Consider the following 72,089-nt stretch of genomic DNA (forward strand, 5'->3'; position numbering starts at 1 on the left):
GTCCACCTAACAGTCTGGTCTGTGGATTGCAGGGACAAATCTGTGGTACAAGAAAATGTTCACACTGACCCATGACTTAGTGGAAATTAGATGCTGTGCCTAAAATATAAAATTGTTATAGAATGACTACAAAACTATAGCACTATAGTCTCCATTTTTTGTTTTGAATTTTAAGCAATATTCTTACATTCCAAAATTTAGTACTTAGGTAATTCTAAATGGTCTAAGAGACTTAAACAAAATAATCCCCAGGTTCTTATATTATACAAATTGAAATGCATAAACTTGAATTTGAACTTTGTGTAACTTCTCTCATTTATATTGTTCAAAAACAGAAAATCAGAACTGCTCAAATTCCTGCTAGGTCTCTTAGCTCAATTGCTGAAAGTGACAGGATATAATTTTCCCATAGGTTCCTGTGCTAATTTGTGGGTTGGGCTGACATCATATTATTTTACTTTGACTGCATTTCCTGGCATGTGTGTGTTCTACAGAACACCTGTATGAGGTCCACAAAGGTCTAGTGTAAGGAAAGAGAACATTTTTTTTAGCTTGTAGGTGGCTTTTAACTTTAAGTAAACGTACAACAGGTCTTCTGGCCTGTATTATTGAGGTAGATCATTATTTTTTTAACTTGACTATAAATTGCTGGTTAATGGAAACTGCACAAACTGTAATTAAAAATTGTTGGTAGTTAACAACAATAGGTGATGTGATACTGGGAACTCTGTGACTTAGTTAGCACTTGAAGAAAGAGAACCAAACCAAGTTCTACTCCCTGAGAAGATCTTTACTTATCTTCAGAAACTAGGATGAAGAGAGAACCAGGTCATGACTGAAGAATAGCTTCGAAGGGGCCACATCATAAGGTGTTCATAGCTGTGGGTGCAGATCATACAGATAAATTCATGGCTTATTAAACCAGAAGCCCAATCGCACTGGAACTCTGCCAGTCTGGCAGCCATTCCCAAACCCAACCATAAGAATCTAACTCAAGGAAGTCAAGGTTGTATAAATATCAGGCTACCATACATGGGAAATAAAAACTTCAAAATGAGTTATTTAGATAAGACTTTGGAAAGACAACACCAACAACGAAAGTAAAAGATAAAGATAGTAAGACAGAAGGGCTGGGGATTTAGCTAAGTGGTTTCCCTGCCTGCTGCGCAAGTGCAAGGACCGGAGCTCGATTCCTGGTACCAAAAGAAAAAAAAAAAGGACAGAAGTAAAAAAACAACAAACATTTTGGCACAAATGTCTGTTACTGCCTTGAACATCCTGTGCAAGTGCTCACTGAATGAATGAGTTGAAAATCATCCCTCTCCCACACCCATACAGAAGGATAGAACCCACAAAAACATAAAGACAGCTCCTGAGGAGAATAAACAGTTACCTAAAGATCAAGAAAGAGAGGACATAAGAATTTATAGTAAAGCAATAATATGGAAGAAAAGCAAGAGATTCGATTTAATTGAAGAATTCAACAAAATTTAAAACATTTTTAATTTTTATTGGTACATATTTGTAGTATATAATGATTATATTTCTTTTTTATTAATGATATTGGTACATTTAAGGTATACAGTATAATGACATTCATCATTGGAAATTTGAACCTTTACATAATCCATCTTGGTTCTTATTTTTTCCTCATTCCCCTGCCCTCCCTTCAACCCCTCTACCCCTCCCTATCTACAAAGACTTTGTTTCCATTTTTTTTTCTCATATTAATGCCATTACCTTCTTTCCTTTCCCCTACCCTTTCCATTCCCCCTTCCCCTTTGCACCATTTCTTCCTATTTCACATTACCTATTATACATTTTAGTCCTTATTTACACTTTCAGTTTCTCACACTAGAGAAACTATTGAGTTATTTACATGTGTTTCCTATTTATTTCACTGAAGAGTATTGCCCGAATGTGCATCCATTTAACTATAAATGTCTCTAATTTCTCATTCTTTATGGCTAATACTCCATTTTATAAAAATAACAACAACTCATTTTCTTTATCCAGGCTCCAGTTGATGGGCAATTGGGTTGTTTCCAAGTTTTAGCTATCACGAATTGTGCTGCTATGAACATGGGTGCACATATATCACTGTGGTATGATTCTTTTAATTCTTTGGGGAAGATACCCAGCGGGGAAATAGCTGGGTCAAATGGGACTTCCAGTCCTAGTTCTTTGAGGTATCTCCATACTGATTTCCATGGTGGTTGCACCAGTTTACACTCCCACCAGCAGTGGAGCAGTGTTCCTCTTTCCTCACAGCCCCGCCAGCATTTGTTATTGGTTGATTTCATGATGGCAGCCATTCTTTCTGGGGTGAGGTAGAATCTCAGTGTTGTTTTCATTTGCATCTCTTGAATGACCAGTGATGTTGAACATTTTTTCATATGTTTTTTACTATTTCTACTTCTTTGTCTGAGAAATGTCTGTTCGTTTCAGATGCCCATTTTTGGATTGGGTCTTTAAATTTGGGAGGTCTGATTTTTTAAAATTCTTTTTATATTTGAGATAGCAGACCTTTGTCTGAAGGACAGCTGGTGAAAATTTTTTCCCACATTGTGGGTTGTCGCCTCACACTGTTGTTGGTTGCTCTTGCCGTGCAGAAGCTTTTTAGTAAGAAGAGATCCCACTTGTTGATTATTTGTGCTAGTTCACGGGCAACTGAGGTTTTGTTCATAAAATCTTTTCCTACACCAATGTCTTCAAGAGTTCTACCTAATCTCTGTTCCAGATGGTTCAGCGTTTCTGTTTTAGTACTTAGATCTGTAATCCATTTCAATTTTAGTTTAGTGCATGGTCAGTGATATAGGTCTAGTTTTCATCTTTGGCAAGTTGAAACCCAATTTTTCCAGCACCATTTATTAAAGAGGCTATCTTTCCTCCAGTGAGGGTGTTTGGCTCTTTTGTTGAAGATGAGGTGGCTGAGTGTGTCTGGAGTTTTTTCCGCATCTTCTAATCTGTTCCACTGGTCCTCAGGTCTGTTTCTTTGCCAGTACCATGCTGTTTTTATCACAGTGGCTTTATAGTATAGTTTCAACTTGGGGATTGTGATACCCCCACCTTGTCTTTATTGCCTAGTATGGGTTTTGCTATTCTAGGTCTCTTCTTATTGCAAATGAATTTTTGGATTGTTTTCCCCAGGTCTGTGAAGTATGCTGCTGGAATTTCAATTGAGATTGCATTGAATCTATATAGCAGTTTTGGAAGTATGGCCATTTTCACTATGTTGATACTTCCTACCTAGGAGCAAGGGATGTCTTTCCATTTTCTGATATCCTCTTCAATTTCTTTTTTCAGAGTGCTGTAGTTTTCAAAGTAGAGGTCTTTGATTTCTTTTGTTAGGCTGATTACTAGGTATTTCAATTTTTGGATGCTATTGTGAAAGGAATTGATTGCCCCATTTCTCTCTCAGTGAGTCTGTTTTTTGTGTACAGAAAAGCTATTGATTTTTGTGTGTTGACTTTGTATCTGGCTACTTTACTGAATTTGGTTTTTAAGTCTAGAAGACTTTTGGTAGAGTTCTTAGGGTCTTCTATATAGAGTATCATGTCATCTGCAAATAATGGCATTTTGACTTCTTCGTATCCTATCTTTATTCCTTTTATTTCTTTCTCTTGTCTAATTGCTGTAAGTAATGTTTCAAAAACTATATTGAACAGTAGTGATGATAGTGGACATCCTTGCCTTGTTCCTGATTTTAGTGTGAAGGATTTCAGTTTTTGACCACTGAGTATGATATTGGCTATTGGTGTTTCATAGATTGTTTTATCAGATTGAGGTAGAGTCCATCTATTCCAATTTTTTGTAGGGTTTTTATCATGAATGCATGTTGGATTTTGTCACATGCTTTTTCTGCATCTATTGAAATGATCATATGGTTTTTGTCCTTTGTTCTATTAATATAGTGTATTATTGATTATAGTGTATTTATTGATTTGCGAATGTTGAACCATCCCTGCATCCCTGGGATGAATCCCACTTGGTTAGGGTACATGATCTTCTTGATGATCTTCTGCATTCTATTTGCTAGTATCTTATGAAGGATTTTTGCATCTATGTTCATTAGTGAGATTGGCCTATAGTTCTCTTTTTCCGTTGGGTCTTTCTCTGCTTTGGGGATCAAGGTGATGCTTGCTTCCAGGAATAAATTCAGGAGTATTGCTTCCCTTTCAATTTCATTGAAGAGTTTAAACAGTAGTGGCAGTAGTTCCTCTCTAAATGTCTTGTAGAATTCAGCAGTGAAGCCATCAGGACTCAGGCTTTTCTTAGTTGGTAAGTTTTTAATTACGTTTTCAATTTCATTGATTGATATTGGGTTGTTTAGAATTTTTAGGTCTTCTTCGTTCAACTTTGGTAATTCATATGTATCTAGGAATCTGTCCATTTCTTCTGTATTTTCCATCTTATTGGCATATAGGTTCTGGAAGTAGGTATTGATGATCCTCTGGATTACTGCTGTGTCTGCTGTAATTTCACCTTTTTCATTCCTAATTGCATGGATTTGGGCATTTTCTTTCCCTTTTTTGATAAGGTTGGCTAAGGATTTGTCAATTTTGTCTGTTCTTTTGAAGAACCAAATCTTGGCTTCATTGATTTTTTTTTTGTATTGTTCTCTTAGTCTCCATTGCATTGATTTCTGCTCTGATATTTATAATTTCCTCCCTTGTATGGGCTTTGGGTTTGTCCTGCTCTTCTTTTTCTGGAAGCTTGAGGTTCAGCATCAGGTTGTATAATTGAACTCACTCTGTTTTCCTAATATGAGTATTCACTGCTATGAATTTCCCTCGTAAGACTGTTTTCATTGTGTCCCATAGATTCTGATATGTTGTATTGGCATTGTCATTTTGTTGTAGGAACTGTCTGATTTCTTCTTTAATTTCCTTTGTGACCCATTGGTTATTCAGAAGTGTGTTGTGCAGTTTCCATCTGTTTATGAAATTCTTGTGGTTTCTTTTGCTATGGATCTCCAATTTCATCACCCTATGGTTCCCCCCCACCATCCCATATTTTATTTCCCTTCAGCCCTTTCCAATGCTAGCTATTTTGGCTTCATATCCCATGCTTTCAGGTCCTGAAGGTGGAAATGAACATTCTTCTTGTTTCTCACTGTTGCTTCTCTTTTAGAATGCTAGGCCCTTGAGGTTACATATGAACTGTTTTCATTTTCTTTCTTCCTAGTAATTCTAGGAACGATGGAAGATTTTAGCCACTGGCTCCCTGCATGTTCTTTCACCACTGCTCCTGTCATCACTTCTCATGACTTCATCGTCTATGTAGATCATTGGTTCTCAATTTTAGTGACACATTTGAATCACTTGGGATGTTTTAAAATTTACTTATGTTTAACCATTCCCACAAGCCGTACAAGTACTTGATTTAATTAGTCAAAGTAGGATTTATGCCTTAGAGATTTTTTTGGGAGGGGGAGGACTCATGATTTGAATGTGCAAGGAGGGTTAAGTACTACTTAAATCAGTATATCTTCTCATTTTCCTTAAATCAGTTGTACAGTGAGACTCACTCACTCTGACATCTCTTTCTCCCTGCAACCCACCATTACACTCTTTTATTCCCATGCTTATGCCCTAGATCTCATCATTACCAGTAACCTATATCTTCTTTTCCATTATCCCACTGTTTTTTTTTTTGGTACTGAGGATCAAACTTGGGACCTTGTGCTTGCAAGGCAGGCAGCGGAACCACTGAGCTAAATCCCCAGCCCTGTTATCCCACTTTTTGATATCCTCATCATCTTTTCCTGACTCCTCTCTCAAGTTCAACACCATCCCAATATGTATTGATCCACCCTTGACATTTCCCTATCTCTTCCTCTTATCTTCTTATTCTGCTTATATTTCACAGCTTGTCACCCCAACTCCCTTATATGCTTGGGTAGTAGTGAAAGAACTCTCCCTTGTATATCCTTGGCAGACCCGAACCCTGTTTATATTCACCATCTGCCTAATCTACATCTGCCCTTAAGCAGCTAAATTGAATGGGAGAAAAACACATTGACTTTACATGTATGGCCATAAATGTCTAGTGAGCTCTCAGTACTGTAGAGCAATTTTTCCACATTTCATTGACTCTGGTCAGTCTCCCATCCACTTTTCCAGATGATTACTTTATATCATCTCTCTTTTTAAACCTCAGCACTGTCTCCAAGTCCTTACATCCAGACTGATGATTATTTGAAACAACAGCTTAAAGATGACATGTAAGAGAGTAATGAAATACATTTTGAGTTGAAAAGTAAACTAGGGCCGGGGATTTAGCTCAATGGTTCTGGCGCCTGCCTTGCAAGCGCATGGTCCCAAGTTTGATCCCTGGTACCGAAAAAAAAAAAAAAAAAAAAAAAGAAAAGAAAAGTAAACTAAATGAACTTAGTTTGTATTTAATTAGGCATTCTTCCAGTTTGTTTAAAATTCACTTAGCCATAGCACTTTTGTTCACTTATTTGAGGAATATTTATAGAATATCGACTGCACCGAGTACTAGGAACACAGTGATGAAAAAGAAGAGATAAACTCTACCTTTTCAAAACAAACATTTAGTCTGAACTGAGGTATAGGTATAGTGATATCTTTTCTTATAAAAGAATATTTATAGCTTCTAAATCCTATTTCTTGAAACACTCTGGCAGGAGGTAGAATCTCCCTGTAGCTCGGTTGGAAACTGCACAATTAGACACTGACTTGCTTGAAGATCTGTACTCATATTCACCTGTTATATACCATAAAGAAGGGCTGAGAGCAAAGCCAGGGACTTGCTGAACTATAAGAGTCTTCCAGATTATATGCTCCTTATGCCCCCAATGTCAAGGCCCAAATCATCATTGGTCCACTGGCTATTATTTTACTTTCCCTTGTAGAAGGTTTTTTTTTGTTTGGCTTGTTGTTTTTTCCTCCAGTACCAGGAACCAAACTCAGGACCTTGCTCTTGCCAGGCAGGTGTGGCGCCACTGAGCTAAATCCTCAACCCTTCCACTGACTATTCTGAATGAATAAAAACAAAAAACATTTCTGTGGTGAAGTGCTGGTGAAAGGACAGAAAGGGAGAGACAAAAGACTAATTATAAGAAAATAAATCTCAAAATCTGCACTCCTTATATGCCAGAACTATTGTGTTATGTGTATTGTTATGCTTTATTTTTGTAAAAACTCTGGAGTAGGTATTATCATAATTTTAAGATGAGAGAGTTTAGGTCAAAAACCACTGAAGGGCATGTTACATAACAAGTACATACTAGATCTGTGATTGAAGTCCAAGTCTTTCAAACTCCAGGCCTAGCACAACTTTTATATACTTCCAGGCTAGTAGAATAGTATCTAAAGAAGTGGGAAATGGAAAGAATAACTGTGGAAGAATGTGTGAATGTATTAAAAATATGCTAAAATGCTAGTGAATAAACCCATCTAATGTCATCTAAACTTGGAACTGCCTAACTTGATTAGTTGCTAGGCCCTCAGCTATTCCAAATGCAGTTTGCTTTTCTTTACCATCTTCTACTCTGTGCTCCTACTAGGAATTGGTTCAAGCTTACCATATCTTCTGAGTATGTATAATTGTAACAGACTGAATTTCTTATCTCAGTTTTTCATCATGCTGTGATAGATTTGCATCACTCTCTCATCTTCCTCTTGGGTTAGTGATTTATGTTTTTTCTACCCTGAGACTTGGGTTTAGATGTGTCTTGCTTTGGTCGATGGGATGTTGGTGACAGAGCAGAGACCAGAAATATGCCTGAGTGGCTCTCATTTCCCTCCCATGCACTTGAGTTTCAGGAGAACATGTCCCAGATAGCTGTTTCCCCATCAGATAGCATAAAACACTTAGAACAGACTGTAGCCATGTGCCACAGCCAGCCAATCCATACCCTGAAAGACTAGACTAGCTAAACCACTCCACTTACAGATCAATGTAAGAATGAATGCTAGTTGTTGTAAACTGTGAGTTGTAAGGATCTTTTGTTAGTAATATTGTGTCTCCAGGTGACATGATGGACACATAAAATTACTAGAAATGTATAAAGAAGAAAAACATCGTACCCTATCTTTATTCTTTCTGATTTATCCAGGCAAGAAGTAAGAATGGAAAGGCCATGACTTAGGGATTTGAATACATGACCTGAGCACATGTAAGAGAACTGTTGCTGAGTGTTTATTTGCTGGACCAGGGTAAGTTGAAGATGAGGGGTGGAGGAGCATCCTGCCAGTGGTAGAGCGCTTTCTTAGCCAGCCTCATGAGCTTAGCCCTAGGAGCCAATCGAAGGCTGCCTGTCAATGGAAACAGAGTAAAGAACAAAGGATTAAAGCAATGGTTGTCTTGGCTCCTTGCTTTGCAGCTTTACAAATGAAAGGAGTAAACTGCTAAATATAGTTGTTATATTACTAATTGACTTCATCTCATTTTTTTTTTATAGAATGGTATTTTCAGACAAATAGGGCTTAGGCTTTCTTAGATATACTGGTATATACTTTGCTTATGAAGTAAGCTGTAGATTAAAGTCATTGGAACAAAGTACTAAAAATGAAAGTGCTCGAGGCAAGTTTAGTTTCAGTCTAGATCATTCCCTGGTGAAGGATTTACCACAGAAATATATTATTCAGTGTTATGCAGGTGGGGATTTACTATAATATTTAATAAAAACACATATGGGCTTATCATGAAATGTGCTAGTGTGATGTGTGCGACACCTCTAAGGAATTTGGCACTAGCACTAAAGCTCTGCTATATGATGACAAAGATGCTGGGATGAAGTGATTTACTTCAAGAATCACAGCTATTTGGTTTATACAGTCAACAGCAGAAACAGCATTTTAGCTCACTTAAAAATATCCATCTGTTGTTCCCAGTTTTAAGTCATCTTCTGATAGATTTAAACCATTTTCTGTTAGATTTCTTCATTTGGATACCTCTTTTATTGACTTTTTAAATACTTGGACTTCTTAGTTGGAAAATTGTACCAGCAGTGGGGGATTGTTTTGCTACTTGGGAATGTAAAATATTCATCTCATGATTGTGAGAGGAGGAAAAGTTTTCAGAAAAATTCCTTTATTTATGTGCAGGCTAATTTTATAGTTTTAAAAGTTGCATACCTTATTTCTATAAGCGTAGTCAACCAATGCTACCACTGTTTTCGGGAAGAAATAATAATGTCATGGAAGGGGACCAAGAAATGAAAGGACTAGGGAGAGAGGGAACGGGTAGAGGGAAAAAAAGAATGAAGATGTATTATTGTACATGTACCAACTTCCCATTAATCATTTTATACAGGAAACATGTACTAATAAAAACAGAAACTCAGAAACTTCATCGTATTGCAATTCTTCCTCATACAAGCTCTGAGTCTAGCTTACAACAAAATACTTGGATATTGAGATAACTAACACCCCTTAGTTAGGACTCAAAATATTCCACCTGAAATTCAAGGATACAATATTACTTTCTTGTACTAGTTTCTACTGTAGCTGTAACAAATGACCATAAATTAAGTGCCTTGAAACAACACCCAAGTGTCTTTCAGTTTTGCAGATCGGAAGCTTGATGAGGATCTAAAATCAAGGTATTGGCAGGGTTGCATTTCTTCTGGAGAATCTAGGGGAGAATCTGTCTACTTGACTTTTCCAGCTTTCAGAGGCTACCCAGTCCTTTGCCTTGTGTCCTTCTTCCATCTTCAAAGCCAGCAGTGGCCAGTTAAATCTTTCTCACATGTCATCCTGACCCTATTTTCTCCCTCTTCCACATTTAATAACTCTTGTGACTGCACTGGGAAGACCCAGATAATCCAGGACAATCTCTCTGTTTTAAGGTCAGTTTATTAGCAAACTTTCTTCCATTTGACATTTTAACTCCTCATTACCATATAAGTTAACATATACACAGTCTGGGGGGTTAGGATGTGAACATCTTTTGGAGGCATTATTCTATCTACCACACTCCCTTTGTATGATTGTTATGAGAATTAAAATTAAGCAATGCACATATAAATGTAGCTTATAGCAAATGATTAATAAATGTTAGTTAAAATTACTACTTTGTAGATTCATAAATCTGAAGTGTGTTTCTGCAGACTGAATGCTCATCAAACACAAATACTACCACACCTCACAATCAGGTAAGTATTCATGGAGACTGGATTTTGGAAACTCCATCTAAAAAAATTATTAGCACATGTTTGTAGTACATAATGATTACATTCATCGTGGGGAGTTGGTACAGGTACATATTTTAATTCTTTTTACATCTCCTTCCCCATCCTTCCCCCATCTCCTGGTTCTCTTCCCATTTGCAAAAGCAAACTTCAAAATCTTAAGCAGACTCTGCTGCTAGGGGCATTTAGGACCTGCATAAAGAATTGATTCAAGCAAGTAGGAAATGTTATGATTTGCAGGACATGATCTGCATTGAGAGGATGATCATTTAGACATGAACAGCAGTTGAACTTTCAGTGCCTAAAGGGACAAAATAGAATAACAATATAGGTTGGTGTTTGAAAGCCATAGGAGACAAAGAAGATTTCCAGATCATTAATGTGGCTCCAAATGGCGTACTTGGATGGCATCAAGAACCATACCTTGCTAATGAATAAAGAAGGTAGACTCCACCATAGTTGAGGTATCTTATGAAAAATATCTTGGTGAAAGGTGTCTTGACAACTGGGATCCAGCTAAGGGCAACCTAATGCCTAACTGGGCTAATGTAATACACAATAGGAAACTAAAGTACAGGGCCAGTGTTGGACCATAGAGCAAATAAACCAGTTGCTGAGCAAAGAAATCATCCTGGTAGGATCATCGTGGCGCACCAACTAGTCTGTTTAGGGAAACAGGACTATCTGTAGATTGAATCAGTGGGTGAGTCTGAATCTGCACCTCTGAAGCTATGTAGCTAACTAAACCTCGGGAAAGACAAGTGAGTGAGATGACACTACATTAATATAACAGTTTAACATTACTCAGTGCTGTATTTTGAATGTGCTCTCCAGGAAGCATGTGTTAGAAACTTACTCCCCAATTCAAGGATGTTGGGAAGCAGGGTCTAATGATAGGTGATTAGACCATAAAAACTCTACTATCGTAAATGGATTTATGCTGTTATTGAGGGGATAGGTTTGTTATAAAAGGGTGAGCTGGGTCTCCTTCTCTCACTTTCTCACCTTCTACCATGCGATGACACAGGAAGACAGCCTTGGCCTGATGTCAGCACCTTGATATTAGAATTCTCAGTCTTGAGAACTGTGAGAAGTAAATATATTTTCTTTGCAACTTACCCAGTCTCTAGTATTCTGTAACAGCAGTGCAAAATAGACTAGGATAGTCATTAATTTTGCAAATACTTGCTAAACTCTGTGGGTATGTTGAGGAGTCTAAGGAAAAGGTGGTGCAAGGAGTACAGGTTTCATTTTACAAACCAATTACATTTAAATTCTCCTAAAGTTTTAAGAGTCAACCTGAAACAAGTTACAAACCTCTGTGAGCCTTGGGTTCTTCATCTGCAAATTTATGTACAAACTTTTGAAGGTGAAATGATTTGTTAAAGCACTAAGAACGTTGTAGCACATAGAAACTCAGTACATGATAAATGTATACCACTTTGACAATTGAAGATACATTTCTTTTTAAAAACTTTTAAGTGGACCTACCTGTCGGACTCCGGACTCCTGCCGCGTCGCTTCCCTTTCCGTGGGTCAGGGCCAGTCCAGTCCAGAACCACAGCCCCCTTTTCAGTCCTAGTTCGCCCGAAACCCGGAATCAGGCTGGAAAATGAGGAAGGGGGGTGTGGCGGCTTGAAAGCTATCCTGCTTTCCTCCCGAGTTGGACCATGGATTCAATTTTAGTCTTTGAGAGGGAAGTGAGGTTGGGGATTTTTATTTTTAATTTTGGAAAGAAGCAGGTTGACTCTAGGGTCCTTCATAGCAAGAGGATTTAACTTGATGCTGCTCCCATGTTTGAAAGAAGTCAAAAAAAAAAAAAAAAAAAGTCCTACCTAGCAAAATTTACGTAACCTCTTAAGTAGAAAATTGCGATAGTTTTCGTTGTGTGTCAAGCTTTCTCTAGGCGAAGCTCCCAGGGTAGCTAGGTTTTAGGTTTGAAACAGATGTAGAATCCAAAGGCAGCACAAAAAACAGCCACCGATTTTGCTATGCCTCAGAGCTGCGAGGAACTCATTATACAATGACAAATGGAGGCAGCATTAATAGTTCTACACACCTACTGGATCTTTTGGATGAACCAATTCCAGGTGTTGGTACATACGATGATTTCCATACTATTGATTGGGTGCGAGAGAAGTATAAAGACAGAGAAAGGCATGGACAGATCAACAACAAAAAGAAAGAATCAGAATGGGAAATGACAAAAAGTTTGTATGACTCATGGTCGGGATGGCTAGTAGTAACACTGACAGGGCTGGCATCAGGAGCATTGGCTGGATTTAATAGACATTGCTGCTGATTGGATGACTGACCTAAAGGAAAGAATTTGCCTTAGTGCATTATGGTACAACCATGAACAGTGTTGGGGATCTAATGAAATTTAAACAGAGGGATAAATGTCCGCAATGGAAAACATGGGCAGAATTAATCAAAGGTCAAGTGGAGGGTCCTGGTTCTTTTTTTTTTTTTTTTTTTTTTTTGGTTAAATTCTTTTATTGGTACATTGTAGGTATACAACACAATTACATTTCTCATTGGGGATTGTACATTTACATAATGCATCTTGTTTCTTATTTTTTCCCCATTCCTAGCCCTCCCTTCACTCCCTCCACCCTTCCCTATTTACAAAGACTTTATTTCCATTTTTTCCATTTCTCATTTTTCCTTTCCCTTCTTTCCTTTCCCCTGCCCCTCCCACTACCCCTACCCCTTTGGACCTTTTCTTCCTATTTTGCATTGTCGATTATTCATTCTAATCAATGGTACATTTTAGGTATACAATATAATGACATTCATCATTGGAAATTTGCACCTTTACATAATCTCTCTTGGTTCTTATTTTTCACCCTTGCCCGGCCCTTGCTTCAACTCCTCCATTCCTCCCTATTTACAAAGATTTTGTTCCTATTTTTCCATTTTCTCATATTAATCCCATTCCCTTCTATCCTTTCCCCTAGCCCTCCCACTTCCTTCCCCTTTGCCCCTTTTCTTCCCATTTCACATTACCTATTATACATATTAGTCCTTATTTACACTTTCAGTTTCTCACACCAGAGAAACTATTTGGTATTTATACATGTGTGTCCTATTTATTTCACTTAAGAGTATTGCCTCAATGTGCATCCACTTAGCTATAAATGTCTCTAATTTCTCATTCTTTATGGCTGAGTAGTACTCCATTTTATAAAAAAAAAACCCCACATTTTCTTTATCCAGTCTCCAGTTGATGGGCATTTGGGCTGTTTCTAAGTTTTAGCTATCACAAACTGTGCTGCTATGAACATGGGCACACATATATCACTGTGGTATGATGCTTTTAATTCTTTGGGGAAGATCCCCAGCAGTGGAATAGCTGGGTCAAATGGGACTTCCAGTCCTAGTTCTTTGAGGTATCTCCATACTGATTTCCACAGTGGTTACACCAGTCTACACTCCCACCAGCAGTGGAGCAGGGTTCCTCTTTCCCCACAGCCCTGCCAGCATTTGTTATTGGTTGATTTCATGATAGCAGCCATTCTTTCTGGAGTGAGGTGGAATCTCAGCATTGTTTTCATTTGCATCTCTCGAATGACCAGTGATGTTGAACATTTTTTCATGTATTTATTTGGTATTTCTACTTCTTTGAGAAATGTCTGTTCATTTCAGATGCCCATTTTCAGATTGAGTCTTTAAATTTGGGAGGTGTGATCTTTTTATGTTCTTTATACATTGGAGATAGTAAGCCTTTGTCTGAGGAAGAGCAGGTGAAGATTTTTTTCCCACATTGTGGGTTGTCTCTTCATACTGCTGGTGGTTTCTCTTGCTGTGCAGAACCTTTTTAGTATGAAGAGATCCCACTTGTTGATTGTTTGTGCTAGTTCACGGGCAACTGAGGTTTTGTTCATAAAATCTTTTCCTACACCGATGTCTTCAAGAGTTCTACCTAACCTCTGTTCCAACTGGTTCAGAGTTTCTATTTTAATATTTAGATCTTTAATCCATTTTGATTTTAGTTTAGTGCATGGCAAGAGATATAGGTCTAGTTTTAATCTTTGTCAAGTTGAAACCCAATTTTTCCAGCACCATTTATTAAAGAGGCTATCTTTCCTCCAGTGAGGGTGTTTGTCTCCTTTATCGAAGATGAGATGGCTGAGTATGTGTAGTGTTGTTTCTGCATCTTCTAATCTGTTCCACTGGTCCTCAGGTGTGTTTCTTTATCAGTACCGTGCTGTTTTGATAACAGTAGCTTTGTAGTAGAGTTGCAGGTTGGGGATTGTGATACCCCCTGCCATGTCTCTGTCACCTAGAATTGCTTTTGCTATTCTAGGTCTCTTCTTGTTCCAAATGAATTTTTGGATTGTTTTCTCAAGGTCCCTGAAGCATGCTCCTGGGATCTCAATTGGAATTGCATTAAATCTACATAGCAGTTTTGGAAGTGTGGCCATTTTCACTCTATTAATCCTTCCTACCCAGGAGCAGGGGATGTCTGTCCATTTTCTGATATCATCTTCAATCTGTCTTTTCAGAGTGCTATAGTTTTCAGAGAAGAGGTCTTTGATTTCTTTCGTTAGGTTGATTCCTAGGTATTTCAGTTTTTTGGATGCTATTGTGAAAGGAATTATTTGCCCTATTTCTCTCTCAGTGAGTCTGTCATTGGTGTAGAGGAAAGCTATTGTTTTTTGTGTGTTGACCTTGTAACCAGTTACTTGACTGAATTTGGTTACTAAGTCTAGAAGACTTTTGGTGGAGTTCTGGGGGTCTTCTATATAAAGTACCATGTCATCTGCAAATAATGACAATTTGACTTCTTCATTTCCTATCTTTATTCCTTTTATTTCTTTCTCTTGTCTAATTGCCGTGGCTAATGTTTCCACTGCTATATTGAACAAGAGTGGTGATAGTGGACATCCTTGTTTTGTTCCTGATTTTAGTGTGAAGGATTTCAGTTTTTGACCATTTAATGTGATTTTGGCTGTTGGTTTTTCATAGATGGCATCTATCAGTTTGAGGTAGAGACCATCTATTCCAGTTTTTTGTAGGGTTTTTATCATAGATGCATGTGCTTTTCTGTGTCTATGGAGATAATCATATGGTTTTTGTCCTTGGCTCTATTGATATAGTGTATTACATTGATTGATTTGCATAGGTTGAACCATCCCTGCATCCCTGGGATGAATCCCACTTGATCAGGGTGTATGATCTTCTTGATGATCTTCTGCATTCTGTTTGCCAGTATCTTATTAAGGATTTTTGCATCTATGTTCATTAGTGAGATTGGCCTATAGTTCTCTTTTTCACTTGGGTCTTTCTCTGCTTTGGGGATCAAGGTGATGCTTGCTTCCAGGAATGAATTTGGGAGTATTGCCTCCCTTTCAATTTCACTGAAGAGTTTAAACAGTAGTGGCAGTAGTTCCTCTCTAAATGTCTTGTAGAATTCAGCAGTGAAGCCATCAGGACCCGGGCTTTTCTTAGTTGAGAAGTTTTTAATTATGTTTTCAATTTCATTGGTTGATATTGGGTTGTTTAGAATTTTTAGGTCTTCTTCGTTCAACTTTGGTAATTCATGTATCTAGGAATCTGTCCATTTCTTCTGTGTTTTCCATCTTATTGGCATATAGGTTCTGAAAGTAGGTATTGATGATCCTCTGGATTTCTGTTGGGTCTGTTGTAGTTTTACCCTTTTCATTCCTAATTGCATGGATTATGGCCTTTTCTTTCCTTTTTCTGACAAGGTTGACTAAAGGTGTATCAATTTTGTTGATTCTTTCAAAGAACCAGCTCTTGGCTTCATTGATTTTTTTGTGTCATTCTCTTAGTCTCCATTGCATTGATTTCTCCTCTGATCTTTATAATTTCTTCCCTTGTATGAGCTCTGGGGTTGTCCTGATCTTCTTTTTCTAGAAGCTTGAGGTTCAGCATCAGGTTGTTTAATGGGGCTCGTTCTGTTTTCCTAATATGCATAGTCACAGCTATGAATTTTCCTCATAAGACTGTTTTCATTGTGTCCCATAGATTCCAATATGTTGTATTGTCATTGTCATTTAATTGAAGGAACTATCTGGTTTCTTCTTTAATTTCCTCTGTGACCCATTGGTTATTCAGAAATGTGTTGTTCAATTTCCACATGTTTATGAAATTTTTTGTTTCTTTTGCTGTGGATCTTCAATTTCATCCCACTATATTCTGATAATATACAGGGGATAACTTCAGTTCCTTTGCACTTACTTAAACATGTTCTATGTGTGAGTATGTGGTCTATTTTGGAGAATGACCCATGTGCAGCTGAGAAGAATGTGCATTCTGATTTTGTGGGGTGGAACACTCTGTAAACATCTGTTAAGTTCATTTATTCAAGAGTTCGATTGAGTTCTAGTATTTCATTACTTATTTTTTGTCTAGTTGATCTATCTGTTTGTGACAATGGGGTATCGAGGTCCCCCACTACAATTGTATTAGTGCATATATGACTTTTCATGTCCGTTAATATTTGTTTTATATAGTTGGGCATACTAGTGTACGGTGCATAGATATTTATGATTCTCATCTCTTCCTCTTGGATTCTTCCCTTTACAAGGATGTAGTATCCTTCTTCATCTCTCTTCATCAGTGTTGGTTTGAAATCTACTTGATCTGCCAAGAGGATAGCTACTCCTGCTTTTTTTCGGGTTCCCATCGCACAGAGTATTGTTTTCTACCCTTTAACTTTCAGTCTATGAGTTTCCCTTTGAATTAAGTGTGTTTTTTGTATACAGCATCTTGTTGGATTTTGCTTCTTGACCCATTCTGCCAGTCTATTTCTTTTGATTGGTGAATTGAGACCATTAATGTTGATGGTTATGACTGAAACGTATTGACTTGTCATTGCCATGACTTTTTCTTTTTGTTGGGTTCTCCCTCTTTACATTTAATTTCTTGTCATGCCAGATGGGTTCATTCTGCTTTGCTTCATGGGGTTGTGATCCTCAATGTCTGTTCCTAGGATATTGTGTAAAATTCTTTGGAGTGCTGGTTTGGTATTCACGATGTTCCTAAGGTGCTCTTTGTCATGAAAGTATCTTATTTCTCCATCCATTTTGAAAGATAGTTTTGCAGGGTACATCAATCTGGGTTGGAGGCTGTTTTCTTTTAGCGCTTGGAATATGTCACTCCCAGCTGTTCTTGCCTTGATGGTTTGTGTTGAGAAGTCTGCTGTGATTCTGATGGGCTTTCCTTTGCATGTGATTTGTTTCTTTTCTTTAACTGCTTGTAGAACTTTGTTCTTCTGTTGAGTTTCTGGAATCTTAACAATTATATGCCTATGTGTAGATTTTTTTTTGATCAAGGCTATTTGGAGTCTTATATGCCTCACTTATCTGTATGTCAAGTTCTTTTCCCATGCTTGGGAAATTTTCTGTCATTACTTCTGCAAAGAGTTTTTTTTATGTCATCTGCACTGTCTCCTGTTTCTTCATTGACTCTGATCAGTCTTATGTTATTCTTCTTTGCCTCGTCTAGCAGCTGATGGATTGATTTCTCCTGGTCCCTTATAATTTTGAAGCAATTTTTCTTTTCCTGGTCATTAATTGCAATCTTAATCTTATCTTCTATATCTGAAATTCTGTCCTCACATTGGCTCATTCTGCTGTGTTGACTTTCAGTGAAGTTTTTCATGTCCTGGAAATCTATTTGCATCTGTTTTATGGATTCCATTTATTTCCTATGTTGGAATTCCATCATGTTCTTCAGCTCCTCTCTAGATTTATTAAACATGTCTTGCACTAGGAGCATAATTTCTCCTGTTATTTGAGAAATTATTTCTGATTTCATTTTTTCCAGATCCCCTTTTGTTTCCAGTTCAGTGGGTCCAGGTGGTTGAGTATCAGAGTGTTCCATCTCATTTCCCTTTAGGGTTGCTGTAGGTGATCTGGAAGTCTGGTTTTGAGACTTATTTATGTGTTTTCTCATTTTGACTGGGCGGGTGGGGGGGTGCTGTTGGCGCTCGCGAGGATCACCTCCTCTGAGCTGAGAGAGGTGGGACAGGGGCTGGGAGTGGCGGTAGTGATGGTGGCCCAAAAGCCATTTTCTCTGGGCTGGGAGCAGTGGGAGGGGTGGTGGCCAGGAAGCCCCTTCCTCTGGACCAGGAGCAGTAGGATGGCGGCTCAGAAGCCCCTACCTCTGGGCCGGGAGCAGCGGGAGGGATGGTGGCCTGGAAGCCCCTTCCTCTGGGCTGGGAGCGGCGGGACAGAAGGCGGCCCAAAAGCCCTTTCCTCTGGGCTGGGAGCAGCGGGAGGGATGGTGGCCGGGAAGTCCCTTCCTCTGGACCAGGAGCAGTGGGACGGCGGCTCAGGAGCCCCTACCTCTGGGCCGGGAGCAGCGGGACTCAATACGGTGGTCTGGTGGTCTGGTGGATGTCCTCTGCATCTTTGTAGTGTGGAACCAGGTGGCTGTACAGAGGAGCGGGGTGGTTGGGGGGTGTCCAGTGGATTGTTGCTGGGGCACGGGCTGATTCGGTGCGTTCCACATGACTCGAGACCTCAGTAGGGCGTCCGCAGACCTGCCTGTCTGCAGCAGGCTGATTCGGCGTGTTCCGCACAACTCAGGGTCCTGGTTCTTACATCATGAATTATATAATGTATATCTTCTGGGTCTTGAGTTTTGCCTTCCTTGCAGTTTCCCTGGTAAAAGTATTTGCCCTGTATGCCTGTGGCTCTGGAATTCCAGAGATTAAAACTGTTTTGAGTGGATTCATCATCAGAGGTTACTTGGGAAAATGGACTTTAATGATTAAAACCATCACTTTCGTATTTGCTGTGGCATCAGGTTTGAGTTTAGGAAAAGAAGGTCCCCTGGTACATGTTGCCTGTTGCTGTGGAAATATCTTTTCCTCCTTCTTTCCAAAGTATAGCACAAATGAAGCTAAAAAAGGGAGATGCTATCGGCAACCTCAGCTGCAGGTGTTTCTGTGGCTTTTGGTGCACAGATTGGAGGAGTTCTTTTTAGTCTGGAGGAGGTTAGCTATTATTTTCCACTTAACACTTTATGGAGATCATTTTTTTGCTGCTTTAGTGGCTGCATTTGTTTTAAGATCCATCAATCCATTTGGGAACAGCCGTCTGGTCCTTTTTTATGTGGAGTATCATACACCATGGTACTTTTTTGAACTGTTTCCTTTTATTCTCCTTGGGTTATTTGGAGGGCTCTTGGGAGCCTTTTTCATTAGGGCAAATATTTCCTGGTGTCGATGAGGCAAATCCACCAAATTTGGAAAATATCCTGTTCTTGAAGTCATTATTGTTGCAGTCATTACTGCTGTGATAGCCTTTCCTAACCCATATATGAGGCTCAACACCAGTGAACTGATTAAAGAGCTTTTTACAGACTGTGGTCCCCTGGAATCCTCTTCTCTCTGTGACTACAGAAACGACATGAATGCCAGTAAAATTGTTGATGATATTCCTGATCATCCAGCAGGCGTTGGAGTGTATTCAGCTATATGGCAGTTATGCTTAGCACTCATATTTAAAATCATAATGACAGTATTCACTTTTGGCATCAAGGTTCCGTCAGGCTTGTTCATCCCCAGCATGGCCATTGGAGAGATTGCAGGAAGGATTGTGGGGATTGCAGTAGAACAACTTGCCTGCTATCACCATGACTGGTTTATCTTTAAGGAGTGGTGTGAGATCGGAGCTGATTGCATTACACCCGGCCTTCAAGCCATGTTTGATGCTGCTGTGTGCTTAGGTGGTGTGACAAGGATGACTGTCTCCCTGGTGGTTATTGTTTTTGAGCTTACTGGAGGCTTATTGGAATATATTGTTCCTCTTATGGCTGCAATAATAACCAGTAAATGGGTTGGCAATGCCTTTGGTAGAGAAGGCATCTATGAAGCACACATCCATTTAAATGGATACCCTTTCTTGGTTGCAAAAGAAGAATTCACTCATACCACCCTGGCAGCTGATGTCATGAGACCTCGGAGGAATGATCTTCCCTTAGCTGTCTTGATGCAGGACAACATGACAGTGGATGACATAGTGGATGACAATGGCTTTCCTGTCATAATGTCAAAAGAATCTCAGAGATTAGTGGGATTTGCCCTCAGAAGAGACTTGACAATTACAATAGAAAGCGCCAGAAAAAAGCAAGAAGGTATTGTTGGGAGTTCTTGGGTGTGTTTTGCACAGCACACCCCATCTCTTCCAGCAGAAAGTCCTCGGCCATTGAAACTGCACAGCATCCTCGACATGAGCCCTTTTACAGTGACAGACCACACCCCAATGGAGGTCGTGGTGGACATCTTCTGAAAGCTGGGGCTGAGGCAGTGCCTTGTCACACACAACGGACACCTGGTTGGCACTATAACAAAAAAAGATATCCTCCGTCATATGGCCCAGATGGCAAACCAAGACCCCGCTTCAATAATGTTTGACTGAACCCCATAGATGAGGAGAGAGAAGAAACAGAAGAGGAAGTTCATTTGTTGAATAGCACAACTCTTTAACCTGAGGGAGTCATCCACTTTCTTTTCCTCCTTAAAAGAAAAAACTAAAAAGGAAATATAAAAGCCAGGCTTTTGCATCATGGTTTGCAAATAATGCTGGTGGAATGGAGGAATTGTTTGGGAAGGAAAGGAGAGATATGTTTTCCTGGCTGTGAGCAGCAAATCAGCTCCTGTTGTTCTGCAATGGATGCATTCAGTGGAGGATGTGCTGTGATAGTGCAGGCTTGAGCCTCAATGGAGATGACGCTGGAGTCCTCGAGCACCTGGCCTGTTTCCAACACTGCAGAGACATGTTATCAGTCCCTATTTCTGAAGGGACGACTTTGACTTGAGCCATCTATAAGGCTGAAAGTTCTTGCCCTTTTTTTAATCAGAACTGTTCTGTTTAATTCATGAATTGTGTAGTTAAGCATTACCTTTCTACATTCCAGAAGAGCTTTTATTTCTCTCTCTCCTGAGCTGTAACAAAGCCTCTTAAATTGGTGTACCCTGTTGAAGCAGTCCTTTCTCATATTGAGATGTACTGTTATTTTACTGAGGTTTCATCACAAGAAGGGAGTGTTTCTTGTGCCATTAACCATGTAGTTTGTACCATCACCAAAAGCTTGGAGCAGTGGACACATACCATGTCAAAGGCTTGCCCAGCAGGTAAAATCTTGAGTGAAGTATGAACAAAATCTCCCAACTTGTGTGCTGTGTGGTTCAGAATGAAAAACAGTGAAAACTTTAAAGGATAAACAGGTTTTTTTTCCTCTCAGACTTTATGGATAATGTGACCTAGTCTTACGCAGATTTTCTATTTCTAATACTATTATGATATACAAGTGCTGTTCAGCATAATTAAACAAAAAGCTGCTTCTCAGTAAAGAGAAGGAAGTATTCTGTTTAACTGCATCTGGTATTAATTGCATGTTTAAACACTGGAATTTTTTTCTTGAAATTAAATCGTTCTTTTGTTTCCTCAAGAAGCAATAAAATGTAATTCATAACTTGCACTAAATGTACAATTCTTTTCTTAAAAATTTACCATCTTATTTATATTTTTATGGATTAAAATTTATAAAAATACATATCAGTTACTATCACACTTAAAAAAAACCAACTTTTAAGTACTTTAACCAGAACTCAAGACCTTTGTCCCTGTACAGAGGAAAGTGCTCCTTTCAGAGCTAAAGATAAATTCTGTGAAGTGAGCTTCCAGTTCCAAAGCCAACTTCTGCATTTGTATTTATCCTGTTTGGAATTTACTGAGCTTCTTGACCATTTGGATTAAAATTTTTAATAAAATTTGAAAAATTTTCTGCTAATATGTTTGTTTAGATACAGATATACACATTTTTTGTAATCCATTTTCCTTCTCTGCCAGTATTCTGGTTGCATGTATTAGATTACTTGATGTTGCTCCATAGAACACTGAAGCTTTGTTCATTTTTTTCAAATCTTTTTGTTTCATTTTTTTTTTTTTGGTACCGGGGATCGAACTTGGGACCTTGTGCTTTCGAGGCAGGTGGTGGAACCACTGAGCTAAATCCCCAGCCCTTTTTTCTAATCTTTTTTCTCTCTGTGTAATTAAGTTTGGATTATTTTTATTAAGTAGTATTCATATTCAATAATCCTGTGTTTGTTTGTTTTTTGTTTTGCCGGTAGGGGGGATCAAACTCGGGACTTTACACTTGCGAGGCAGTCGCGTTGCCACTGAGCTAAATCCCCGACCCCTCATTAATCCCGTTTTTTACTGTATTCAATTTACTAGTAATTTGGTCCATTGATAGTTTTTCTTTTTTCCCCCCCCTGGTACGGGGATCTATTCATTTTTAAAATTCACATATTAGATATTCAGTTTTAGGAATTCCATCTGTTCATTTTTGTTGTCATTGTTCTTTTAAATTTACAAAATTCTCCTAGAAATTCTCCTCTCCTACCAACTGAAACTATATATGAAATATTTGTCATTATTATTTTAAGGTTATTTTATGGACAAGCATTGTGGGGCTATTTTTCTTGACTTTGGAGAACTGCTTCTTTATATTATCTGTGTTTTTTCTTTCACTTCAAATTTTTTTTGGCTTGCTAGTACATGTGTGTAGTACATAATGTTTGCATTCCTTGTGCAGAGTTGGAACGTGTATAACGCATCTTGATTCCCTTTTTCATCCCCTTTCCCATCTCTCTTACTCTCTCCACCCATCCCTCGATTCCCTTCTTCTTTTTTTTTTCTTGGCAGTACATAATGTTTACACTCCTTGTGTGGAGTTGTTATAGGCACATAGCACATCTTAATTCTTTTTTTCATTCCTTATCTCTTCCCCCCATATCTTGATGCCCTGCCCTTTTGAAAACTATGTTCCTACTTCTTATACCTATCTGTCTTTTGGTTTTCTGAGACAGGGTCTCACTGTGTCATTCAGACTGGCCTTGAACTCACTATGTAGTCTAAGTTGGCCTCCAGCTTGCAGAGATCCTCCTGCCTCAGCCTTTCCCAAGTGCTGGGATTACAGGCATGTGCCACCGTGCCCAGCCTTCCTATGTCTAGCTTTTATTTTAATCTTTATTTTTACTATGGGTTTCTCATATAAGAGAAACCATGTGATATTTAAGCTTGTGTGTCTGAAAGAAATAAAAGAAAAAAGAAAGAGATGGTAATCATTTTAGGCACCTGTTATTATTGTAATTTCTGCTCTTCTTTCTCCTTTGCCAATACCACCTTTTCTTCTACTCTTTAGCAATGTAAAAAATATCTTGAAAGTCAAATAGAGACAGGCCATAGGCTCTAGTTTGCTAACTCTTACTCTAGAGTTTTGTTCTAGCAGATGGTTAAATGATAGGAAAATAATTTGTAAACTTCCAAAGCTTATTTTATAATTTTCTAAAACAGGCCTGTTTTTAGTTCAAGAGCAAATTGTATAGTCCTGGAATCTAGTCTTTACTTTTTAGGTGTAACTTTTCTGAAATTTCAATGGAAAATTCAACACGTTTACAGAGCCCTTTTAATTTGGCTGAACTTGAGCACAAAATTGTTTCTCTGCAGTGGTAGCTGCTGAAATATCAGACCAGTTCCCACAAGCTCTGTCTTTTAGCTTTTGCTTTCCCTTTGGCTTCTTTGGAGTCTCGGCTCACACACATGCAGTTGGGGAGTCATCCAAAGATTTGAAGGGACATTGATATACACAAGTTCCCAGACTTTGCCTCCTATGAATTTATTCTTTCTCAGAGGGAAATCTTCAATTTGACTCCCCTCAGACCAATAAGCAGGAGTTTTTGTTTTGTTTTGTTTTGTTTTTTTAAGTTCTATATTCCAAAAATTTTAGTGACCAAAGAGGTCTTCAGGAGAAAAAATGCTATAAACCCAGCATGATTCTCTAATTTCAAGGATTAAATCACCTCTGATTTCTACCTGCTTTAGGTCATTCCCACATGTTTTCAAATTGTTGTTGTTAAAATATGCTGTGCAGAGCTTATAATTGTTTTCTGAAAATGGGTTCATCTGACATAAGACATTCTGTTCCTCCTGGTTGGAAGTCTTAGAGATCTTAACATTTGAAATTCCATTAAAACTTCAAAGGAAAAACAAAAGCTATACACTCAAGGAAACACTGTAATGATGATAAAAAGGTGTGATCTCAGCTGATCTATGCTTTATACGAATCCTTTGGTGGAAGGGGAGATGATGGATTTGAAAGAAAAGAAATTCGAGGGGCCAGCAATTTAGCTCAGTGGCACCGTGCCTGCCTTGCAAGCGCAAGGTCCTAAGTTTGATCCCTGGTACTGAAAACAAACAAAACAAGAAAAGAAATTCACTAGTATCTTAACACAGTTTGCAATTTTCTCCTCAGTCTGACTTTGACCCTTCGGTTTCATACTCATCTTATTTCACCTTCTCCCCTTGAATTCCAGTGTCTTAGTCTCTTTTATGTTACTGTAACTGAATACCACAGATGGAATAATTTATAAATAATAGAGATTTATTTAGCTCATAGTTCTAGAGGCTGGGCTCAAGGCCATGGCACCATTGGCAAAGGTCTTATTACATTATAATATGGCAGAGACCATCATATAGTTAGGCAGAGCAAGCAAGCTAGCTTGGCTTCTCTTCCTCTTCTCAAAAAACAATTAATGACATTATGGGAACTCTACGCTGAAAACCTCATTTAATCCTAATAACCTCTCACTTCCTAATATCATCAACCTATAAATTCGGGGATTAAATTTCCAACACCTGAAACTTTGGATCAGTTTGGAGCCATTCTCAGGTTAGGGAACCATTCTAGTACTCATATAAGTATGTGCTTTGGTGGGCCAGAATGCAATATGGCAATCATGATTGAGGTGTTCTCAGAGGAAAAAAAAAACAAAACTTATTAGGAACATCTGTAGCAAATGCTTGCTTTTTGTTCATTTGTTTGTTTTTGGTTTTTTGAGATAGGGCCTATGGAGGCAGGTTGGCCTCCAACTTGCAGCAATCCTCCTGCCTCAGCCTCCCAAGTGCTGGGATTACAAGCATGTGCCACCTGTTAAACTCAACCATTCAGGCTTTGTATGTCAAAATATCATACATGTAATTAACATGAAATTTGAGATATTTTGCATTTGTATACTGTGTTCTAAGTCCACTGTGAAGTTTATATTTACAGCACATTTCAGTTTGGTGTACCTGCATTTCAGCAGTGTTTAGTAGCTACTTATGACTTGTGGTTGTTGACAAGTTGAAGCTGTTCAGATGACTTTCTGGAGGATAATGTAAGTATGGTCTGACTCACCTCTGCATTCTGATGCATGCTCATTGCATAAGGGACCCCGGACACGATTACTTTATTCAGTCATTTTTTCATTCATTCATTCTGTTGTACTTTGAAGAGACATTTATTGAGCACCATGCATAAGTAAGAGTAGTAACTGAAGCAGTGGTTGTTTATGAAATTAAGGGTAAATTTACTAGACTTTATGAGAGGATGGTAGTGGGGGAGAGGACCTACAAATGTTTCCTCTTATACTCAAACTTGAGGGAATTGCAGTTCTACAGAAGAGAACCATTGCCAACTCCCTGTCCCCTTCTCTGATAGAATATACTGAGCTAGGGTTACTGATAGGATCATTCTAGATTCCCAGGGGTGTAGCTGTGCAAATAAGGTTGAGGGACACTGAATTAGAAAAATATACAACTTCCCATGGGACACTGAGGGAATCTTGGAGGACTTCATTGAAAAGATTTTCTTTGCATTTTCAAGAAAGAGAAGCTTGTCAGTTTAGAGAAAGACATCCTAAGTAAAGGACATAAAGAATGCAATATGCAAAGTCATGGCAAGGACAGAAGGACTCATAATTGCTGCATAGGGTGTGTGTGTAAAGTATACTGGGCTTGTTTGATGATATAGTTTGGGACTAAATTCTGATGAGTATTGTGTACTTTACTAAAATTTGTTCTTGTTTTTTAAGAAATAAATATTAGTCATCTTTACTCATAATCAATAGTTTCTCCATAGTCAATTCAAATGCCAGGAATATCCTGGATTAGAATTACATCTGTCTGGCTTCTCTTCTACCCCTATCTCCTCTTCTACCCCGACAACTGAATTTTCAGACATTAATTTGAACCAGTGGTTGAAAAAAATTCCCTCTGTCAACTGGTTTATCTTGTTACTGACATGAATAATCAAATTCAATTGCATTAAACAAGCTATAACACACTGCCAAAAGCCATTAACAATATAAGAGCAGTAAGCCATAAAGAACTCTTTTTGTGTATCTTAGAGTTTTCCTCTTGAAAGGAGAAACTCAAACTAAAGGAAACAATGTGTTTCATTTACAAGCCCTGAGTCCTCCTGGGTCTTCTCATCAGCTCTGTGGTTTGATTTTTTCCCTCTAGTATTTAGGAGTAGTTCTGTCTACTTGATAATGTCTCAACAACAATGTGGTATTTTAAAAATGGGATTAAATACATGAGTATGTCAAAGTGTGATCATTATCCATATTTTCAGAAGGAAAAAAATGAGAGTGTAACAAAATCTGGGTTGAGGGGCATTTGATACTCCTTCCTTTCATTTGAAAGATTATTTTGTCCACTTTTTAGCACTACTGTTGTATTTTCCCTGAATGAATGGCACTATACATTCCTCAATTCATACACTTGCCAGTTTCCGGAACATATGCATGTGGAGAGGTTGTCTACTGCAATTGACAAGATGCCAATCACTCATGGGACTGTCAGAAATATAAAACATTGGCAGAACTACAAAAATTTTAAATGAGCTGTAAATGGACCTACATTTAAATGATCCTGGTGCCACTTTCAACAGATGTTTTTCCTTTGTGAAAAAAATCATTGCCTTCTATCTTTACCAAAATGTCAAAAGAATGGAGATTACTTATACCTGCCTGTTGTATTTCCCAGTATACATACTGTCCCTTCTGAAATGATCAATCAAATCAGATAAGATGAAACATACCTGTACCACCACTTTCGCTATTCAGAGGACCTAATCATCTCAATCACGTGATGAGCTTGGGTTGAAATAAAATGAAAACAGAAGGAAAGAAGTTTTAATGCAGCCTGTGGCTGAAGTTTCAAAAAGTGTTAGACAGCAATAATATAAATAACATCTGTGTGTCAGGAACCCTTGCCCTCCAGGGACTTTGATAGGTTTTCTTTCTTGTGAAGTTTAGGCAGGAGGAGGTGATCTCAAGACTTAATTGAATCCTACTGTATGAGAGATTTAGCTAAGTCCTTCAAGTTTAATCTTGACTTATGTTGAGAAAATCATGTCGAATTTTCGCTGGCAAGCTCTATGAATTCAGTTTTACTAGGCACATCGCCAAGGATCCTTAAACAATACTCATAGATTTCTTGTGAGAAGATACTTTAATGCAATACTTGAAGTACGAGGGAAGTGGGTTACTGTTGTTCCCAAACTATGTTCTGGGAGCAGCTCCAGATATCAATAAGCTTTCTTAAATGACTCTATTTATATTCCCTCCCTTAGTGGACACTGGAATCTTGTCTGCAGTGTTGAGATGAGATTTCCCTACCTGACCTCCTATCTTTGATACCCGAAAAGGTCTTATGAACAAACTGAAAGGTTTCCTGGAATAATTAAAATTACACTTTGGAATGAAAACTATATAAAGTTCATCGTACTTTATTTTAAGCATAATTGATTATAAGATTTAAGTAAAAAAAAAGATTTAAGTAAATATAGATTTAGGCCAAAACTTTTATACTTCCTTCCCAACAGTTAGCCAGGTGTTAGCAAATTGTGTCTGGTTTGGTCTTATTTACTTTACTTTACTTTTTAATCTCACTCTAATTTGTATGACTTTTGTGGGTTCCCATTGACCTTTCAGTAAGATTGTTCATTTTTTGTATGCTTGTGTTTTTGAGTAGGAGCAAAAAATTCTTGGTCATTGAATGTCTTCATTTATGGTGTTTATCAAGTATTTTAATAGAAGATTCTCCACACTTTGACCTATGGACACCTCCAGAATGACTTTTTTCCATATTTTCCAAGATCTATTACGTTTTGCGGCTCTTGGGTGTCACCTGTTGCTATCTCTTATTCTGTCTGCTCTGCCCACATTCTCCTTAACTGTAAAACTGGAGAAAATTGTTATGTTCTGTGCTTTCTTTTTTTAATTAATTAAGTTTATTGATACATTTTAGATATACATACTGATCACAGTCATCATAGGGAATTTGTACCTGTACATGATATATCTTGGTTCTTATTTTTCCACATTCTTTTTGCCTCCCTTCAACCCCTCTACCCCTCCTTATTTACAAAAGCTTTGTTTCCATTTTTCCTTCTTTTCTCATTTTTTCCCTTTTCCCCACTCCCTTTGCTAGTTCACCTACCCATTTGAACATTTTCTTCCTATTTCACAATATCTGTGATACATTTTGGTCCTCGTTTACACTTTCAGTTTCTCACACCAGAGAAACAATGTGGTATTTACACATGTGTGTCCAGTTTGTTTCACTTAAGAGTATGGTCTCAAGGTGCATCCATTTAGCTAAAAATGTCTCTAGTTTCTCATTCTTTATGTCAGAGTAGTGCTGCATTGTATAAAAATCCCCACATTTTCTTCTTCTATTTGTCAGTTGATGGGCATTTGCACTGTATCCAAGATTTAGCTATTACAAACTGTGCTGCTATAAGCATGGGTGTGCATACATTGCTGTGGTATGGTACTTTTAATTCTTTCAGGAAGATACCTAGAAGGGGAATAGCTGGGTCAAATGGAACATCTAGTTTTGGTTTTTTGAAGAATCTTCATACTGATTTCCACAGTGGTTGAACCAGTCTACATGCCCACCAGCAGAGGAGAAGGGTTCCTTTTTTCCCTACAATCCTACCAGCATTTGTTATTGGTTGATTTCTTGATAAAAGACATTCTTTCTGGAGTGAGATGAAATCTTAGTGTTGTTTTAAATTGCATCTTGTGAATGATCAGTGATGTTGAAGATTTTTTCATATATTTATTTGCTGTTTCTACTTCTTCATCTGGGGAGTGTCTATTCATTTCAGATGCCCACTTTTGGATTAGGTCTTTAAATTTGGGGAGTCTGATTTTTTTGTGTTTTTAATGTGTTCTAGATATTAGTCCTTTGTCTGAGGAACAGCCAGTAAAACTTTTTCCCACATTGTATGTTGTCTCTTCACTCTGTTGGTGGTTTCTCTTGCTGTGCAAAAGCTTTTTTTTTTTTTGGTACCGGGGATCAAAGTTGGGTCCTTGCGCTTACGAGGCAGGCGGTGGAACCACTGAGCTAAATCCCCGGCCTTGCAAAAGCTTTTTAATAAGATGAGATCTGAGTTGTTGATTCTTTGTGATAGTTCCTGTGTGATTGGGGTTTTGTTCATAAAGTCTTTGCCTACAATAATGTCTTCAAGAGTTCTATCTAATCTATCTTCCAGCAGGTTTAGTGTTTCTGTTTTAATATTTAGATCTTTGATTCATTTAGATTTGAGTTTAGTGTGTGGTGAAGGATATGGGTCTAGTTTTAATCTTTGGCAAGTTGAAACCCAGTTTTGCCACACCACTTATTAAAGAGGCTATCTTTCTTCCAGTTAAGGTGTTTGGCTCCTTTGTCAAAGATAAGGTGTCTGAGTATGTCTGGACTTGTTTCTGCATCTTCTAATCTGTTCCACTTCTAATCTGTTCCATCTGTTCCACAAAAACATGTCTGTTTTTTTGCCAGTACTATGGTGGGTTTTTAAAAAAATCATAGTAGCTTTGTAGTGTAATTTCAAATCAGGAATTGTGATGCTCTTTGCCTTGCCTTTGTTGCCCAGAATTGCCTTTGCTGCCCAGAATTGCCTTCGCTAGTCTAGGTTTTTTCTGGTTCCAAATGAATTTTAGGATTGTTTTCTGTACTTCTGTGAGATACGCTATTGGTATTTTGATCAGAATTGCATTAAATCTATATAACAGTTTTGGAAGTATGGTTATTTTCACTATATTGGTTCTTCCTACCCAAGAACAAGGGATATTTTTTCATTTTCTGATATCCTCTTTGATTTCTTTTTTCAGAATACTGTAGTTTTCAATGTATAGGTCTTTTACTTCCTTCATTAGGTTGTTTCCTAAGTATTTCAGTTTTTTGGGTGTTATTGTGAAAGGTGGTTTTTTAAATTCATTAAGTTTATTGGTACATTTTAGGTATACAATATGATGGCATTCATCATTGGGAATTTGTAATTTTACATGTTATATCTTGGTTCTTATTTTTTTCCCATTCCCCTGGCCTCCCTTCAACTCCCACCCCTCTCTATTTACAAAGACTTTGTTTCCATTTTTTCCTTTTCTCATATTTATTCCTTTCCCTTCCCATACCCCTGCTACTTCCCCTTCCCCTTTGGGCCTTATGTTCCTATTTCAAATTATTTATTATACATTTTGATCCTTATTTACACTTTCAGTTTCTCACACCAGAGAAACTATTTGGTATTTACACATGTGTGTCCTATTTATTTCACTTAAGAGTATGCCCTCAGTGTGCATCTATTTAGCTATAATGTCTCTAGTTTCTCATTCTTTATAAAAAAAGCCCATATATTCTTTATCCAGTTTCCAGTTGATGGGCAATTGGGCTGTTTCCATGTTTTAGCTATTACAAACTGTGTTGCTAAGAATGTGGGTGCACATATATCACTGTGATATGATTCTTTTAATTCTTTGGGGAAGATACCCAGCAGGGGAATAGCTGGGTCAAATGGGACCTCTAATCCTAGTTTTTTGAGGTCTCTCCATTCTGATTTCCACAATGGTTGCACCAGTCTACACTCCTACCAACAGTGGAGAAGGGTTCCTTTTCACACACAACCCTGCCAGCATTTGTTATTGGTTGATTTCTTGATAGCAGCCATTCTTTCTGGGCTGAGGTGAAATCTCAGCATTGTTTTCATTTGCATTTCTCCAATGACCAGTGATACTGAACATTTTTTCATATGTTTATTAGCTGTTTCTACTTCTTTGTCTGAGAGGTGTTGTTTTCCTAATTCCTCTCTTGGTGAGTTTGTTATTCAGGTACAGCAAGGCTATTTATTATGGAGTGTTGACTTCGTATCCAACTACACTACTGAATTTGGTTATTAAGTTTAGAAATTTTTTGGTAGAGTTCTTGGGGTCTTCTGCATAAAGAATCATGTCATTCACAAATAATGATAATTTAACTTCTTCCTTTCCTATCCATATTCCTTTTATTTCTTTCTCTTGTCTAATTGTTGTGGCTAATGTTTCTAGAACTATATTGAACAGGAGTGGTGATAGTGGACATCCTTGTCTTGTTTCTGATATTAGAGTGAAAGCTTTCAGTTTTTAACCATTTAGTATTATGTTGGCTATTGGTTTGTCATAGATGGCTTTTATCAGGTTGAGATAAAGACCATCTATTCCAATTTTCTGTAGGGTTTTTTTTTTTATGAATGGGCGTTGGACTTTGTCAAAATTTTTTTCTGCATCTATTTTGATTATTAGGTTTTTGTTATTGGCTCTGTTAATATAATATATTATATTTATTGATTTGCATATGTTGAACCATGTCTGCATCCCTGGGATGAATCCTACTCGGTCAGAGTGTATACTTTGAAGATTTGCTGCATTCTGTTTGGCAGTATCTTATTGAGGATTTTTTCATCTATGTTCATTAGGAAGGTAGGTCTGCAGTTCTCTTATTTGGCTGGATCCTTCTCTGATTTTGGGATCTAGGTAATGCTTGCTTCTAGGAATCATTTTGTGAGAATTGCTTCCCTTTCAATTTCATGAAAGACAGAAATAGCGGCATTAGGTCATCTCTAAATTTCTTACAGAATTCAGCAGTGAATTCATCAAGGGCCTGGGCTTTTCTTTGTTGGTAGATTTTTAATTACATCTTCAATTTCATTGAATGACATTGGATTATTTAGAATTTTAATATCTTCTTGATTCAACTTTGGTAATTCATATGTATCTAGGAATCTGTCCATTTCTCTGTGTTCTCCATCTTATTAGAATACAGATTCTTGAAGTAAGTATTGATGATCTGAATTTCTGCAGGATCTGTTGTGATTTCACTGTTTTCATTCCTAATTGCATGGATTTTAGTCTTTTCTTTCTTTTTTTTTGATAAGGTTGGCTAAGGGTTTGTTAATTTTATTTAATCTTTCAAAGAACCAACTCTGATTCATTGATTCTTTGTATTATTTCTTTAGTTTCCATTGCATTAGTTTTTTGCTCTGATCTTTACAATTTTCTCTCTTGTATGAGCTTTGGTTTTGATTTGTTTTTCTTTTTCTAGGAGCTTGAGGTTCAACAGTAGGTTGTTTATTTACACTTGCTCTTTTTTCCTAATATGAATATTCACCACTATAAAGTTTCTTCATAGAACTGCTTTCATTGTGTCCCATAAATTCCAGTATGTTGTACTGATATTATCATTTAATTGTAGAAACTGTCTAATTTATTCTTCAATTTCATCTGTGACTCATTGGTTGTTCAGGAGGGTGTTACTTAATTTGCATGTGCTTATGAAGTTTTGTGGTTTCTTTTGTCATTGATTTCCAATTTCATTGCACTATGGTCTGATAATATGCATTGGATAATTTCAATTCCTTTGCATTTACTTAACCATGTTTTATGAGCTAGCATGTGGTTTATTTGCAGAACATCCCATGTGCAGCTGAGAAGAATGTATATTCTTATGATGTGGGGTGAAACACTCTATAGACATCTACTAAGTCCATTTGTTCAAAAGTTTGGTTCCGTTCTAATATTCCATTGTTGATTTTTTTTGTCTAATTGATCTATTTGTGACGGTGGGATATGGAGGTGCCTCATTACAATTGTATTAGTGTTTTTTTGTTATCATGACTATTAATATTTGTTTTATACAGTTGGGTGCATTAGTATTTGGTGCATATATATTTATGATTATTATCTTTCCTCTTTGATTGTTCTCTTTACAAGGATGTTGTGACCTTCTTTGTCTCTCTTAATTAGTCTTGGCTTGAAATCCACTTTGTCTGCAAATAGAATAACTATCCTTGCTTTTTTTCTGGGTTCCTGTTGCATCGAGTATTGTTTTCCATCCTTTGACTTTCAGTCTGTGAATTTCTTTTTGAATTAACTGTGTTTCCTGTATGCAGTATATTGTTGGATCTTGATTCTTGATGCATTCTGCCAGTGTGTTTCTTTTGATTGGTGATTTATGACCATCAAGATTGTTGGTTATAACTGATACCTATTGATTTATCCTTGTCATGTTATTTTCCTGTTGTTGCCCCCCCCCCCCCCCGCCAGCCACCTCTGTTTAATTTCTTGCCTTTCCTTGTAGATTCATTCTGTTGGAATTCCTGGAGTTGTAGCCCTCATTATATCTTTCTAGAACATCCTTCAGAACATTTTGGAGTGCTGGTTTGGTATTCATGAAGTTCCTCAGGTGTTCTTTGTCATGGAAGTATCTTATTTCTCCATCTATTTTGAAAGATAGTTTTGCGGGATACATCAATCTGGATTGGAGGTTGTTTTCTTTTAAGGCTTGAAATACTTTACTGCAAGCTCTCCTTGACTTAAGGGTTTGTATTGAGAAGTCTGCTATGATTCTGATTTGCTTTCATTTATATGTGATGTTTCTTTTCTCTAACAGCTTTTTAATATTCTGTTCTTGTGTTGGATTCCTGGAATTTTGACTATTATATACCTATGTGTAAATTTTTTTTTGATCATGGCTAATTGGAGTTCTATATGCCTTACTTATCTGTATGTCAAATTGTTTTTCCCTGTTTCCAATTTTCTGCCATTACTTCTGTGAATAGTTTTTTAAATGTAATTTGCACTATCTCCTGCTTTTTAATTGATTCTGATCAATCTCATGTTATTCTTCTTTGCATCATCTAGCAGCTGTTGGACTGATTTCTTGTGGTCCTTTGGTATTTTTAAGAAATCATTCTTTTCATGATCGTTAACTGTCTTCTATATCTGATATTCTATCCTCACATTGGCTCATTCTACTGGATATACTTTCAATTGAATTTTTAGTCTTCTGGATATCTGCTTGAATGTGTTTCATGGATTCCATTTCTTTCCTGTGCTGGACATTTCATGGTTTCCATCATTTTCCTAAGCTCTTCTATTTTGTTTATCTGTATATGTTCTAGAGTCACTAATCATGTCTTTCATTATGGTCACCATCTCTGTAGTTATTTGAGAAATTATTTCTGAATTGATTTTTTTCTAGAGCCTCTTTCATTTGCTTTGTTACTTCTGCTGTTACCATTCCAGAGAGTTCAGGTCAGTGATCTTCAGATTGTTCCATCTCATTGCCCTCTGGGTTTGCATTTGGTGAGCTGGAAGTCTGGGTTTGACTCTTGTTTAAGTGTCTTCTCTTTTTTCTTTTTTTCTTTTTAGTTTAATTCCTGGGTTATGCGTATAGATTGCTGATGGTGATTATCTTTGTTGTTAGTATTTAGAACCCTTAGGAAATGACTACTTCTCAAGGGTGTCTTTCAGGTGTGGGTGGCTTTTGGGTTCTGAGTCTGTTGCAAGATCCTACCTCTTCAGTTTATTGGTAATGAGAAGTTGCTGCCTACTTGGCCTAGCCCCTGGTTCTTTGGCACTGGCCTATAGTATTTTTTATGACCCTTAGGCAATCTCAGTCTTACTATACCAGGAAGAACAACTGATTAGAACAATTATGTCACCTTGGCTAAAGTAATACGATCAACAATAACAATAGCATCAAATACAGCCTAGAAAATGATAAACTGTGGTAACTATTAATTTGCCACCTTTAACTGTATGAACTAGATTGTGGTTATGTAATGAAATCTAAAACAAACCAGAATAATACAGTAAATAAGTCCTCAATATAGCAAATTTACCCTCAGGGGAGAAAATTTAGAAGGAGTTAGGGGAGTGGGAAACAGAAAAATAAAAGAAGAGAAAGAGATTAGAAGCAAGGCTAGAAGGCAAAGGAAGATTACTCAAACTTTAGGAAACTGGGGAAAAAGATAGGGAAAGAAAAAGAAGAAATAAAAACAAGAATAGAAGAGAACAACAACAAACAAAAAAAACTGGAAACAGTGTTCACACTCATATAAAAACAATAACAAACTATCAAGAAAAAAAACAAAAACAAGAAGAGAGAGAGAAAAAAATAAGAAAATAAATGTCTACTTCAAGGTATTTATCTGCTGTCAGTGGTAGACAACATAGGCAGACAGAGTCCAGATCTGAGTTGATTAATTCCAGCAAGCCAGTCATAGTTTTGTGGTAAGGTAGTGAATAATCCCAGTAAGCCTGCACCTTTAATTTCACTGCAGTTCAGGCTGGTTTCTGGCTGTGAGGCTGAAACTGGTCCTGTGGAGCCTCTAACACTCTGCGCACCCCTCACTGGCTCAAACTAGGCTCCCTGACCTCCTGTGGATTTGAACTCTGACACTGACACTGGAAGCCACTAGGTGGAGCTGACCTGCAGATATTCTGAGCCCTGAGCTCAGTTGGCCCCTATTCAAGATGGCTACTGGCTGATCGCTCTCTCCTGGGGGACGTCCAAACCCAAACAAATCACCACCCACTGCAGTCTGCTGCATCCACTGCTCTGCTCCACTGGTTCATCTCTCCATGGAGGTCTCTAGGGTCGCCAGTAGTCATGGTTCAGCTGCAGGTTCAAGCCACCCTTCCCTGCAGGTAGGCTCAGGTAGGAGGTGCTGCTGATTACCTCCTTCTTTGTTGGAAATCCTCTCTTTGCTCTCCCTGTGGGCTTCAATTCTTGCTTCAGAACTTTCCTAGGTCTCAGGGACCCACCTCCCTCCTTCTTCTCTTCCTCATTCTGCTTTATTCCAGTGCCTGGACATGAAACCTTGGAGAGGTCCTCTCTCTGCTGCTCACCACTCTGCCATCTTCCCAGAAGTCCTCTGTTCTCTCTTTTGAAGGAAGAATAACATTCAGATTGAGCTTGAATTAAAAAATGAATCCTCTCTTGGTAGGAAGATGGATGCCAAGATATTTCCTGTAGAAACGCTCCTGAATTTCCTTGGTGGCTGCTGTGGAGATTCAGGGGTATTACTCTCTACAAATCATATGTGATATCCTATAGTGTAGCAAACATCCTGAACTATTCCCCAAGTGCTCTTAAAACAGAAGCAATAATTTTAAGACATTTCTAATTCTTTAAGAAGAAATAGATCATAAAATCAAGTAATCTTCAATAGTTAATCAACGAAGAAACATTTATTGAACATCTATATTTTAGTCTGATGGCCTGTATATATTCCATTAGTAATGATATCCACAAAGAATATCATTTTTGCTGTCTGTTATATCACTGTGATATAAAGCAATTTTCATGTAATTATACAACACATGTTAAAACACATATTGTGCAGATTCTGTCAGATAAAGATGATCTAACAAAGAAGCATTTGAACACTGAAAGCATAGCCTAGATTTTGATGATAAATTATAAGCAAGTGTGTAGGTCCATGCAAACTAATGTTTCAATTTGACTAAATTTGACAGCCTTTTTTCTCACTCTGGATGCCTGAACTTCTTTGTCTTAAGCATTTACCTAAGAAAAGTTGTAATTGTAAAGTCTTTTTTTTCCCCCTATGAGATATAAATCTTTTAAAAATCTTATTTCCAGTTTTACAATTCAGGGGTGTCTTTCACTAGGACCTGGTGCTAGCCCTTTGAAATGTGATCTTCAAGGAGTTTAGTTCCTGAGTCTGGTCTCCCGGTTCCCCAGAGAAGTAGGAGCCTAACTTTGATGAGCATCAATTAGCAAAACCAGATGACTTAATCACAGAGAAATGTATTTGCAAACTCTATGTGCTTCCTACATCCATTCTATTGATCAACCTGCCCCAAACCCTAAGAACCTCTGATATTCTTCAATTTGCTCATCCCAGCCCCTAAATTCTCTTCCATATTATGTTTCTGTACAGTTTAGTTCAGGCCGAGTTCTTGCCCCTCTCCAGTAATTTAGTAGCCAGGAATAAATTTTCCTTGCCTGTTTAACTTTGTCTAGTATGTTTTTTGCTTTGACAGTGTATGTGTATACCCAGCTCTGTATAGTTTAAATAAAACTACAGATTGAAAGCCACTTGCAGAAAAAAAATCAAACTTTACTGGATTCTAATATTAGTCTGAAATGGGTACATGTTTATATATACATTCTGGGGTATTTATTGTATGAGATCACACACTGATAGTATAATATCTTTTAACTCTTATATTGCCCTCCTTTCCCACTTTCCTGTTTTATTTTTCTCCATAATATTTAACACTCCCAGAGATGCTGTATATTTAACCTATATAGTTGTTATTGTCTGTCATCTGTGCTTAGAATGAAGCTCCATGAGAGCAGGGATTTTTATGTGCCTTGTTCATCTCTATATTTTCATTGCCTGATTCATGGAAAACTTGCTTAATAACTCTCTGTTGAATAAAAGAATGAGTTAGCTATTAATATTTTTTTTGTTGTTATTATTACCATTAGACTCTATCTTGCTTATCTAGAGATTCTAAAAGCTAACACAAGTTCAGGCCAGAATATTACAAACTGCTCTCCAGTGAGCTCTTTGCCAAATTATTTTATATAGTTATACTCTGGTGTGTTGTCATCAGTCTCTACTGAAGAGGAAAATATATGTACTGCTAGAGTATGATTGAGAAGATCGTTCATGACTTTTATAATGATTTCTCTGTGTTTACAAATGTGAAAACTTATCTCTACTAATAATTTCAGTTTCATTTGGGCAACTGATTGTAGCTAATGGTGTTTCCGTCTTCTTGTTGACTTCCAGAAACAATAAAACAAAATGTGTGCTCCACCATTAGCAAATAAAGCATTTATGCTATCTACAGATTTTGTTCCTAGCTCTATTTACTTTGCAGGTTTTGTTTTCCTTTTGATTTAGTTTTACTGATTATTCTAAATTCATGTAAAATATAATAATTTAGTTTCTTCAAAAGTTTCCTTATGACATTTTTTGGAGATGTAAAAAATTGATATAAATTTTAAGAAAATTAAAAATAAGTAAGCCCAGTGTTAATAAAATTACTCATATTAGATAGTAATAACAATTTAGTATTTACTAATGCCTTCCTAGAATATTATGTTAAATGAAATCAGCCAGAAACAGAAAGACAAATGCCATATGTGTTCACTTATATGTGAAAATTAAAAAGTTGATCTCATAGACGTCTAGAATAGTAGTTACCGGAGAATGGTAAAGGCAAAAGGGAGGAAAGGATAGAGGAAGGACAGTTAATAGACAGCAAGTGTGCAGTTGGATAGTAGGAATGACTTTAATGTTCTGTAACCTAGTAGGATAACTAGGATTTATAATTATTAATTGACTATTTCAAATGGCTAGCAGAGAGGAGTTTGAATGTTCCCAACACAAAGAAACTATAAATGTCTGAGATGATAGATATGCCAATTACTCTTATTCATTACTAATCTATACATGTATTGAAATATCACACTATACTCCATAAATATACACAATTACTATGCATCAATTAAAAAATTTTTTAAAAAAGAAATGCTTTCCTAGATACGACTTTTTTAGTTCTTACAAAAGTTGTATGAGGCATTTAATTAATTATAAATCAATATGGTACCTGGGGAAACTGAGGCATAGAATGGTCATGTGATTTATCCAAATTTTAATGGCTAAATAAATTTAGGAAATCACAGAGAATCTAGACTTTCTCATTTCTCCAAAGTTTTTACCTCTGGTTGAAATACCTTTACTTGGTTCAAATTTGCTAATTAGATAAACGTTTATCGTATTAATTCTGTCTCAGCAGTACTTCTCCTAGATAATATGTGGCAGCATTCTTGCCAGTGGAATTACATCACATGTATGTATTTAACTTAGAAGCAGGCTGAGAATCATACTCAGAAACAGAGTAGGACTTGGGCTTTGGAATCAGACTGTGTTTGAATCCTAGATCTATCAATTTCTAGCTGTAGAAATGTGTGAAAGATGCTTAAAATTTCTATGCTCCAATCCCTCAATTATAAATCAGAAATGATGATGCTAAGACTTTTTTTTTTTTTTTTTTGGTAGTGGGGATCAAACTCAGGACTTTGTGCTTGCGAGGCAGGCACGATGCCACTAAGCTAAATACCCACCCTGATGCTAAGAATATCTGTGTCATTAGGTTGTTTTGAGAATCCAGAGAGAGAATACACTTAAAGTTCCTAGAACAGTACTAGGCATAGAATAAACACAAACTAATTGTTAAGTATTTTCTTAACCCAGATCTTAGAGAAATGTACTCAAAGCTAAGAGGATGTACTCAAAATGTACTCAAAGCTATGCTACAAAGCAACACTGTTGTTTGGAAATGGAATTCCTGGGCAGTGAGAGAAGAATCAAAGGGAAATGGGGTAGGGATAGAGGAAAAGTAAATGCCAAGTAGTATTTTTATTTTGTTTTGTTTGATTTTCTGTGACTAGACTCAAGCAATTCTCCAACCTCAGCCTGCCAAGTAGCCTGGATGATAGCACGTTTTTGAGTGGGACAGAGTGTCACAAGAAAACACAGATTAAAAAAATAAATAAATAAAATAAAATGTTAGGCCTCAAAAAAAAGAAAACACAGATTAGTCTGGTGGGAAATCATTCAGTTAGGCTATATGAAACTACTTCATCTAGGGACACACAGCTGAGGGGAGGAAGGATGAAAGGTGGCTTTGTTTGACCCTTCCTATCTTGACTTCACCGATCAAAGTTCAGCTTGTGAGATTTAACCTTTCTGCACTTCCAGCAGGTTGGATTCAAATCCTGTGTCACAGAGCCTCACCTGAGTTCAGAGTTTTGAGACTGGAGCCTTCATGAGTCTGGTTGGCTGGAATGAACTTCAGAACTGCTAATTCATGCATACTAGTTAAAATGGAGACAGAATGTCAACCTTCAGTTCTTCATTGAGGAAATGGCTAAGTCTAGGGACAAGTGAGACTAAGAGATTATGGGAAAGCACATCAATCATTATTGCTACTGTTACCTCCTGAAACATTCCTATATCAGACACAGATACAGTTCAAAAGGCCTGCCAAAAAGGAATTCACTGCCTAGCTCTGATGAATTCCATTAGCTGAAGGCCTGTAGCTATTAACTCCTTCACAATTCTCAGCTTTCAAGTCAAGGGCATACTCTACTTGAAATGCTCTGGAAAATTAATAAGCAAGATGATGGAGGCTGAGGTTATAGATCTCAGAATGGCTCTGGCTGATAAATATAACATGGCACATACAAGGGACAAGCTATTTCCACCAAGTTCATGGATATACTAATGAGTAAATCTTATCTTGGAACTTCCCCAGCTTTCAAGTCAAGGGCATACTCTACTTGAAATGGTCTGGAAAATTAATAAGCAAGATGATGGAGGCTGAGGTTATAGATCTCAGAATGGCTCTGGCTGATAAATAAAACATGGCACATACAAGGGACAAGCTATTTCCACCAAGTTCATGGATATACTAATGAGTAAATCTTATCTTGGAACTTCCCCTCTGGCTTGGGAGAGACTGAAGGCCCAATCCTGCCTTTTAAAAATTTTATTCCCCAGTAATGATAAATATACCTTTTAGACTCCTTACTGTATTTCCATATCTGCTTCCCAGGAAACCCAACCCCAGTACTTCCTCCAAACAAACACTATATTCATAGATATTAAATTTATAAAGACTAAATATTAAACTAGAAAGAAACAAATATTGTAGGCAAGGTGAAACTCTCTAGGAAATTTTAATACAAATAAAGAAATAGTCATCAAAAAAATTTTCATTGTACAAAAGGACCAACCATTGGCTCTTATTAAATGTCAAGAACATACTCACAATTATGCCACAATTAATTTTAAAAGGTTAGAAGATATGAGATACTTTTATTTTTCTTTAAAAAATTACATAATATTACTGAGTTGCTTTTTTCCCCCCCAGTACCAGGGATTGAACGCAGGACCTTGTGCTTGCAAGGCAGGCATGGTGCCACTGAGCTAAATCTCCAGCCCATGAGTTGCTTTTTTGAATATTTACCATGTGCCAAGTACTGTGGTAAGCACAAATTATTGTGATATTTTTTACAGTAACCCTATGCTACTATCCATTGTATGTAGATGAGGAAACCAAGGCTTAGAACTAAGAAAATTGCCAAAAAATCCCACAGAGGCAGGATTCAGATCTAGGAGAGAACAGAAAGAAGCTCACATTTGTACCATTGCTCTATAGTAACAGCTCACATATCTCAGTGCTGTATATGCACCAAGCTGAATACATGTACTATTTTATTCATTTCCCACATCAGCCCCTTAATGCAAGCACAATTTCACCTTTTTTTTTTTTGTACTGGTGATTAATTTCAGTACCTTGCACTTGTGAGGCGGGCAGCAGCACCACCGAGCTAAATCCTTGGCCCAATTTCATCTTTTTTTACAGATAAAATAATTGAGATCAAGTGTGTTTGTGTTGGTGGGAAAAGTTAAACCTAATGGGTAGAAGAATTTGGATTTAGAGCCAAGTAAATTGGGATTTCAGAGCATATCACAATGCTGTATTACCTCTATTAGGTTTAAATACAGTTTGACCATGCTTTGAAGTAAACACATATATACATACGTATACATATATCCATATGTATACATATATCCACATATATCCATGTATATATATATATATATATATATATATATATCTCAATGAAGAGAGGATTGCCAGTTATAGCCAAGTTAAAGTCATCCACAATAAATTGGAGGACTACTTCGTGTCAGTTTTGCTAAAGAACATATTTTACTTCTTAAGCTTTAGTCAGTAGTTAATGTCGACATGGTGAAATCCTATCAATCAACATTATTTGCCTATTAAACTTGTCCTCTGCTTTTATAGAAATTCAAGTTTAATATGTGGTAAGCCCCAGAAAGCAGTATGTGCTTTGATGTGCTGTGAGACCTTCCAGGTGTTCAAATGAGAAATGACAGACTGGTTTTAACTTTCCACTGAAATATTTAACTAGAACAGTCTATTGGTCTGAGAATTTCCTCTTTGGATCTGGCAGAGAAGACAGAATGTCTGCCTACTTACCATTCTACCAAGCACAACTTTCAGGCCTCTGGCCCATTCCTCAAGCTGTTTTCTCCAAATAGAATTCCCTGGGGTTTTTTCACTCTCTTCTCCAAATCCTTTAAATCCTTGAAGATCTGGTTCAACTCTCACTTTCTCTGTGGAAACTCCCCAATCTTTTTCTTCTGTACAACTACCAACCATACTCTTTGACAAAAAGAGTGCTTTTTAATACTTCCTTACTAAAATCCTCCCTTATGTATATGGTATATAAACATTCTATAGTTCATACCTTATGCATGCATATATGCACATCTTATTTCTTTAAAGACAAGGACCATATATTTTGATCATCCTTGAAGTCATTGTGCCTAGCATAGTATCTGATAGATACAGGTATCTAATCAGATTGTAATAGAACTATAATTTTCAATAGACATATCAGAAACAATTTCTAATTCACAAAGCTGACTAAAATAGCCCGACAGCAGGGACTGTGTTCATTTTACAACAGCATTTCCAGCATCTAGCATGATGTCTGACATGTGATAAGTTTCTGAGCCAACACTGTAAGACCATGATTTTTTCAATGAATAGAGACACAATACTCTCACACCTACATATTAGTACTACAAGAATACTTTTATTTTAAAAATTGCATTTCCATGCCAAAATAATGGAAAATAACTCCTAGTTAAAACAGGGACTTGGTGACTTGCTCTATCCATGTGTTCATAAATTTCTTCTTTCAGACTCTCCATGATATAATTTGGCAACAATCAAGATTCTGTGACTTTCTCACTTTCCCACACTTTGTTGGCTCATATTACAACAAATAGGTAAAATGGGGTTCTTATAAATCACATCTTTATGTGAGCACTGAAGAATAGCCTGATGAGCTAATGGGCCAGGTGTACTGTATCGAACTCAAATACCTCTCTTTGTTTGGCAGTTTTTCAACTTGTGCATTTCAATCTAACATGATTTGGCCAGGCTTCCACACCTGGGGAGTTCTTTTATGTTTCTAAACACAAACAACCCTTCATATCCACACTCATCCACCCTCTCACCCACATCTTCTTCAGTCTGAGCTTCATAATGGGGTTGATGCTGAGTTTGCAATGACACTTTCTTTCTCCCCTGAGGGTCTTCATATATCCTTCAGTCAACTCAGTGCGAGGCAATTATTGAACAAATAGGCCATAAATCATCCTTGAGAATGAATTATGATAGTGTAGTTGAAATATGAATGACAGGAGAGCCTGAGAGATAATATAAAAGGTAGAAATTTGACAGAAATAACTCAAAGAAATAGCGAGAGGTTTTCATCACCATGTTCATTTAGAACAAGTTTTAATCCCAACAAAACATAAAGTTTTTACCTTTACAAAGATATTGTCTACATGAATGTTTGTAGTAGCATTATTCATGATAGCCAAAAGGTGGAAACTACCCAAGGGTCTATCAACTGATTAATGAGTAAACAAAATATGGCCTATCCATATAATGGAGTAGTAATTGGCCATAATAAGAAATGCTTTACTGATACATACCACAACAATGATGAAACTTGGAAATACATTCAGTGAAAGAGATCAGTCATTCAATACCACATTATCATATGATTCCATTGATATGAAATGTCCACAATAGTCAAATCTATAGAAACAAGAAACTAGATTACTGCTGCGGAGGATATGGTAGTAGGGTGTGGATAGCTAAAAGCAACAGGTTTTTTTTTTAGAAGTTATGAAAATGTTATATAATTAACTGTGGTGATGAATAAATCATTGAATTGGATACATTAAAAGGGTGAATTATGTGATGTATTACTATGCTAGGTCCGCCCTAACAAAGTATGGACTGATAGATTAAACAACAATGATTTATTTTCTTACATTTCTGGATGCTAGAATTTTAAAATCAAGGTGCTGCCAGAGTTAGAGCCTTCTGAGGGCCATGAGGGAAGTATTTGTTCCAGGCCTCTCTCCTTGGCTTATTGATGCTCTCTGTGTGTCTTCACATTCTCTTTTCTTTGTATACATGTATCGAAATTTCTCCTTCATGAGAAGACACTAGCCATTGGATTAAGGCCCACACTAATGACATCATTGTAACCTAATTTCCTCTGTAAAGATCTTATCTCTAATGCAAAAGACAACAATGCTGAGATTCCACCTCACCCCAGAAAGAATGGCTGCTATCAAGAAATCAACCAATAACAAATGCTGGCTGGATTGTGGGGAAAAAGGAACCCTGCACCACTGCTGGTGGGAGTGTAGACTGGTGCAACCACTGTGGAAATCAGTATGGAGATACCTCAAAGAACTAGGACTAGAGGTCCCATTTGACCCAGCTATCCCCCTGCTGGGTATCTTCCCAAAAGAATTAAAAGAATCATACCACAGTGATATATGTGCACCCATGTTCATAGCGGCACAGTTTGTAATAAAACACGGAAACAGCCCAATTCATCAACTGGAGACTGGATAAAGAAAACGTGGTTTTTAAAAATAAAATGAAGTATTACTCAGCTATAAAGAATGAGAAACCAGAGGCACTTATAGCTAAATGAATGCACATTGAGGCCATACTCTTAAGTGAAATAAGACTCATGTGTAAACACCGAATAGTTTCTCTGGTGTGAGAAACTGAAAGTGTAAATAAAGATCAAAATGTATAATAGATAATGTAAAATAGGAAGAAAAGGTCCAAAGGGGAAGGAGAAGTGGGAGGGGTAGGAGAAAGGAAAGGAGAGAAAGGAATAAATATGAGAAAAGGAAAAAATGGAAACAAAGTCTTGTGAATGGGGAGGGTGGAGGGGTTGAAGGGAGAGGGCAGGGGAATGGGGAAAAAATAAGAACCAAGATATGTTATGTAAAGGTACAAATTCCCCATAATGAATATCAGCATATTGTATACCTAGAATGTACCAATAAAATTAAAAGATTGAAAAAAAAAAAGGTCTTATCTTTAAAGTTAGTCACATTTTGAGTTATTGAATATTAAAACTTCAACTAATGAATTTGATGGTGGGGGATAATTCTGGCTAGAACACATGTATGTGAATTATATCTCAGCAAGAGTGTTTTTAATAAAGAAAATTTCCTCTAGACTTTGGGCTTCTTATGTAGAATTATCAGACTAAGAGGAAGTGAGGTGAGAGACAACATTTTCTTTTTAAAAAAAATTTACTTATTTTTTATTGGTACATGTTTGCAGTATATTTATTGTGAGGAGTTGGCAAATGCACATAACACATCTTAATTTTTTTTTCATTCTCTACCATTTTCTCTCTTTGAGTCATCTCTAGATTGCACTGGCCATCCCTGATCTCCATGGGACCCTTGCTCTTACCTTTTTCAAGTTCTGGGTCAAAGGCTGACTTCTTTTCTGTAAAGCTTGCTTTGATTACCCTATTTAAAACTGACCCCTGCCTGCCTCTCTGACATTCCTCTTCCTAGTTTCTTTCCATTGTCTTCCATTTTTATAAACTATATTTTTAAATAATTTTTTCTCCTTCTGTCTCTTTCCTGTGAAATGTAGGCTTCATGACAGTAGAGATCTTTGTTGGTTTATGTTCACTGTTATATCTACAGTGCCTAGAATATCCACTGGTTTTTTTGGTACCGGGGATCCAACTCAGGACCTTTCACTTGCGAGGCAGACACAGTGCCACTGAGCTAAATCTCCGACCCATACAATGCCTAGAATAGTGCTGGACATATAGTTGCTCTCAACACATCTTTGTAAATATGAATGCCTTCCAGACAAGAATTAGTTCTGACTACAATTAAGACACCTTCAGTGAATGCAGGATGTATTTTGGAATGGAGTTAGAGATTAAAGTTATCTTTCTTTCCCCTCCCCTGGATTAGCTAGGAAATTTGACCAAATATAAGAAGTGTAAGATCCAGGATAATATTCCAAAGCCGGAGAAGGAACTCACATTTTGGGGAAATTTTATTAGTTCATCCGTGTGATGTTGACCCATCTTTGCAATGCACTTGTTAGTTGCATAGTTGAATTTATAGCTTTAATTAGGATCTGAAAGGCTGTGTGCAACTTTAAATTTAAAGGAATTGAGCCATACTCTTGCCCTTGGAGAACATTTTTTCTCTAAGTAACCTTATCATTGATACTATTGATTGAAAGGTGATGTTAAACACTGGAATATCTAATTCAGGTCTAGGAATGGGAACCATCTCTGACAAGGCAATGGGATGTGAATACAGTAGGGCTGTGATTTCCCTAAGCAGAAATTTGTACGTTAGTTTCATGGGAACACTTGAAACCTTTTCTCTTTTAAAAAAGACATGAACTGGGCCAGGGATTTAGCTCAGTGGTTCCGCCGCCTGCCTTGCAAGTGTGAGACATGAACTTTTGTGCCTTATACCCATTCACAAACATGTCAAGCAGCTTAAGAAATTATGCTGAATCAGAAACAGCACAGACTGCCAATTTTCACATGTCAAAGTTTTTTAGTACTATTCAAAGTTTGCTTTGACTACCAGATCCTATAATGGTAGGTCTAAGTTTCCAGCAAATATAGAATAAAAGATCTGGCAGGAAGTTTTATGTTTTTTCCCTTGACAAATTTCTCCCTACATTTTCCTGACTCTCCATCATGTCATGTCCTATCATGTTGGCCCAAGCACCATCCCACATGGTAGAAACAATTTTAAGAAACTGAGACTAGGAGTTTTGTGTAGTCTGTTCTAGAACTTCAAATAAATGGCTGCTGGCTATGCAGTTTGTATGGTCATAGTGCTAATATTGGAGACTTTTGTAGGGGCCATTCTGTTGGGCCATTAATCTTGTAGTGAAGTGAGGCATTAAACCAAGCTGTCATTTTATTGACGTCTGCACAGCCAAACACTAAAACTGTGAGTATGAGAGAAGATAGAAGTTGGATAGAAGGAATCATGCATGTCTCTTCACAGTAGAATGGCACAACAAATGAAAGGTCCTTAATAAGATATAAAGATATTTTGATATAAATACAATATGGGTTATTGGCCCTTGTTAAGTGCCTTGCTTTTTGACCTGTCCAGTTCTCTAGCTCTATTATTCACTGTCTCTGTTCTGTTCTATGCCTGTCTTTCCTTGTTAGGACACTTACCATACAATGCTTGGTACCAAGAATAACTGTGCAAATAGATCTTCCGGAGCGAATTCTGAAAGAAGCAGTGCTCACATGCTTTAGGAACATGTGAATGACCTCCTGGCTAGGTAAAAATTGCACCCTGGTAATGGACAACATGTAGGAGTGTCATGATTCCAGAAGTTATCATTGATGATGGTGTGACATGGTGAGTTGATGGAGGACAAGTTCTTGAGTAATAGAGTAGAGGTTGCATCCAACTGTTATGCAAACAATGATGATTACAAAGATTATAAGATATGTTAAGATTGCATTACATCTGATTGTGGTAGAGAATTTATAAAAAGGAAACAATAAGCTTAGGGCCTAGAGTTCACAACTCAATTTAGGAATGAAGAACCAGAAAATTTTTATAATGACCAAAAAGGCATGAGCTCAGTGATACAGAATTGACATCAGAAAGGCTGATCTGGTAGCATAGAGGCCAATAAGACCCTGGTACGTTGTGATTCCTGGAGGAAATAGCGGCTACATGGAGAGAGTAGAAATATATCCTCATGACGTATAAATGTAGCCATTCAATTTTTCTTCTGTGCTTACAGTGCTTTTGCCAAGACCATCATTCTTAGATCAAGAATTCATTTTACAGTGCATTTGGCAATGTGATCATATTCACAGAACTCACTGGTCTTAGTACAAATTGTATCACCAAAAGCAAACCAAGGTAGAGGGGACAGTGACAATGCAAGTGATTCACCTGAGGTGCAAACCAACAGAGAATGAAATGCCTGATGAGAATTAGAGCCCACTAAGTCAATCTACTTTTTAAAAATCAGTATTTGCTCAAAAATCTAAAACACAACTATGAAAAGATTCAAAAATATCAAAATTTCAAAACAGACAATATTTAATAAGATCTTCCAGTACAGTGTATCTCAGACTTTGGTATACAAATGTATCACTTGACTCTATCTCCTGAGATAAGCCTAAGATTCTGTACTCCTACAAGCTCCTGGTTGACACTAATGCTGCCCATCTGGGAGCCACACTGTAAGTAGCAAGATACAGAGGTATCCTGAAGCATTCTGTTATGCATAGCTACTTTTTAAAAGTCTAGAATTTTCTAAAGTCTAAAACTGACTAGTAGGATCAAGGGTCCTTCACCTAAAAAGTTCTTGAATATACCATGGGAGAAATTTCATTTCCTCATCTGTTCAACCTTGGCATATTTCTTGAAGCCCTTCCTGAAGGAGGAAGGGTGAACCTTCTCTCCATTACTGTATTTCTGCTGTGCCTGCATTTCCTGTTGGCCTATGATTGATTCTACTGACTATCACTCCATTTCTGATCTAGGTGATTACAAAAAAGCAGTTGATTCTAACCAGTGTGATTCCAAAGTTTTAATGCATTTTCAGGCAGGAGGCTGGCTGCCATAGAGCCAAACTCCTCACTGACAGAGCTCAGCTGCAAATGACCACTTTTGAAATGTCTCAGTGTATGTTCTATGACTCGTGATGGTCAGTGATGGAGCACACAGTATATGTTAAGTAGGAGCAGAAATGGATAAGAAAGAATTCATGGTTTTTTGGGATTTTTTTGAGACAAGATCTTGCTTTGTAGTTCAGACTGGGCTCGAACTTGCAACAATCTTCCTGCCTCAGCCACCTGGGTGCTAGGAATACAAGCATGCCGCACCATTCCTGGCAAATTCATGTTCTTGAGGGGTGTTTCAATCTGGGATTAAATTTTAGCCAAATGTAGCAGAAATGCTCAAAATTATTGGTTTAGAAAACATACACTTATTTTTCTCATGTAGGAAGTATGGTGGTGTGCAGTTGTTAGAAATGGGTTCACATCTTGAATAATTAGAATGGAGGTCTTTACAATCCTTTTCCCTCATGGTTACATTATGACTGTTGGGCTGGGGATTTAGCTCAGTGGCACCGCACCTGCCTCATAAGCACAAGGTTTTGAGTTCAATCCCGAGTACCAACAAACAAAAACAAAAACAAACATTATGGCTGTTGCAGCTCCAGCTCTAATCATTATGTCCATATTTCAGATAGGAGGAAGGAAGAAAAAGATAGTGTTTATTTTAGCAAATGAGAATATCAGAAATCTGCACCTACCGTCTACTTACATTTCATTGGTTAGAACTGTGTTATATGACACATCCTTAGAAACAAGGAAGACTTTAAAATCATACATTGTGTGCTTTGTTTTCAGCTGACCCATTGTGATCTCCAACAAAATCATGAATGTTAGGGAGAAATAGAGAATGGATTTTAGTTGGGCATGTAATTGGGTCTACCTTAGGATCTTAATGGGAAATGTTAGCAATTTTGCCTAATTTTGCTTCTACGGACTATGGGAAACTCAATGCATCTCACAGATTCCTCTTCCTTGTCTTCAATTAGCAAGTCAAGAATCTCTGCTAGTGAGTTCAGAAATGCCCAGATTAGCTGCTTGAATATTTACCATAAAATATTGAAAATTCTCCATGTATTCATTGAGTTTTGTTTCATTGTGTAAGTGGAAGTCCAGGCAGTGTTTCTTTTCTGGATTGCTGGTGTTGGAGGAGTTTTTACCTGCACATGATTGAGTGTAGATTCTTTTCATAAACCTCATCTATCTGTATGCAGGCCAGAGCATTCCACACAAGAACAACTCAATATTTTGTTTTCACTTCACTATGAGTATTGTTTACTTTCCTTGTACAAATGCAAACCAAAAAAGACAAAATAGAGTAACACTGATTTTAAGGCCATACATTTGCTGATGTTTTACTCTGCAAATTATAACCAGTTGAATTTATTAGAAAATACCCTGTATTTTTTATTTGTCCCTCATCAAATCATAGTATCACCAACATCACTTTTCCCATCATACTACCTTTCTAACTGGTTTCAAGGTCAAAAATAATTATTGAAGGTTTTATTAGATTGGATATATTCCTGCTGTATTATTTGATGATCCAGCAAGTGTGTGATTAAAACCAGAGAAAAAGAGTGAAAATATCATTACAGAACTTGATGGAGAGTTAAACAATTGCCAAATCACAACAAAATCCATTTTTACCTGAATAATGTTTACAGAGGCCTCCCTATTCACCTATCCCTTCATCACACTATCCATTCATTTATCCATTTATTCAGTGGATGTTATTGGAATATAAACAATTATAAATAAGATACAATGTTTTTAAACAACTTAAATCCTTAAAGGGAAGATAACATAAATATACATTTCATATAAGAACAAAGATTCTTGCAGTTTGAGTTGGGGTAAGAGTCAGTAATGGTGGTAGGCTTAAAATGATAGAAGCACTGACATTTAAACCCCAAAGCTTTGAATGTGTGGAGCTTGGAAAGTATTGTGGGGAGGGCGGTTGCATTTTTGTCGAAGAAAACCAGTGTGGGAAAACATCCTAAAATAAAGAAATGGTAGGATACAGGAGAAACTGGACCATTTAATTTGTCAGGAGCAAAGAACTTATTAAGGGGAGTAATCAGAGATAATTTATGTCTGTTGCCTTCTTGGGAAAATCTTTCCTGGATCTCCAAAGTGTCTGGATGCTTTTGCTCTGTCCTTGCACAATGACTTGTGCTTATCTCCATCCCAGCCAAACACCTAGAAAATGGCTCACAAGACTGGTTATGGCAGTTCTTTTGAATCTTCAAGTTGTAGCCTGACATTGTTTTATTTTTTATGTCGTTTAGAGTTAATATTCATTTAGATTTTTGTATTTGTTCTTTCTTGTGTTCTTCATATATTCTCATACAATTAACTTTTCATTTGGGATAGTTTTTCTTCAGCTTATAGGATTGCTTTACTTCGTTATTTACAAAAATTATCTGCTTTTATTTGTGTGAGCATTTTTATTTTTTTTCTCATTTTAAAGGATATTTTCCCTAGATGACAAATTCTAAGTTGGCAGTTGTTTTCTTAAGCACTTTAAAAAATGTTATTTTATTTTCTTCCAATTTCTAACATTTCTGTTGAAAAATGTGAAAAGTCAGCTGTTGGTCTTTTATTATCCCTTTGAAGATGATGTATCTTTTTTTTTTTTAAGTGCTCTTAAGATTTTTCTGTTTTGGGTTTAATAAATGGTGCTGGAAAAACTGGATTTCAACTTGCCAAAGATTAAAACTAGACCCATATCTTTCACCATGCACTAAACTAAAATCGAAGTGGATCAAAGATCTAAATATTAAAACAGGAACACTGAACCTGCTGGAAGATTGGTTAGGTAGAACTCTTGAAAACACTGGTGTAGGAAAAGACTTTAGGAATAAAACCTCAGTAGCTCGGGAACTAGCACAAAGAATCAACAACTGGGATCTCATCTTATTAAAAACCTTCTGCACTGCAAGAAAAACCAACAGAGCTAAGAGACAACCTACAATGTGGGAAAACATTTTTGCCAACTGTTCCTCACACTAAGGACTAGTATCTAGAATATATAAAGAACTTAAAAAAAATCGGACCCCCCCAAATTTAAAGACCCAATTCAAAAATGGGCATCTGAAATGAACAGATATTTCTCAGACAAAGAAGTAGAAGCAGCAAATAAACATATGAAAAAATGTTCGACATTACTGGTCATTCTAGAGATGCAGATGAAAACAATACGGAGATTCCATCTCACTCCAAAAAAGAATGGCTACTGTCAAGAAATCAACCAATAACAGATGCTGGTGGGGCTGTAGGGAGGAAAGAACCCTTCTCCGCTGTTGGTGGGAGTGTAGATTGGTGCAACCACTGTGGAAATCAGTGTGGAGCTTCCTCAAAAAGCTAGGATTAGAGGTCCCAGTTGACCCTGCTATTCTCCTGCTGGGTATGTTCCCAAAAGAATTAAAAGCATCATACCATAGTGACATATGCACACCCATATTCATAGCAGCACAGTTTGTAATAGCTAAATCTTGGAAACAGCCCCAAAGCCCATCAACTGGTGAGTGGATAAAGAAGACGTGGTTTTTAAAAATATATAAAATGGAGTACTACTTAACCATAAAAAAGATAAGCTTGAGACATTATTAGGTCAGTGGTTGTATCTTGAGGCCATACTCATAAGTGAAATAAATAGGACACACATGTAAATATGAATCATTTCTCTGGAGTGAGAAACTGAAGGTGTAAATGAGGACCAAAATGTATAATAGATATTGTGAAACAGGAAGAAAATGTTTAAAGGGAAAGGGGAACTAGGGAGTGGGGGCAGGGGAAAGAAAAGAAGAAAATTGAAAGAAAGAAGGAAAAAAACAGAAGCAAAACTTATATATATGGGGGGAGGGGTTGAAGGGAGGGGAGGGGAATGGGAAAAAATAAGAACCAAGATATATCATGTACAGGTAAAAATTCTCAATGATGAATGTGATCATAAGGTATACCTGAATGTACCAATAAACTCAATAAAAATTAAAGATTTTTCTGTTTTGGGATTTCAATTTTATTGTAATGTGTATAAACATGGTTTTCAGGGCCAGGGATTTAGCTCAGTGGTTTCGCCGCCTGCTGGGCAAGCGCAAAGATCCGAGTTCAATCCCTGGTACCAAAAAAAAAAGAAAAAAAAAAAAGAAAAAGAAATTCCCTTAAACATGGTTTTCTTTGCAGTTATCCTGCTGGAGAACAAAGAGTTTCTTTCATTTCTGTTGTCTTTCATCAGTTTCACAAAACTTTTGACCAATCGTCTTCTGTTCTCATTTTGGCACCTCAGCAACACAGATGTTAGATCTTTTCTCTGAGTCTCACATGTCTCCTGTGCTCTTCTCTGTATTTTTTTTCTCCTTTATTCTTGTGGAGCATCAATTTAGGCATTTTCTTGAACTTTAGTGAAGGTAATTGTTTCTGTATTCTGTTGTCTATCACTCTATGGTAGTCAACCCATTTCTTGAATTTTAATTATGGTTATTTTATATATATATTTGGTACTGGGGATTGAACTCGGGACCTTGAGCTTGCGAAGCAGGCAGCAGGACCACTGAGCTAAATCCCCTGGCCCCTATATTTTTAAGTTCTATAATTTCAATTGGCTGCCTTTTAAAAAATACAGCTAGAGCCAGGGATTTAGCTCAGTGGTTCTGCTGCCTGCCTTGCAAGCTCAAGGTCCCAAGTTTGATTCTCAGTACCAAAAAAAAATCTTTAAAAAAAAATAATAAAAATACAACTAGAGTTCTCTGGTGAGTTTTCCTCTTTTTTGAAATGGGAAGGTGACAGAGATGGAGGAGGGGGAGAGTGGCGAGGGAATGGGGACATTAAAAGAATTAAGAAGTGTTAAGTATATGTGTCAATTCCCCACGATGTACTGGAAACCTGTACTAATAAAAATATCTTTTCATTAACGTATTAGTTATAGTTGTTTTAAGGCCTGTGCTTGATAACTTTAGTATTTGGAATCAATCATTGATTTATTTTTATTCTCTACTATTGCTCTGGGGCTTCAGTTGTTTGATTCTTTGTTGAAGTATACTGTTATGGTTTGTGTCTAGATGTCACTCTAAATCCTGATGTGCTCATAGGCTTTTGCAGAGGTAGCTTGATCTAGAGTATGTGGTGCTGGAATTGATTAATGATGCAATGCTAGGTTCAAGGGCACTAGGATTAAAGGTGTGAGTGATACCCGCCCTGAGTAGTCTAAATAAGATGGAAGGGGCAGAAAGACACTGTTAAATTCCCCTGTTGCTTTGCTACCATTGGTTCAACATGAACTGTTGTCACTGTGCCACCCTTTGTTGGAGCCAGCCTATTATGGACTGAACTGAAACCTGTAGGAACTGAGCTAAATACAACCTTTCCCCTTTAACTTTGGGTGTTGGGTATTTTGTCTCAGCAACAAGAAAAATAACTAATACATATACTCATTAATTTTGGATTGAATGTTGGACATTGTTTTTGAAAAATTGTTGGTGATATTAATATTCTTCAAAATTTGTCTTTATTCCTATGGCCTGCTCCTTTTAAAGGGATGAAATAAAATTCTAGTGTATTTACCAGATTGCATTTCCTTGACACAATATGAACTTAATTTTTTTTCTTCCTGTCACAAATGCGTAGCTTAGGGATTGGCTGATATTTAAGAGGTAAAATGCAGGCCTAAGGGACTCACTTTCCTTGAGAATGTTGTTTCCTTAAATAATGACTAATCTATGTATCTCTGAAATCTATTTTTTTATTTTTCCACCCAGTGAGATTGCCATATACTTTAAAACACTACTTACTGTGGCTTTGGTGGCCTGAACTATAAATGCCCAAGAAGAATAAGCAGCAGCAGTTATAGGATCACTGCAAAGCCATTTTTTCTCTCTCTCTCTGCATTTTCTACTCCTGACTGCTTTGTGTGCTCTTCAGTGTTTTCAAACCCACAGTTAAATTTGATTGCCAGTTATTGTAAACAATAGTCGATAAGCTGTACACACTCCACAGGGCTAGAGAAGAACATTTCCTATACCTGTTGACCTCAAACCCTCTGCCATCGACATCTCATGATTGTACAGTTTCTGAGATGTTCTGATCAGGAAAATACTTCAGTCACAATTCAATACATTTCTTTTCTTTTTCCTTTTTTTTTTTTTTTTTCCTTTTTTAGTATTTTGAGATAGTGTCTCACTCTGTAGTTCAGGCTGGCCTTGAACTCACTATGTCGCCCAGGCTGGACTCGCGGCAATCCTGCTGCCTCAGCCTCCCGAGTGCTGGGATTACAGGCATGCGCCACCATGCCTGGGAATACATTTCTAATGTATAGGAGGGGTTCCATTAAACTAGAGGCAAAGGAATTAAATTTTTTTCTTTTTTACCACTTTCATTTAATAAAAGTAATAAATATTGTGAAATATTATTTAAAGCAAAATGGGAACAAGCAAAACACAATTATGATAAATAAAAAGGCAGTTCTGCAATTTGAGATACTTTTTCTTTTTAAAAATAGATTTGTATTGTTTTTTGGCATCCTTCCTTGAATATAGAGGGTAGGAGTTTATATTGATTTTTTGCTAAGAATTTATCAGAGTTCTTACATGAAAATTTCTAAAATTTTTGCCAGCTTAGCCAGCATGTCAAATTAATAACTTATTTTCATGAGTGTTTTATTATGAGCTGTTTAAACTTTTGAACACTTTTTAGGGGTCACTTTTCTGTGTTGGTAGTTTTGACTGTAAGTTATTGTTATAGGCTTATATTCTGGATGTCCCTCATGAACTTTATATGGGGGACCTTTGGAAGGTGAGTGGATTATGGGGTGGTATAGCTGACATGCTGTTAGGAGGTGGGGCCTGGTCAGAGAAAGAAGGTCACCAATCATCAAAAGCATGGCCTGGAAGGGTACATCTCTCTTCCCTGGTCCTCCTTTTACTCTCTGCTTCCGGTTTACCATGACATGGGCAGCTTTTCCTTGGCCATGGCCCCCTGCCAAGCCCTCCTGCCTTGGGGTGTGCTGACTATAGACCGAAAGGTCAACTAACAAACCTCTCCTCCTTTAAATTGTGGGTGTTAGGTATTGTGTCTCAGTGACAAGATATTAGCACTATATCTCCAAGAAAATAGGATCACAAATTCAGTTGAATCATTTAGAATTCAGCTTCCTTGTAAGGATTTTTTTATAAACCATACTGAAGTGGAGATAATAATTGTTTAATTCAGCCTTGTCAGTTGCTATAAACACCAGCTGCTGTAATTGTAGGTATTCTCACATGGGGGATTTTTACCAACTGTAAGAAAATGATTTTAAAAGGAAACAAAACAATCTGGAAGTCTGAAACAAAAACATACATTGCCTTTAAAAATACAGCTATGCTGTAAATATACTAGCTATGCTAGTTTATCTCTTGTTCACAATTTGCTTTTGTTTCTGCCTGGTAACTCAAACCTTTTGTTTTTTTAAATTTTACCCAAAATACATTTAAAACCAGGAAAGCCAGGAAAATAGGCAGTAGATGAGGATTAGAAATACTCTATAACTGTCTAGCAGAAGAGCAAAGATTGTTTCCAAATTTTACTACCATAATTCAAAGGAATTCTTTACTATTATATTTCCCGTTGATGTGTAGCAATGACTGTAACAATATGACATAAGGCATAGATATATTTAAATATACATTTTGCATTTGGTTGATATAGAATAGTAATTTTAGAACTATGATCATAACAATCACCTCTTAAAATGTCTTTTTATATATATATATATATATATATATTTTTTTTTTTTTTTTTTTTTTTGGCACCGGGGATCAATCTCGGGACTTGGCGCTTGCGGGGCAGGCACCGGAACCACTGAGCTAAATCCGCGGCCCTCTTTTAATATATTCTTATCTCCTCTCCTTGAGCATTTTCCTCTACTGGGATTTTTATTCTGTGAAAGGTCTATTATCATCTCAGCTCCTTGGCTGGCTTTGTCTCACCTCTCCCAGTATGTCAGTCAATGAAGTCCTATTAGTTCCCCTCATAAACTGTTTCCACCTTTCCCAATCTACATTGCTACTCCCTTAGCACAGGACATTGTCTACTATATCATACAACTATATCATACTACTACATCATAGCAGTATGACTGTAGCAGCCTTCGGCCTGTTTCTTTGTTTTTTTTTCAGTTCCTGTCAGTTCTCCACTAAGCACCCCAGTGAGCCTTTAAATGCAGAACTTCTCTCCTCAAAACACTCCAGGGCTGCGCATGTCATCTGTGCAATAACCCAGATCCTTAATGTTGTTTACTAGTAGCATTATCACTCCAGACTCATCTCTCACCTTTTCTACATCAGAATCCCTCAATTCTTCAAACATGTTAAATTCCCTTAAATCTTAGGATCTTTGAAAATGTTCTTTTAGTTTAAAATCCACTTTGCCCATCCGCTGCACCCTTACTTAACTAACTCCGAACATCACTTCCTCTGTGAAGTCTTCCTGGACCTCCTTACTTTCAAGTACGAGTTAATTGTTTCTCATCTCTTTTTTTTTTCACTCTGTACCGGTGATGGCAAAGCTTTTAGTGATTGAGTGCCCAAACTGCAACCCAAAACCCACTTATTTATTGCACAGTGCCAACGCTGACTAAACCTGAATACTGCCAAATTAAAACCTGAATACTGAGGTTTTAGTTTAGAAAAAAAATGACCAATACTTGGCTGCTGGGATGACTTGGTTTGTGTGCAGAGAGGTTTCCGGGCACACGTGCCATAGGTTCGCCACCATGCTTTATACTTACATTGCATTGCTGCCTGTTTACTAGTGGACATCCCTTATGAGAAAGCAAATCCCATTTTTTGGCCAGTTTCATCCCTAAGGCCTAACACAGTGTCTGCTATATCATATGAATTGAATGAAATTTGTTGAATGACTTATTATTGTTAAATTTCTTGCATCTTCTACCTACAGTGACTTGATTTTCCCAAACAAAAATTGAAAATCATGATCCATAAGACATGATCATTATCATGGAAGAAATTAGGAAAACTGTTAGAAAGTAGAAACACTGGAATCACTCTGGGACATGCTGGGGCCTCACTTTTGTCTCCTACTTCAACAAAATTGTAGGGAGCATAGTGCTGAGTCCAATCTATAAAGTACCACACTATAGTAACTTTTATTGATCATTAGCTGTGCATAGCCCACTGATGATTACAAATCAAGAAAGAGGTATGGATGGACCATGCAAAGGTACTGAAAACCCAAGTGTGAGAAAGAGCTCAAAGGTTCTTGTCTTCCACACAAATCTTACACATGTATTTTTTACTATATAGGTTTGAGGGATTCTGGGCAAATCCTTTCTTCTCTCTAGACCCTATTTCCCTTTTTATAATATAAGGGTGGCAGTCATCAAAACACATTCCATGGAACAATGACCCCAAATGGCATTTTAGGGAAAAGTTTCCATGACCACATACATTTGGAAAATTTTGTGTTTTTTAATCATCCTCTAGTGTAGGGAACAGGGAAAGGGGACGTTACTAGAACTTCTGCAGTAAGTCCTAGTCTCCTGTGAGCCAGGGCAGCACAAGGCAAATTAACTTAGTATACAGGAAAGTAGAAAAAATGAGACTTGGAGAAGAAGCTGAGCTTTAGGCCTGATCTGTGCAGCTCTGGGCGGCAAAGACAAAAGCCCCTGAGCTTGCCTCACCTTTTATTCAGTACACGGGAGAAACAAATGTAACAGCTGACTGGGGAGTGGCAGAATTCCTACATCAATGAGGAACTATGCTGATGAAGATTTAGTTCCTCCCAGGATGTCTCCGGCAGGTGTGGTCTTGCCCTGGAGCATCACGGCATCACCAGACCCTTGAGGTCTCAGTTGTGACTGGAGGCCAAAATGAAATCATGTCTGAAAATGCCATAGCTGGCCTGTCAGCAGGAGAACTAGGCCTAACCAAATGATTTTTCCCTAAAATTATGTAGCATTGCTCCCAACACTCTAGGAAATCACAATTTTGTTAACACATTAAAGACTCTCAGAAGTTTTGCATTAGAGAATTTTTTTTCTTTCAAATGCCAAATAATAACCTGTATAACATAGTTTTGAAAACACTATGGGCCAGGGATTTAGCTCAGTGGTTCTGCTGCCTGCCTCACAAGCCAAGGACCCGAGTTCAATCCCTGGTACCAAAAAAAAACAGAACACTAGACCAAGTAATCTCTACCATGAACTTTAATCTTCTGTAGATGTAACAGCCTTGATATATAAGGGTATGGAATAGGTTGGGAGGATACAAACATCTTGTGTTTTGTTAATATAAAAATTAAAGTTGGGAGACATGTTAGAAAAGGAATTTCTACACATTTCATAGAAAGATTATCAGTCTTGGAAATGTATGTGAGATCATTAAAATGGCAAAGTATGGTAGTGTTGGTAGTTGAGGAGTAGCAAGAAGGAAGAACATGAATGATAAATTTCTTAAGCTAGTCATCAGTAAAGCTGTGAACTGGAATAATAGTTGTCAGCTCAAACTTGGGACATCCCTTGCTGTATCTGAAATTTAAAATATGAGATATCTGGGTGAGGAGGAAGTGAGAAAATGAGTTTAATTAGAGTGGAGGGTAAGAGATAGAACAAATGTTATAAATTCTTACAACTTTTATTAAAAAGATTTGAAGGTATGTAAACATACAGACTTAGACAACATTAATGATCAAAATGGCCAGATGGTTCCCTGTTCAAAAACAAACACTATTAAAAACAATTTACCCTCTTTCCAAAATAATATTTGGTTATTTCTCTCAACATTTTTTATAAATAAAAATTTTAGTTATAACTAAAAGAGACTAATAACACATTGATATCTTCCTGAATATAAAAGCACATAGTTAAAATATAGTATGAATTTGGGCAATATCTGCAGTGAATCAGACAATCTCTTACGTCCTTTCCAGATTGAACATTTTGTTAGACTTATATGTTTATTTCTAAACATATGTAAGACCGAGGGCCTTACCAAACGCTCCGAGGAGCTGACTGCAGCGACGAACACCCGGGAAGGAACACACCGGACAAGTTGGAAAATAAAACAGACTTTTATTAGTCTGGCCAGACGGCACTCCCAAAGCAAAATAGCTTAGAGAGGCAACTGGCTCAGAGTCCGAGGCTGTTTTATAGGGGGTTGAAGGGGAGGTTAACATGTAGATTTACGAAAAAAGGAACAAAGGTTAGTGGTCGACTGTCACGTACAGATGGTCAGCAGACATACACACTAATGGTCACGACCGTCACGTACTGATGGTCAGCAGACACATTGATGTATTGTTCTACAGGTAGTGGGCCGGGGAACATTCATTCTCTGGACAAACAAGGGGTTGAGTAATTTTACTTAGGAGCTTTGTTTCGTTACAGATTCTATTATCCCAGAACTAACAAGCACATTTTAACCATTAATTTACAAGTACAATAGAGGCTAGGGGAATAATTGATTTTGGAATCATGCAGTCCCACACATATATTCTTCCTTTGTAGATCCATACTATTAGAAGAAAGTACAGAGAGAGAAGTTGACCTAGCCTCATAAATTCATGATATAATGCAGATTTGACTGGACCCATAGGAGGGTGTTTCTGACAGGGAACAGAAAGTATCATGAGCTTCCAAAATAAATTTCTTAAGAGCAGCCCTACTCCTTTCCAAATTAGTGTTGTTCTTGGCTTTTCAAAGAGTGACCAAACAAAATAATTAACAGTTTTCTGGATAAGATAACTTTTGGAGATGATGTTAACTACTGCTCCACAAAACTAGCACTGAAGACATTACATTTCCACTATTCTATCCTTTACCTGACTACTGTACTCATAACTGTAAGTATTGCAGCTAGCCCTGACATGAATACTGGTTGAAATTTTTGTTTAATTAGTGAGATGAAAGCAAAGCACAAAGATGTAAATCAGAGCCTCACCTCATTGGTCAATAAATTACGTGAGTGACTTCTTTGCTGAACCACATAAGTAATGTGAATTTCTAAAGAATATTTCTGTAGTATTTTGTTTACTGAAAATGTGACTACTACAGTTATGACTCATTTTTAAAGTTTGATTTGCATTAATGTTTTTTCGTCACATTCTTTATCACAATCTACAAGCAATAAATCAAGCCATAATTGGAAACACCTGTCAATTTCCATGGTACAGTGTTCTCAGCATGGCTGATTTCAAGTTACCATGGTGAGTTCTTTTTTTTTGGTACCGGGGATCGAACTCAGGTCCTTGCACTTGCGCAGCAGGTGGCGAAACCACTGAACTAAATCCCCGGCCCCATGGAGAGTTCTCTGAACACAATGTTGGGAAGAGATATGCAGGACTTCACCTTTATGGAGTATCTCTACCATACAGGTACAATAGGTATAAGTAACCTCAAGAGCATGGACAATAGTACAATGCAGTAAAATATTTATGAAGTGATTTCTTTTGAATATTTATTTGGTTTTAATATTGTGAATTTATTTGTAAGTTAATATGCTTTAATTTTAAATAATAGCTCTGTTTCAAAACTAGTTTGCAAAATTTCTGAAAATTCAACACTTGACTCTCATAAGCTAGTAAGAACTGCTTTCGGCACACCACTGGGTCCTGCCTATTTACCTATTTCTCTCAGTTCGGTTTCAAAATAAATTTTCCAAGCCAAGTTTCCCTTTTTTAAAAAAATAAAATTGAATAAATGAGGATAATACCTTATTTTCACTTTAAGACAATCCTTTCTGTCCCCCATCCTTGTGTCCCAACATTTGTCGCATTTAACAGCAAATCTTCAAAACTGATATCATCATTTTGGGAAATAACATATTCATCTCTTAGGAAGTGACCTGACATATAAGGACACTAAATACTCAGAAAAGGTCTGTAGTAAGAAAGCTCTCTCTCTAACTTTCAAAATTGGCTAACTATTCCAAATTTATAAATGGGGGAACTCCTTTTTTGAAAAAAATGTAACACATGTTAACACTATATGGAATGCAATTTGGAAAATACAGCAGAGTAACCAAACATAATATGCATACTTCCTCCACACCACCCAAGAGAAACTTATTTTAGCTATTTTATGTCATAGTGTTCCCCACATGCCAATGATAAGTGCTTTGTGGTATCAACAACAATAATGTTGTTTAACATTTGTTTAACCCTAACCCTGTGCCATGCACTGCTATAAGGAATTTATATGAATTAATTCTTTCAGTATTCATAGCAACTCTTTGAGGTAGGAACAATTATTACTCCTGTGTTATGTATGAGAAAATTGAAGCAGAGATAGATTAAGTAATTTGCCCAATGTCATAAATCTAGCAAATGTCAGAGTTTGGATTCAAATCTAATCAAGTTCTTAAGCAGCACTCTATACTGCTCTTCTGGACAGTTTCACTACAACTTCAATTTATAGCTCATTTTACAGTCTTCCTTTTCATGGGTTATTAATTTTGTTTGTACCTCAGGATTTTAGCCCCTTTGCACAGCAACTGAGTTCAGGAAAGCTGTGCACTGGTGTGCGCAATGTCAATAGGGCAAAGTATTTATGTATTGCTGAGCTTTGAAATGTTAATGTTATCTGCAGTTTAATATTTAGTTTTGAGTCAAAGTAATATACATTTGATAACAAAATTAATAATAGTTACTAACCCTTCTGTGATTACTGTGAGACAGATTACTGCCTGGTAAATAGAGCATTTACATAATGACTGGCACATAGAAGGCACATAGTAAACACTTATCCACTACAAGAGTGAATGAATGCAGGCAGGTATGGTGGTGCTCTGGAAGGCTGAAACAGGAGGATGGCAAGTTCAAGCCCAGCCTGAACTTAGTAAGAGCCTGTCTCAAAATGAAAAATAAAAAGAGCTGGGGGTATAGCTCAAAGTGAAGACACTAGGTTCAATCCCTAGTACTTAAAAAAAAATTAAATAAATAAATAAAAAGATTGAATGCATGACTAACATACATGATTTTTTAAAATCCCCACTATACTTTCAAGAAAGGTACCCTAACATTATTGCAGATGAGAAAATTTAAGATAATTATCCAGTGTTACAGGGATAAGTAAGCCAGGATTAATACCAAGGTCTGTCTGATGTGGCCACATATTTACATAACAAGATACAAATATAATAAACTTTTATAAGCTTCCTACCATGAGATGATCTGCTTAAGTGCAGTATTCAGAGGTTTAATAAGTCTTCAGAGTACAAGCGGTCACTTAAACAAGTTTCACTGTACTTTTGAGGAGTACCACGTCTTATTCCACTTTGGAAAATGGTAGAGGCTATAAAAGCAGAACATAATTTTTCAGTTTGAATTAACTCGGCAAATGTAGGTGAAATTGGTTCATTCTTGAGATGCAGATTTTTAAAGGAATTATCTGTCCAGTTTGAATGTTCCAGTAGCTGGTTGAATTTTATAGATTTCTTATTCAGTAGTGATGTTTGCTGAGTTGTTCCCACTGCAGGGGAAACCTTCGAAGTTCCACCTAACCATTTTGTTCTCATGCATTTTAGATGAGGTCAGTGGGTAGTTAAATTAAGTGGCTACTATTAAATTTCTCAAGTATGGCTCTTTATGCACACCCATTCATTTCACCTGTACCCATTTACCTAGATAATTAATAGACACATGGTTTTTTAACTGTGATGGGTTAATTATCTTAAATGCAAGCATATTTCAAACTTATACTGGAAGAAAATTTTTGGATAAGAATGCTCCAAATTCATTTTTACTGGACATAGTTATAAAGGAGGAGTGTGTATATGTGATCACAAGGAGATGGCAGATGAGAAGAAAGAAAGCAGGGGTGTAGAACACAAGATGGTGATTATATGATATATGTTAGCTTGACAGAATTGTGAAATCATGGATCTTGAAATTGGAAGAGCTCTCAAAGGACCATGTGGAGCGGTGCCCAACCTTCAGGCAGGTATCATTATCCTCATTTCACAGATGAGGTAAAGAGGCTCAGAGAGTTTACGTAATTCGCCTACGGCCAATAGCTGAAAAGGCACTAGAAGTAGGTCTTGTATTTTTGTTGTTGTATTCCACTTTCCCTTAAACTACCCTGAATTCTTTAGCATTATATTTGTCAACTTAAATGTATTTTGTCACTAAAAACCCCTAAAGTATTCTCTGTAAAATGCATCCAAGAAATCAGCTACCGAGAGGCTTCTTGGTGGCTCCTTGGGAGAAGGACTTTTTATCCTGAAAACTTCAAAAACCGTGTGAGCATGGTTTTATCTGCTTTCAATTTCTTTTCTCCAGTAGTTGAATGGCAATATGAACAAATAGAAAACACCAATAAGACTAGCCTAGGAAGAGTTTTCCTTGTGCAATGAGCATACTTATGCTTTGGACTCAAAAGGATAGGATACTAGTAGGCATGAAGGAAGTGCAACAAACCAAATTAAGTACAGCATACCCAGTAATCATGCATTTTGGAGCTTAGAGCTACATGTAAGTGGAGCAACAGATAGGACAAAATATTGATGTAGAGCGGTGCACAGCACTGTGTTCCTCAGCTGTGATGTATATCACTGTTAGGTAGTTGTAGAACGTTATAAAGGATCTGGATTTGAAGGCCTTGTTAAATCTCAGGTGAGATATAGGAAGCTCATGTCTGGAAAATATCCTAGATTATTCTAATACAGGAAGTCAGTGGTTCACTTGAAAAAATCCTGTAAATTAGAAGAGTGCTTCTTAACTCTAATTTGTATGCAAATCACCCGAAGATCCCCAAATGCAGATTCTGATTCAGTTTACATGTTAACAAAGTCCGAGAGTTGGCATTCTTCATGAAACTTTTTTCATTATCATGCATTAATTGAACACATTAATGAGTTCAGTGTGTGCTGTAGTTTGGATTTTGAATGCTTCCAGAGGTCTATGTGTCAAAGGTTTAGGTTTAGGCCCTATCCTGTGGCACTATTGGGAAGGGGTAGAACCTTTAAGAGGTAAGAACTAGTTGGAGGAAGTTAGGCCATTGGGGGCTTATCCTTGAAGAGGATATTGGAACCTGGGTCCTTCCTCTTTCTTTTTTTTTGATACCTGCTCACCATGAAGTAAATAAGCCCTTTCAATAGTTTCCTAATCCATCAACCTTGCTCTTTATCCCCTCAAAAAATCTAATGACAATTTTTAAATCATGCCTAATTCTAATCCCCTTTCATCTAAAGAAACACCATACAAAATTATTATTTTATGAAGAAGGGCTATATCTCAATTTTTAAAGTATATTTTTACTTTTATTCAATCAACAGAAAGAGTAGTCCCTTTAGTTTGGAGCAGGTATTGACACACCTCTTTAGATTTAGTTGGAATCTAAATTGGGATAAGATTATTAATTTTGAAGTCAGTAATTACTCTTTTAATAAATGGAATTATTTATAGTGTTATTGGTAATTTAGCTCAATTAGAAAGATTATGCATGCTCCATTAATATGTAAACCAAAAACTATTATATCAGGTTTTACCTCAAATTTCACAGGATTAACCAAACTGTAAATCATTCAATTTAATAAGATAGACCTTTTATACAAAAGACATAAGAATTCTCTAACAGATGTATGAGAGATTAACCAAATATTATTAATTACTTAAAAACTCCATTTTATTATAAAGATTGTATTCCTGTTTGACTTTTTGGTGCAAAAATAACATTGGCCATAAAACTTGTTTTACAGACTTTTACTACTTTTTTTTTTGGTACCAGGGATGGAACTCGGGACCATGTGCTTGTGAGGCAAGCACTGGAACCACTGAGCTAAATCCTTGGTTGTTTTACAGACTTTTAATACAAAGCCTATTTTAAAGTGCTTGGTATAAAGTGAATTGAGCACATTCCAATAATTCTGAGGATGTGGATCTTTCAAAATTCTAACTACTTTGTCTAGATAAGGTAAAAGTAATTGCTTAACAATAATAATTTTTCAAAATAAATTTAATTTTGGAATCACAGACAACATTGTACAGATATATTTAATCTAAAGTGGATATTCATTCATTCAAGCAAAGAAAATGCCCTACAGCTTGGCTTAATAAATCTGACTAGATTCAAATTTTGGAATTCTAGTTTTTGAACAGTGCAGTTGTGTGTTGGTGTACATTGTTATTGTGTCTGCCTTCAGAAGAGAATCTCTAGATTACGTTGGCGGTTTTGATCTGGAATTAATCCTAGATTTCCTGGTTGTAATTCCCATGAATGTGTACATTCATTTGTCAGACATGGTAGCTCAGTTTTCTAAGAGATAATCACAGGGAGTTGAATGTGAAACAGGAGAATTTTGGCAGATAAAGGCAGCTATGCAAAAATCCTCCTGGGGCCTTTTGAGAGTCAGGGCTTTGAATAACTTTTAACCTTCCCACTTCAGGTTTGTTTCTGTGTTTCTTCTGGGAAAGCAATGGCAATCTCCACCACAAGGAAAGAGATTATTATAAAGCAAACCCTGATGGAGCATATATGGGAAATATTTTCTTTTTTTTTTTAATTTTTAAATAAATTTTATTTTATTTTATTCCATTCTGCCCCTCAAGCTCTCTCTCTTCCCTATGTACAAAAAGCTTTGTTTCCATTTTATCCCTTCTATTTTCTTTTTTTTTCTTGTCACTTCCTGATTTAAATTCTTTTATTGGTACATTTTAGGTATACAACATGATTACATTTCTCATTGGGAATTGTACCTTTACATAATGCATCTTGGTTCTTATTTTTTCCCCATTCCTAGCCCTCCCTTCAGCCCCTCCACCCTTCCCTATTTACAAAGACTTTATTTCCATTTTTTCCATTTCTCATCATTTTCCCTTTCCCTTCTTTCCTTTCCCCTGCCCCTCCCACTACCCCTACCCCTTTGGACCTTTTCTTCCTATTTTGCATTATTGATTATTCATTCTAATCAATGGTACATTTTAGGTATACAATATAATGACATTCGTCATTGGAAATTTGCACCTTTACATAATCTCTCTTGGTTCTTATTTTTCACTCTTGCCCAGCCCTCCCTTCAACCCCTCCATTCCTCCCTATTTACAAAGATTTTGTTCCTATTTTTCCATTTTCTCATATTAATCCCATTCCCTTCTATCCTTTCCCCTAGCCCTCCCACTTCCTTCCCCTTTGCCCCTTTTCTTCCTATTTCACATTACCTATTACACATTTTAGTCCTTATTTACACTTTCAGTTTCTCACACCAGAGAAAGTATTCGGTATTTATACATGCGTGTCCTATTTATTTCACTTAAGAGTATCGCCTCAATGTGCATCCACTTAGCTATAAATGTCTCTAATTTCTCATTCTTTATGGCTGAGTAGTACTCCATTTTATAAAAAAAAACCCCACATTTTCTTTATCCAGTCTCCAGTTGATGGGCATTTGGGCTGTTTCCAAGTTTTAGCTATCACAAACTGTGCTGCTGTGAACATGGGCACACATATATCGCTGTGGTATGATGCTTTTAATTCTTTGGGGAAGATCCCCAGCAGTGGAAGAGCTGGGTCAAATGGGACTTCCAGTCCTAGTTCTTTGAGATATCTCCATACTGATTTCCACAGTGGTTACACCAGTCTACACTCCCACCAGCAGTGGAGGAGTGTTCCTCTTTCCCCACAGCCCCGCCAGCATTTGTTATTGGTTGATTTCATGATAGCAGCCATTCTTTCTGAAGTAAGGTGGAATCTCAGCATTTTTTTCATTTGCATCTCTCGAATGACCAGTGATGTTGAACATTTTTTCATGTGTTTATTTGCTATTTCTACTTCCTTGTCTGAGAAATGTCTGTTCATTTCAGATGCCCATTTTTGGATTGGGTCTTTATATTTGAGAGGTCTGATCTTTTTAAATTCTTTATAGATTCAAGATAGTAGACCTTTGTCTGAAGAAGAGCAGGTGAAGATTTTTTCCCACGTTGTAGGTTGTCTCTTCACACTGCTGGTGGTTTCTCTTGCTGTGCAGAAGCTTTTTAATAAGAAGAGATCCCACTTGTTGATTGTTTGTGCTAGTTCACGGACAACTGAGGTTTTGTTCGTAAAATCTTTTCCTACACCGATGTCTTCAAGAGTTCTACCTAACCTCTGTTCCAACTGGTTCAGAGTTTCTATTTTAATATTTAGATCTTTAATCCATTTTGATTTTAGTTTAGTGCATGGTGAGAGATACAGGTCTAGTTTTAATCTTTGTCAAGTTGAAACCCAATTTTTCCACCACCATTTATTAAAGAGGCTATCTTTCCTCCAGTGAGGGTGTTTTTCTCCTTTATCGAAGATGAGACGGCTGAGTGTTCCTGGAGTTGTTCTAATCGGTTCTACTGGTCCTCAGGTCTGTTTTGTCGCCAGTACCATGCTGTTTTTATCACAGCAGTTTTGTAGTATAGTTGCAGGTTGAGGATTGTGATACCCCTGGTCATGTGTCTGTTACCTAGAATTGCTTTTGCTATTCTGGGTCTCTTCTTGTTCCAAATGAATTTTTGGATTGTTTCCTCAAGGTCCATGAAGTATGCTGCTGGGATCTCAATTGGAATTGCATTAAATCTATATAGCAGTTTTGGAAGTATGGCCATTTTCACTCTATTAATCCTTCCTACCCAGGAGCAGGGGATGTCTGTCTATTTTCTGATATCCTCTTCAATCTCTCTTTTCAGAGTGCCATAGTTTTCAGAGAAGAGGTCTTTGATTTCTTTCGTTAGGATGATTCCTAGGTATTTCAGTTTTTTGGATGCTATTGTGAAAGGAATTATTTGCCCTATTTCTCTATCAGTGAGTCTGTCATTCGTGTAGAGGAAAGCCATTGATTTTTGTGTGTTGACCTTGTAACCAGTTACTTGACTGAATTTGGTTATTAAGTCTAGAAGACTTTTTGGTGGAGTTCTGGGGGTCTTCTATATAGAGTATCATGTCATCTGCAAATAATGACAATTTGACTTCTTCATTTCCTATCTTTATTCCTTTTATTTCTTTCTCTTGTCTAATTGCTGTGGCTAATGTTTCCAGAAGTATATTGAACAAGAGTGGTGATAGCGGAAATCCTTGTCTTGTTCCTGATTTTAGTGTGAAGGATTTCAGTTTTTGACCATTTAGTATGATATTGGCTGTTGGTTTTTCATAGATGACTTCTATCAGCCTGAGGTAGAGACCATCTATTCCAATTTTTTGTAGGGTTTTTATCATAAATGCATGTTGGATTTTGTCAAATGCTTTTTCTGTGTCTATGGAGATAATCATATGGTTTTTGTCCTTGGCTCTATTGATATACTGTATTACATTGATTGATTTTCATATATTGAACCATCCCTGCATCCCTGGGATGAATCCCATTTGATCAGGGTGTATTATCTTCTTGATGATCTTCTGTATTCTGTTTACCAGTATCTTATTAAGGATATTTGCATCATGTTCATTAGTGAGATTGTCCTATAGTTCTCCTTTTCAGTTGGGTCTTTCTCTGCTTTGGGAATCAAGGTGATGCTTGCTTCCAGGAATGAATTTGGGAGTATTGCTTCCCTTTCAATTTCATTGAAGAGTTATACAGTAGTGGTAGCAGTTCCTCTCTAAATGTCTTGTGGAATTCAGCAGTGAAGCCATCAGGGCCCAGGCTTTTCTTAGTTGATAAGTTTTTAATTATGTTTTCAATTTCATTGGTTGATATTGGGTTGTTTAGAATTTTTAGGTCCTCTTCATTCAACTTTGGTAATTCATATGTATCTAGAAATCTGTCCATTTCTTCTGTGTTTTCCATCTTATTGGCGTATACATTCTGGAAGTAGGTATTTATGATCCTCTGGATTTCTGCTGGGTCTGTTGTCATTTCACCCTTTTCATTCCTAATTGCATGGATTTGGGCCTTTTCTTTCCTTTTTCTGATAAGGTTGGCTAAGGATTTGTCAATTTTGTTGATTCTTTCGAAGAACCAACTCTTGGTTTCATTGATTTTTTGTATCATTCCGTTAGTCTCCATTGGATTGATTTCTCCTCTGATCTTTATAATTTCCTCCCTTGTATGAGCTTTGGGGTTGTCTTGCTCTTCTCTTTTTAGAAGCCTGAGGTTCAATTTCAGGTTGTTTAATTGAACTCGTTCTGTTTTCCTAATATGCATAGTCACTGCTATGAATTTCCCTCATAAGAGTGCTTTCATTGTGTCCCATGGATTCCGGTATGTTGTACTGTCATTGTCATTTAATTGAAGGAATTGTCTGATTTCTTCTTTAATTTCCTCTGTGAACCATTGGTTATTCAGAAGTGTGTTGTTCAATTTCCACGTGTTTATGAAATTTTTCGAGTTTCTTTTGCTATGGATCTCCAATTTCATTGCACTATGATCTGATAATATACAGGGGATAACTTCAATTCCTTTACACTTACTTAAACATGTTCTATGTGTGAGTATGTGGTCTATTTTGGAGAATGACCCATGTGCAGCTGAGAAGAATGTGTATTCTGATTTTGTGGGGTGGAAGACTCTGTAAACATCTGTTAAGTTCATTTGTTCAAGAGATCGATTGAGTTCCAGTGTTTCATTACTTATTTTTTGTCTAGTTGCTCTATTTGTGACAGTGGGGTGTTGAGGCCCCCCACTACAATTGTATTAGTGCGTATATGACTTTTCATGTCCTTTAGTATTTGTTTTATATAGTTGGGTGCACTAGTGTTTGGTGCATAGATATTTATGATTGTCATCTCTTCCTCTTGGATTGTTCCCTTTATAAGGATGTAGTGTCCTTCTTTGTCTCTCTTAATCAGTGTTGGTTTGAAATCTACTTGATCTGCCAAGAGGATAGCTACTCCTGCTTTTTTTCAGGTTCCTGTCACATGGAGTATTGTTTTCCACCCTTTAACTTTCAGTCTATGAGTTTCCTTTTGAATTAAGTGTGTTTCTTGAATGCAGCATATTGTTGGATTTTGCTTCTTGACCCATTCTGCCAGTCTATTTCTTTTGATTGGTGAATTGAGACCATTAACATTGATGGTTATAACTGAAATGTATTGACTTGTCATTGCCATGACTTTTTCTTTTTGTTGGGTTCTCCCCCTTTACATTTAATTTCTTGTTGTGCCAGATGGGTTCATTCTGCTTTGCTTCCTGGGGTTGTGATCCTCAATGTCTGTTCCTAGGATATTGTGTAAAATTCTTTGGACTGCTGGTTTGATATTCACAAAGTTCCTAAGGTGCTCTTTGTTATGAAAGTATCTTATTTCTCCATCAATTTGGAAGGATAGTTTTGCAGGGTACATCAATCTGGGTTGGAGGCTGTTTTTTGGGGGGGCTTGGAATACATCACTCCAACCTCTTCTTGCCTTGAGGGTTTGTGTTGAGAAGTGTGCTGTGATTCTGATGGGCTTTCCTTTGTATGTGATTTGTTTCTTTTCTCTAACTGCTTGTAGAACTTTGTTCTTCTGTTGAGTTTCTGGAATCTTAACAATTATATGCCTATGTGTAGATTTTTTTTGATCAAGGCTATTTGGCGTCCTACATGCCTCACTTATGTATATGTCAAGCTCTTTTCCCATGCTTGGGAAGTTTTCTGCCATTATTTTTGTGAAGAGTTTTTTTTATGTCATCTGCACTCTCTCCTGTTTCTTCATTGACTCCAATCAGTCTTATGATATTCTTCTTTGCATCATCTAGCAGCTGCTGGATTGATTTCTCATGTTCCCTTATAATTTTGAAGCAATTTTTCTTTCCCTGGTCATTAATTGCAATCTTATCTTCTATATCTGAAATTCTGTCCTCACATTGGCTCATTCTGCTGTGTAGACTTTCAATGAAGTTTTTCATGTCCTGGAAATCTATTTGCATCTGTTTTATGGATTCCGTTTGTTTCTTATGTTGGGATTCCATCATGTTCCTGAACTCCTCTCTAGTTTTATTAATCATGTCTTGCACTAGGGGCACAATTTCTCCTGTTATTTGAGAAATTATTTCTGATTTCATTTTTTCCAGATCCCCTTTTGTTGCCAGTTCAGTGGGTCCACATGGTTGAATATCAGAGTGTTCCATCTCATTTCCTTTTAGGGTTGCTGTAGGTGATCTGGAAGTCTGGTTTTGAGACTTATTTATGTGTTTTCTCATTTTGACTGGGGAGGGGGGGACTGTTGGCACCTGCCTGCATTACCTCCTCTGAGCTGGGAGAGATGGGACAGGGGCCGGGATCAGCGGTAGTGATGGTGGCCCAAAAGCCCTTTCCTCTGGGCTAGGAGCAATGGGAGGGATGGTGGCTGTGAAGCCCCTTCCTCTGGACCAGGAGCAGTAGGATGGCGGCTCAGAAGCCCCTACCTCTGGGCCGGGAACAGTGGGACTCAGTACCGTGGTCTGGTGTTCCGGTGTCCTCTGCGTCTTTGTAGTGGGAAACATTTTCAAAAAGCAGAAGAAATGGCAAAAATTGGCATCCTAGGT

General features: G+C 37.2%; 1 pseudogene; it reads left to right on the forward strand.

Moving 5' to 3' along the window:
• Positions 1 to 4,178: 4,178 nt before the first annotated feature.
• LOC101699984 (H(+)/Cl(-) exchange transporter 3 pseudogene) lies at positions 4,179 to 23,266 on the forward strand (annotated as a pseudogene).
• The last annotated feature ends 48,823 nt before the right edge of the window (positions 23,267 to 72,089 follow it).

The sequence above is a fragment of the Heterocephalus glaber genome, unplaced genomic scaffold (assembly GCF_053883595.1).
Source record: "Heterocephalus glaber isolate CG9 unplaced genomic scaffold, H.glaber_assembly_v1.0 deba00001481, whole genome shotgun sequence".
Lineage (NCBI taxonomy): Eukaryota > Metazoa > Chordata > Mammalia > Rodentia > Bathyergidae > Heterocephalus > Heterocephalus glaber.